The following is a 72,089-nucleotide window of genomic DNA, read 5'->3' as shown; positions in this document are numbered from 1 at the left end:
TCTTAGTCCATAGCTGACCTTGTAAGAAACAGAAATTTCCAGGTGTCAGAAATTAAGAGCGAATTCACAGAGGTGAGTGCTACTTTTGTCCTATGAGCAATCCCAGCACCTTGGAGTATAGATTTTAACAGTTGGAAAGGGTGGCAGTCAACTCTTTAGGTCTGCACATAGCATAAGCTATAGCTGGGCTCCTTAAAGAGCATGGACCAGGCTCGCATCTTGGCCATGAATATCAAGAGTCAGCTAAGAGAAATAAAGATCCTTATCCTGTGCTGCCAATGCAGGCTCAAATTCTTACAATAACCTCATTGTGTAGAAGCCCAAGAATTTAAACTAAATATTTATGTGGAATCAGTGAATCCCATTGACACCCTAGCAAACATAGCCATGGAAAAGCTTGATGGGGTCTTAACCACAATCCAGGACACAATGCAAAAGAGACTTTAATATTCTTTCAGATGTTTAAAAAAAGAGAGGAAGGACAAAACTTGTAGGTAGGAACAGGATATCATTTTTTAAAAAGAAGGGATTTGAAAAAAAATCATGCAGTACAGTAGATTGTATCTTTCAAAATCATTGCTTATAGATGGCATCAACATTTTCCATCCCACATGCTGTTCTCTTACAACATGTCTTTTATACTCCTTCCATTGAGAGGTGGGGTCTGTGCCTCTTTCCTTGAGCGATATGGTTGTGATTGATTTGTAATTAATAGAATCTGGTATAAGTAATGCCATGTGACTTCTTGAGGCTACGTCAGAAATGTGAGGCAGTTTTTGTTTTGTTGACTGGATCACTTGTGCTCAAGTCCTGAGCTGCCATGCAAGGAGTTCAACTGCCCAGGAGTTGTCAGGCCCATGCAAAATGCCTATATGCAGAGGTCCTGAGGCTACATAAATAAGGAGAGCTATCTGGGTATCCATCACTTTTCTAGTCCTCTGCTCTTCAAGCTTTAACCACTGTCCGAATGCAATTGCATAAGAGACCCTAAGCCAGAACCTCTAACCGAGTTCTATCTCAATTCCTAATCTACAAAATCATGAGCAGAATAAATGATTGGTTTACAATGCTATGTTTAGAGATAATTTACATAGCAATAAATAATTGGAACAAAACAGAAATTCTAAAAGTAAAAGTAATAAGAAAACTGGATTAAATAGATTAGCTGAAGAGAAAATTACAGAATTAGAAGGTATATGTGAAGAAATCATACAGAATGCACAGCACAGAGAGGAAAAATAGAGAAATTATGAGACATGGAGACTGAAATAAGAGTTTGAATCAAACATCTATTAGGGATTGCAGAGAAAGAAAATAGAAAAAGAAGGGGATCAAATATATGAAGAGATAATTGTTGAAAAATTTCCAGAATTGAAGAAAGACCTGAGTCCACAGGTAGAAATTGTAGGAATGCACTAAATACAATAAACAAAAGCAAATCTAAATCTAGACATGGTGTAGTAGAATAATAGAAAGTCACCTATGATTTCTGGAAGGGAGGAGACATGGAAGCATGGAGGGGAATCAGAATCCAATTATTTCACTTGTCATTTAAGCCTATAATTGCCACTAAACTGACATGGTTTCAGTAGACATAGCTTGCCTTGGCTTGAAAATAGTCCTCCCTGAGTGAAGTCCCTTGATATAAATCACTAAACTTTAAATAACAGTAGCATGAATGATATATTGTGTTTAGCAGTGTGTGTATATACCTTAAAAAAAAAAAGAAAATTATACTACTACCAGACCTGGTCTAAATTAAGAAGTTGATAAACTTCAATTTCTGTATCTGGCTTCCTTCTTGTCCTTTAAACCTCGAATGTATGTCTACCTTCTTTTCATAGGCACCCAGGGTCATCCTGTTCTCCCTGAAGGATCCTCTAAATAAAATGTTTTTTCACACTAACATCTAAAAGACTAAAAAACAGCCAAATGTGATTTCTCCCAGTGTAGTTGAGGTGATTGTGGATTCCTTTAGAGTTGTAAGAAACAAAACAGAAATCCTAATATCATTTACCTAGTTTCTCCTCAGTTCGGTTCAGTTCAGCTGCTCAGTCCTGTCCGACTCTTTGCGACCCCGTGAACCGCAGCACGCCAGGTCTCCCTGTCCATCACCAACTCCCGGAGTCCACCCAAACCTATGTCCTTTGTGTTGGTGATGCCATCCAACCATCTCATCCTCTGTCATCCCCTTCTCCTCCTGCCCTCAATCTTTCCCAGCATCAGGGTCTTTCCAATTGAGTCAGCTGTCTGTATCAGGTGGCCAAAGCACTGGAGTTTCAGCTTCAGCATCAGTCATTCCAATGAACACCCAGGACTGATCTCCTTTAGGATGGACTGGTTGGATCTTGCAGTCAAGGGACTCTCAAGAGTCTTCTCTAACACTACAGTTCAAAAGCATCAATTCTTCGGCGCTCAGCTTTCTTTATAATCCAACTCTCACATCCATACATGACTACTGGAAAAACCACAGCTTTGACTAGATGGACCTTTGTTGGCAAAGTAATGTCTGCTTTTTAATATGCTGTCTAGGTTGGTCATAACTTTCCTTCAAAGGAGCAAGTGTCTTTTAATTTCAGGGCTTCAATCACCATCTGCAGTGATTGAGGAGCCCAGAAAAATAAAGTCTGCCACTGTTTCCCCATCTATTTCCCATGAATTGATGGGACTGGATGCCGTGATCTTAGTTTTCTGAATGTTGAGCTTTAAGCCAACTTTTTCACTCTCCTCTTTCATCAAGAGGCTCTTTAATGACAATTTATTGCAAATTTAGAGTACAGTAACAAAACAAGGTCATAAAAGTGATATTCAATATACAGAAGGTTTCCATCACTACAGATAGTCCTTACATTGCCTCATGATAGCCCTATCTACTTTTCTCCCACTCCCACCACTTCCTTAACTCCAGGAAACTACAAATCTATTCTCCATTTCTAAAATTTTGTCATTTCATGAATGTTAGATAAATTAAGTCATACAGTAGGTAAACTTTCAGTTCAGTTCAGTTCAGTCGCTCAGTCGTGTCAAACTCTTTGCGACCCCATGAATCTCAGCACGCCAAGCCTCCCTGTCCATCGCCAACTCCCGGAATTTACTCAAAATCATGTCCATCGAGTCGGTGATGCCATCCAGCCATCTCATCCTCTGTCATCCCTTTCTCCTCCTGCCCCCAATCCCTCCCAGCATCAGGGTCTTTTCCAGTGAGTCAACTCTTCGCATGAGGTGGCCAAAGTATTGGAGTTTCAGCTTCATCATCAGTCCTTCCAGTGAACACCCAGGACTGATCTCCTTTAGGATGGACTGGTTGGATCTCCTTGCAGTCCAAGGGACTCTCAAGAGTCTTCTCCAACACCACAGTTCAAAAGCATCAATTTAGGGACTGGCTTTTTTCATTCAACGTGCTTCTGTGGGGATTTATCCAAGTTGTTTCATATATCAATAGTTCATTCCTTTTTATTGCTGAATAGTATTCCATGGGATGAATGTACCAGTTGCTTAACCATTTAAACATTGAAGGACAATTGTTCTCCCAGTTTTTGGCTATCATTACTATAAACATCCATGTGCAAGTTTGTGTGTGTGTGTAAATTTTCATATTTTGAGATAAATGCCGAAGAGTTCAACTGCTTGGTGGTATGGCAATTGCATAGGTTTTTTTTTTTTTTAAAGAAATTGTAAAATTATTTTCTAGAGTGGCAATCCCATTTTGCATTCTTACCAGCAATGTGTGATGAATCCAGTTTCTCCATATCCTCACCAGCATTTGGTGGTGTCATTATTTTCTGTTTTAGCCATTCTGATAGGTGTGTAATGATACCTCCCTATGGTTTTAATTTGTATCTCCCTAATGGCTAATGAAGTCAAGTGGGCCTTAGAAAGCATCACTATGAACAAAGCTAGTGGAGGTGATGGAATTCCAGTTGAGCTATTTCAAATCCTGAAAAATGATGCTGTGAAAGTGCTGCACTCAATATGCAGACAAATTTGGAAAACTCAGCAGTGGCCACAGGACTGGAAAAGGTCAGTTTTCATTCCAATCCCAAAGAAAGGCAATGCCAAAGAATGCTCAAACTACCACACAATTGCACTCATCTCACACGCTAGTAAAGTAATGCTCAAAATTCTCCAAGCCAGGCTTCAGCAATACGTGAACTGTGAACTTCCAGATGTTCAAGCTGGTTTTAGAAAAGGCAGAGGAACCAGAGATCAAATTGCCAACATTCGCTGGATTGTTGAAAAAGCAAGAGAGTTCCAGAAAAACATCTATTTCTGCTTTATTGACTATGCCAAAGCCTTTGACTGTGTGGATCACAATAAACTCTGGAAAATTCTGAAAGAGATGGGAATATCAGACCACCTGACCTGCCTCTTGAGAAACCTGTATGCAGGTCAGGAAGCAACAGCTAGAACTGGACATGAAACAACAGACTGGTTCCAAATAGGAAAAGGAGTACGTCAAGGCTGTATATTGTCACCCTGCTTTTTTAACTTATATGCAGAGTACATCATGAGAAACGCTGAGCTGGAAGAAGCACAAGCTGGAATCAAGATTGCTGGGAGAAATATCAATAACCTCAGATATGTAGATGACACCACCCTTATGGCAGAAAGTGAAGAACTAAAGAGCTTCTTGATGAAAGTGAAAGAGGAGAGTGAAAAATTGGCTTAAAGCTCAACATTCAGAAAACTAAGATCATGGCATCTGGTCCCATCACTTCATGGGAAATAGATGGGGAAACAGTGGAAACAGTGTCAGACTTTACGTTTTGGGGCTCCAAAATCACTGCAGATGGTGATTGCAGCCATGAAATTAAAAGACACTTACTCCTTGGAAGGAAAGTTATGACCAACCTAGATAGCACATTAAAAAGCAGAGACATTACTTTGCCAACAAAGGTCCGTCTAGTCAAGGCTATGGTTTTTCCAGTGGTCATGTATGGATGTGAGAGTTGGACTGTGAAGAAAGCTGAGCACCGAAGATTTGATGTTTTTGAACTGTGGTGTTGGAGAAGACTCTTGAGAGTCCCTTGGACTGCAAGGAAATCCAACCAGTCTCCATCCTAAAGGAGATCAGTCCTGGGTGTTCATGCTGAAGCTGAAACTCCAGTACTTTGGCCACCTCATGCGAAGAGCTGACTCATTGGAAAAGACCCTGATGCTGGGAGGGATTGAGGGCAGGAGGAGGAGGGGACAACAAAGGATGAGATGGCTGGATGGCATCACTGACTCGATGGGCATGAGTTTGAGTAAGCTCCGGGAGTTGGTGATGGACAGGGAGGCCTGGCGTGCTGCGATTCATGAGGTCTCAAAGAGTTGGACACAGCTGAGTGACTAAACTGACTGACTGACTGACTGAATGGCTAATGAAATGGCAACCCACTCCAGTACTCTTGCCTGGAAAATCCCATGGATGGAGGAGCATGGTATGCTACAGTCCATGGGATCACAAAGAGTCAGACATGACTGAATGACTTCACTTTCACTCTCAATGGCTAACGAAGTAGAACATTTTTTTCATGTTTTATATGCTATCTGTATATTCTTTACAGTAAAATGTCTTTTTATATCTTTTGCTTATTTTCTAACTGGATTGTTTGTTTTTTACCATTGCATTTTGAAAATTCTTTATATATTTATATACATGAAAAAAATGTTCTTTATATATTTTAGATACTAGTCCTTTTTGGATGTGTGTTTTGCAAATAATTTCTCCCACACTATAGTTTGTCTTTTTATCCTCTTAACAGGGTCTTTGAACAAAAGTTATACATTTTTATGAAGTCCTACTTACCAACTTTTCTTTTTATGGATAGTACTTTTGAGAGTCCTAGGGTAGGGCTTTTTTTTTTTCTTTTTGTATTTGGCCATAGTAGAGCAACATTGTCTAGAAGTTCTTTATTTCTTTGGTCTTTGGAGAGAGCAAGCTTTTGTTGGATTTTTTTTTAATGTCCGTACTTATTGGCGTTTCCGTGTTGCCTTCTTCTTTAGTTCCCAGTTTGGAGCATATGCGGCACAAAGAAAAAGTCAGAGAACTCACCACCTTGTCATTCCTTGAGCCCTGAAGGCCCTAACCAGTCTGCTTTCTTATTCCTACTATTCAGATTTCTTATATTTTAATTTTATTTATATCTATTTATTTTACGTATAATATATGTTATATTTTTTAATATATGATTTATATGTATTTATTTTATGCATAGTGTTCAAAGTTTTTAGTTGCACTTAGTAGGAAGAATAGGGAAAAGTATATATACCCTATCTTCCTCAAAGCAGGAGTACTAGATTTACTTTTTTAAGGGATTTAGGCATGAAGTCTGAAAAAGTAATTCAGGGCATCAGGATTTTATTTAGATTTATCTTTTTGATAGTAAGTCTAGTCCTTTCTAACTATGAGACTACAGTCCCTTTAAGGTCAAAGACAGATTCACTGACATTGATACACATATAGAGACTTCAAAGAACAATTTAGTACATTAAGTCAAGCCACTAAACAGGAAAACATGCTTGTTAATACCGATCGAGGATGATTGCCTTTTAGGACAGGTTGAACCAAGTTAAACATGCACTAGAGGAAGTAGCTGTAGGGTGTCATAAGTGGAACTCCTTCTGGGAACCAATCTGGGAAATCTGCCTAAAGGAAATGATGTTTCAGGAGTTGCTTTACAATATGGGAAAGGGTTTGCCAACTGGATGATGAAAAAACTACAAGGTGTAGTATTTTCCAGTGCATTTTGCTTTTCATCTCTAGACTTTTCATGTATGTGTTTTTATATTTTCCACTCTTCTTCTTATTTCGTTAATTTTCTTTCCTTCCTTCTTGGGTAAACGGAGCATATTTAAAACAACTGTCCTCTGTGAAAAAGGTACAGAGTGGAAAATGGATCGTGGAACAGCTCTGAGGTGAGTCAAGGGAAGTGATTGAGATGTAAAAGAAGAGAACTAAGGTAAAATCAGAGTCTTAGAGTTTTTTGAGATACAAGAAGTTCAGAGATCATCTAGACCTATAGCTTCATTGCAAATGGCAAATGGCAAAGTGCTGAGGGGTGCATGCACAGAGGGCCATTTGACTTATTGGGTGTATGCACATAGCTCTTATACTTGCAATTCATTTGTATTTACTGGGCACTTACCATATGCCAAGATGTGCTCTAGGAATTTTTACATATAATCTTGTTTATTTTTGTCATAAGTTTATAAATAGATATTACTATTATTCCCATTTTACAGAAAAGCAAACTGAGGCACAGAGGATTTCCTTTAGTATTTCTTAAATGACACGTTGACTAGTAACACATTCTCTGAATTGTTGGTCATTGGAAATGTCTCTATTTTTACTTTTGATTGATATAGAATTCTTAATTAGAAAGCTTTTCTTGCAGCATTTTGAATATATCACTCTACTGCTTTCTGGCCTCTATTATTTCTGATGTAAAACCAGCTATTATTCACATTTTTGTTCCTTTGTATGAATCATTTTTCTCTTACCAATTTCAAGAATTTCTTTTTTTCTTTGACTTTCAACTTTTTGACTATGATATGTCTAGGAATAGATTTCCTTAAGTTTATCACACGGGGTTTGTTGAATTTCTTGGATTTGAAGATTAATATTTGTCATCAAATTTGGAGAATTTTTAGCTATTATTTCTTCAAGTGTTTCTTCTCTCTCTCCTCTAACCTTTGGGAGCTCCTATTATGGGTATGTGGGTATACTTGATGCTGTCCCACAGGTCTTTGAAGCTCTGATTATTTTGATTATTCTTCATTTTTTCCTATTATTAAGATTGGAAATTTTCTAATAATCTATTATCTAATTCACTGATTTGGTCTTTTGCCAACTTAAATCTGATGCTGAGCCCATTAAAGGAATATTTTATTTTAGTTATTGTACTTTATAACTCTAGAATTTCCATCTGGGTCTTTTAAAATACTTTCTATTTCTTTGCTGAAATTTCTTATTTATTAGCTATGTTCATATTTTCTTTTAATTTTTGACCATTGTTTCTTTAGTTATTTAAATATATTTATAATAGCTGCTTTGAAGTCTTGTCTGCTCATCATTAGTTTCTACTACTGATTTTTTTCTTGAATGTGAATCATAATTCACTGTTTCTTTGCATTTTTCATAATATTTGGTTGACAGGCATTTTCCATAATATGTTAGCAAGTCTGTAGTCTGATTTTCCCCCCCTGATTTTTAAAAAAATTTGTGTGGACTTAAATGGAGGAATCTTTCTCCCCCAAGGGTTGCAGGCCACTGCTAAAGTCTCTGCCAGATTCTTATTCTTGTTTTTATTTTTTATCCTAGCTTACTAGAGGTCAGTCTCTATATCAGCATAGCCTAATCATCAGTCAATAATTTGAGGAGAGATTTGCTCAGACACCTTGGGCTTTGACCCATCCCTCTGTTGGCCTATCCAAGTGTAGATTGAGGAGTGAGTTCATTCAAAGTTTAGCTGATTCTCAAGTATGCCTAGGATTTCACTTTTTTTTTTAGTTGGCATTTATTATTTTTTATTTATTTACTTTTGGCTGTGCTGGGTCTTTGTGCTCCACAGGCTTTTCTCTAGTTGTGGAGAGCGGAGGTTACTCTATAGCGGTGGTGTGCAGGCTTCTCATTGCAGTGGCTTCTCTTGTGGAGCACAGGCTCTAGGACACGCAGGCTTCAGTAGCTGCAGCTCGTGGGCTCTAGAGCGCGGGCTCAATAATTGTGGTGCAAGGGCACAGTTGCTTCACGGCATGTGGGATCTTCCCAGATCAGGGACTGAACCCATGTCTCCTGCACTGGCAGGCAGATTCTTTACCACTGAGCCACCAGGGAAGCCCCCGAGAATTTTACTTTCCACTGAGTTCTTTTGGATTCTCCTGTGAGTGTGTGTAGTTTTCCAGTCAGCTGGGGATAGATGAAGAGCTAATCTAGCTCATCTATGGCTCTGTTATTTTCAAGACCTCCTTGTTAAATTTCTGCCTGGTCTGGCTGTTTGTCTCAGCTATGATCACAAACTCAGTCTAGCAAAGTTGTGAGTTTTATTTTCTACCATTTTTTCTTTTTCTAACTGACAAGATTGTTATGGTTTTTTGATTCCTATCCCAGGTTTAGTCTTCTCCTTGGCAGCAAACTGCTGGTTTTTACAACCAGCTTCACCTTTTTAAAACTACTGATCTCAGTAACCAACCTGGGGGCAGATGAGGGGAATGGACCCAGGCAAGAAGGCCCCAGCTTCCTGCTGATCTTGCCTGAAGATTCAATTTTTAAAAAATGAACAATTGCTTATCAATGTGGTGTGTGTTTTTGGTAATTCTTCCTGGGGCCTGAAATGGTTGTTTTTGACAACTTTATCCAGTTTACACTTGTTTTTTGAAGAGAGGATTCACATACCTCTTCACCCTGTCATAACCCTAAGTCCTATCTGTACACTTATTAATTTTTTATTGGATGCCATACATTGTGAATTTTATATTGTTTTGCTGGATTTTCTTCTATTTCCTTAACTAATGTTGGATTTTGTTCTGATGTCCAGTTAAGTGACCTGAGGTTATTTGGCTTATTTGGGGGCTTGTTTTTAAGCTTTATCAGAGTGGGTCCAGAGTAGCCTTCAACTTAGAGCTAATTCAGGGCTATTATTAAGACTTAAAAAAAGGAATCCACCCAATGCCCCAGTGTGTTATGATATGAGGTCTTTCTACTCTGGCTGGTAGGAATACAATCTATCTCCAGATCTGTGAACTGTTCTGCCTACTCCATTCAGGTGTTTCCTTCCCTGGCCTGTGGTAGATTCCTCTTATGCATGCACAGATTAGTACTCAGCCAGAGACTTCATAGAATCCCTCTAGTCTTCTGAATATCCACCCCTTCCTCCCATCTCCGTCTCTCTCTCTGTGATTTTCACTCTTTTCTAGTACTCTACTCCAGAAATTCTAGCCACCCTAACCACCCTGGGATTCCCTGATAGCTCAGTTGGTAAAGAATCCACCTGCAATACAGGGGACCCTGGTTCAATTCCTGAGTCAGGAAGATCCGCTGGAGAAGGGATAGGCTCCCCACTCCAGTATTCTTGGGCTTCCCTGATAGCTCAGCTGGTAAAGAATCCACCTGCAATGTGGGAGACCTGGAATTCGATACCAGTGTTGAAAGATCCCCTGGAGAAGGGAAAGGCTATCCATTCCAGTATTCTGGCCTGATTAATTCAGTCTATGGGGTCGCAAAGAGTCGGACAAAGCTGAGCAACTTTCACTTTCACTTTCTAACCTGCTCTAGCTAGATCTCTTTCTCTGCAACTCATATGATCTGTTTGGTTAACACTTCGCAGTGATGTGGACTAAAAACTACCTCTAGACAGTAAGTTCATATAAGTAGCAAAGCTGCTGGTTTTTACAACTAGCCTTATCTTTTAAAGGGGCTTCAGTAGTGATTCAGTTGGTAAAGAATCTGCCCACAGTGCAGGAGACCTGGGTTTGATCCCTGGGTCGAGAAGATTGCCTGGAGAAGGGAATGACTACCCACTCCAGTATTCTTGCCTGGAAAATTCTGTGGACAGAATTCTATAAGAGGCTACAATCCATAGCATCACAAACAATTGGACATGACTGAGCAGCTAACATTTTCACTTTCACTTTATCTTTTTAAAACTACCATTCTCAGTAACTAACCTGGAGGCAGTAAGGTGGGAATGGACCTAGGGAAGAAATCCACAGACTGAAAATTGTCTGAAAATAGTCCATTTTTCTAATTGCTTAGGGAAAGAGGATAGATGTAGTCTTATTCTATCTTAGCTGTAAGTGAAAGCTGAAGGATTTTAATCAGAAGACATGGTTTTATTAACGATTTAAGATTATTATGGTTGCTTTGTATTATATGAGAATAGAATTGGAAAAAGAGAGATCAGTTAAGAGGTTTAGCAGTTGTCTAGGACACAGATGATGTTTTTCTGGTGTAAAGAACTTGTGGTTGATGAAATCTGAAAGAACAGATATGAGATATATTTTGGACATAAAATGGATAAAATCTGCTGATTACTTGGATGTGGGAGACAAGAGAAAGTGAAGAAGCAAGGATGACTCCTGACTTGCAAGCCCAGCCAGTTTTCATTTCCTTTGTCCTTTTCTTTCTTTTTTAAACTTTTTTCTTTAGTTCCAAGCAGCACGTTTATATTTTAGTCTGTAGATAGTTAATTTTACATCTCCAGAAACATCTGTAGATATTTAAGTAATTAAGTAAACTGAAAACATAGTTCTCTGAAACAAATCATACTATATTTTTCATATGTTCAATATTCAGTTTATTTATTCTTTATAGAATACCAAACTTTCATTTTTTAAAAATATATTCCTTGTCTAACAATTATTGGGATGCTTCAGTTATCCTTGGTCCTTCTCTCCCCCCTGCCCCACCCCCAACCGCAGTTTTGTTTACTTTGTTTAATAGGTGGTGATGGTCTCAAAAATCTTTCTCTTCATCAGATGTTTGATGTCCTTGCAAAGCTTTGGGTTTTTGAGCTTGAACAAGGAGCTTTACTCCATCAATAACATGAATTTCCTGTTACAGTGCATTGTGAAGTTCTTTTGAAGAAAACTGAATCCAACCCATACCTCTGTGAAAGCCAGTCTGTTTGTCAAAAGGAACAGTGCACTTTTGTACATGGCCAAATTGTGCAAAGTGTTCTCTCAGCTCACTCAAGGTCACAGTCCAGGGAATCTTTCTGACAAACACAACCAGCAGACCATTATTCATCCACAGTGCCATAGTGTCCCTCACTGCCAAAGTTGCCATGTTTAGATCAAGTCCTTTGTCCTTTCTAAATCCATAATTTGGGTTCTCATTTTGCCCTTACCACTTGTCCTTTAAGACCAATCTCTTTCTACACTTCTTACTTCCTTCCCTGAAAACAGAAAATTGTAATGGTCAGTCCTGTGGCTATGGGAAAGAGAATTTCTCATACACCTGGTGGCCACTGAAGCCCCAGTAGAGACAACTTATTTAGTGGGCCATAACGAAGAGGTCCTACAAGTAGAGGAGAACTTGGCAGAACAAAATCAGGCAGGTTGTATAGGAACCACTGCTATTATCCATTTCTTAAGATTTCGGGCAAAGAAATGAAGATTCAAAACAGGCCTCCTAAGACAGAATTCTCCTATTGGTTGAGGCTCTGGTTAGCAGAAGCTCAGAGTCACATGGCAGTCACAGCAAGCAAAACTTTCCTAGATGTGAAGGCTTGTCCTACTTATCTTTGGAGCCTATGGCATTTGTGTTCAAAAGAAGCATCTCTTCTTCCTCTGCGAAGACTGACCTTTAGCTGGAGGCTTTCTTTTATAGGATCTTGAAGCATGGAACCCAGAAGACCAAGGAGAGGTAAACCTCTTTGTGTTAGCGTTGTTAGTGAAGTAACACAGTGAGAACTCCTTTTGCAGTTCTCCTCAGTGCCACGCAGTTTAACACTGCATTATTCTTAACCTCTTTGTGATATCTGAGTTTTTGAATCTTTAATTGGCCACTGTGTTCGTTTCCCAGTGCTGCTGTTACAAAGTATAACAAACTGGGTGATTTAACAATGGACATTTATTTTCCCATAATTTTGGAGGCCAAATTCAAAATCAAGGTGCTGACAGGGCTATGCCCCATGTTTCATCACACGAGGAAAGACTATTTAGGGACTGGCATGTCTACCTTAGAGAACCAAGTATGAGACATCCTCAAATATAAGGCCATGTTTTCTCATGAAATCTGTAGAGAAGAATCCTCCTTTGCCTCTTTTAGCTTCTGGGGTTTGCTGGCAATCCTGGGTGTTCCTTGCTTGTCGTTGTACCACTCCAATCTCTGCCTTTGTCATAACATGACCATCTGTATGTCCCGATCTTTGTATCTTTTCTCTTCTTATAAGAACATTAGTATGTCCTGTTCTTAACTAACTCCATTGTCAACAATCTATTTCCAAATAAAATCATCATTCTGAAGGACTGGGAGTTTGGACTTCAACATATACTTGCAGGGCCGTCAGAGGTTGGGGGCCACAATTCAATCCTTTAAGGAAATTAACCCTGAATACTCATTGGAAGGACTGATGCTGAAGCTGAAGCTCTAGTATTTCGGTCACCTGATGCGAACAGCCAACTCACTGGAAAAGTCCCTGATGCTGGGAAAGACTGGGGGCAGAAGGAGAAGAAGGTATCAGAGGATGTGAGGGTGAGGGACGGGGAAGGCTGGCGTGCTGCCTTCCCTGGGGTCACAAAGAGTCAGACATGAATGGGTGACTGAACAACAACAACAATTCAACCCATAACAACCACTCTTAAGGAAAGGGACTTTGTCTCCTTTTTTTTCACTCTAAGGACACTTAACTCAGGATATTCAGTGAGTTTTCTGCTTTCAGTAGATTTGAAAGAAAATAAAGGACTATTATTTTAAAAGAAAGGACACAGATTTTTTTTAAGGCAGGAAAATGTGTTTAGTTGTAGTGAAATAATATTTTGGCATTAATTAATATGTATTCTACCATAATTCTTATTTATTCTATGGCTTTCCCCCTATCCTGGAGGTACAAATTGTCTTCTGGAAAGTTGTACAGGAAAATTAAAGAACAAGAATGAAATAGTTCCTTTTCAGTTTAAAAATTTTAGGTCTAGGAAGAAGACAAAAGGGCTTAGAATTATATTTGGTTCAGTTTGGTTCAGTCGCTCAGTTGTATCTAACTCTTTGTGACCCCATGGACTATAGTACGCCAGGCTTCCTGTCCATCACCAACTCCCGGAACTTGCTCAAACTTATGTCCATTGAGTCAGTGATGCCATCCAACCATCTCATCCTCTGTTGTCCCCTTTTCCTCCTGCCTTAAATCTTTCACAGCATCATGGTCTTTTCCAATGAGTCAGTTCTTTGAATCAGGTGGCCAAAGTAGTGGAGTTTCAGCTTCAGCATCAGTTCTTCCAATGAAAGTTCAGGACTGATTTCCTTTAAGATGGACTGGTTGGATCTCCTTGCAGTCCAAGGGACGCTCAAGAGTCTGCTCCAACACCACAGTTCAAAAGCATCAGTTCTTCAGAGCTCAGCTTTCTTTATAGTCCAACTCTCACATCCATACGTGACTACTGGAAAAACCATAGCTTTGACTAGATGGACCTTTGTTGGCAAAGTAATGTCTCTGCTTTTTAATATGCTGTCTAGGTTGGTCATAGCTTTTCTTCCAAGGAGCAAGTGTCTTTTAATTTCATGGCTGCTTTCACCATCTGCAGTGATTTTGGAGCCCAAGAAAATAGTCTGTCACTCTTTCCATTGTTTCCCCATCTATTTGCCATGAAGTGATGGGACCAGATGCCATGATCTTAGTTTTCTGAATGTTGAGCTTTAAGCCACCTTTTCACTCTCCTCTTTCACTTTCATCAAGAGGCTTTTTAGTTCCTCTTCACTTTCTGCCATAAGGGTGGTGTCATCTGCATATCTGAGGTTATTGATATTTCTCCCGGCAATCTTGATTCCAGATTGTGCTTTCACCCAGTCCAGCATTTCTCATGATGTACTCTGCATAGAAGTTAAATAATCAGGGTGACAAAATACAGCCTTGATGTACTCCTTTCTTAATTTGGAACCAGTCTGCTGTTCAAAGTCTGATTCTAACCATTGATTCTTGACCTCAGGAGACAGGTAAGGTGGTCCGGTATTCCTAACTCTTGAAGAATTTCCAAAGCCAGTTTGTCCCCCTACCTCCTTTCCACCTGATATTAGTCTAGAGAAGTGCAGATGGAAAAAGAAGAGTGTCTAAGAGGAAGCAAGATATTATTTGTGTCTGAGAAGGAGTCCGTTGGCTCACCCCCAACCCTTGGGCCAATTTTGGGGGGCAGTGAAGGAAGTAGAATCTTCCGCAGATAGGTATAGGGATTTAGAAGATGAAGGCTGTATCTTTCTTCCAGGGAGGTCACAAGACTTGTAGGATTCTCCCATCCAGATGAGATAGAAGTACAGCTGAATGTTTTTGTACCTCTGAGAGGGGCACAGTGGTACCTTAGAGAAAGCCAGCCTAGAGGAGCCTGTGGTCAGGCACAAGGGGCTGAAAATGGCTTTAAGACTAGAGACCAACCAAATCAGAGATGTCTCAACAGGTACGGATACAGACAGATGACAGCTGAAGGCCAGAGTCCCCTTCCCCTGTCTTCTCCACTCATCCTCCCCTCAACCCACACCACACCTCAGATCAGCTCTGAGGATGGGATCCTGAATGATGCACTAGGCTTCTACTCCTATGTGGAATGAGGTTGATAAAATAAATGGTTTGATTATTAAACAACAAAACATTCTTTCAACCTTTTAATTTGTGATCTGAGACTTTTTTCAGCTACGTGAAGAAAATGATCATTCTAAGGATGCAAGCTGCTTTTTACTTGTAAGTAGGCAGTGGGAACTGAAACAGTCCTTTGGGCAGCCCAGTATCCCCTAGTGTGACCTTGGCATTTTCCTGGACTACAGAAATTATTGCTGAAATCTCACTGGTTGTGCCTCCAAAAAGGAGGAAAAGGGAAGTGGAAGGAGTAGGTGGGGATGGGGGTGTATGCTTATACCCCTCAAGTTATATTTTAAACTTTGGATTCACTGTTCTGAGAGTGACTCTGGCCCTTTTGGAGGGGGATTTCTGAGCAGCTCTGAAACTTGAAGTACTGGCAAAGACAATTCAGCTGTTGTTGCTAAGGAACAAGTATGCTGAATTTGTGGTATCAGTATCACCAGCTCCTGTTTAGAAGGCAAAAAGTACAGGAAAGATGTAAAATCATCAGAGGGAAAGAGACAGTTCAGTGTGAGAATGCCTTGGATTATCATTCAAAATGGTCACTTTTCTGGGAAAAAAAATATGACCTCACATTTGAGGTTGCCTCAGTAGGTCCAATAAGGTATTGAATAAATATGCCCGTCTCTTTAAATATGAATCGTCTTTTTTCTAGAAGTGGAGAAAAAAGTAGGAGGAAAGAGAAGAGAAGGAAAAGAGGAGAAGCCATTTGGAGTAAATGACCTCATTAAAGGACATTATCGAGAAGAGTTCAGAGTCAGAATGAGTCTTTGGAATTGCACTGATATTTGAGCGTCAGTTTTGCCACTGACTAAATAATCTTGGATACGTATTTTTAACCACTCTATGCCTTGAATTTCAAACCTGTAAGATGGGATATGTTGTGTGAAGATCTGAGGAATTTTTCTATTTGGTCTCTTCATGTTGATTTCTAAATCAATTGTTTGTCAATTTCATTTTATTTCAATAATCCAATGTGGTTGGCAGCCTCTAATATGGTGCCTGATCCCCATTTCCTGGTATTCACACACTTGAGTATGGGTTGGGCCTAGTGACTTATTTCTCATGAATAGAATATGGAAGAAATAATAGGATAACACTTCCTATATTGGGTATAAAATAACTATGGCTTCTGTCTTTGGTTCATTCTCTTTCTCTCAGATTGTTTGCACTGTGGGATGCATACTGTCCTATTGTAAGCAATTCTATGGACACGTCTGTGTGACATGGTGAGGAACTGAGGCCCCCAGTGCAACAAGAGAGAGAAACTGAGGCCTGTCAACAACCAGATAAGTGATCTTGGGAATGAGTCCCTCATGCCCAATCAAGTCTTGAGATGACTGCAGCCCCAGGCAACAGCTTGGCTGCAGTCTCCTGAGAGGCCTTGCACTAGAGGCATCCAGCTAAGCTGCTCCCAGGTTCCTGAGCCATAGAGACTGTGAGATAATAAGTATTTGTTTTCAGCCTCTAAGTTTTGAAATGATTTGTTAGGCAGCAATGTATAACTAATATATGACTCAGTCCATCTTAGTGGGCCCAGTGTGTACCCAAATGCACTGTATGGTCATTTTTAGAGTTGCAGAATGTATAATTAGAATAGACACACCCATAAACAGGCAGAGTCTCCACAGTGGTTCTCTGACACATGGAATGAGAGCTATTATGGTAGGAAAGACCAAGTAGAAGCCACTAGAACTGTCTCTACTTACAAAAACAGTAAACCACAGTAAACCAAATACAATACCGGATTCATGGAGGAATTGCAGAAATTAGTGCCACTTGAAAGAACTTGAAAGATGAAGGGGTTGTGATTCAACTAGAATGACAATGAACTATCATAAACTTAATTGGTGGTGATACCAAATATAGTTGTGTTTCCAGAGGTGGTTTTGTTCTTAGAGCAAATCAACACGTCTCTGACATGCAGCTACTGATCTGGCAAATGCTTTTACTGTTGTACCTGTTGGTAAAGACTATCATATGCAGTTGGCTTTCATCTGACAAAGTAGCAATATACCCTTATTGTCTTACCACAGGGGTATATCAACTCTCCAGCCTATATCATAATCTGGTCTGCAAGGGCCTTGATTGCCCTTCCCCTCCATAGAACATCACCTTGTTTCATTACATGGATGATAGTAAGCCTATGGGGACGTGGTGAGCAGAAAGTAGCAACTATTCTAGACATACTTATAAGATATTTGTGTGCTAGAAGGTGGGAGATAAATCCCAAGGAAATTCAAGGAGACCTGCCACTTTAGTGAAAGTTCTAGGGGTCCAATTATCTGAGATATGAAGAGATTTCTCTTCTAAGATGAAAGGGCAAGTTGCTGCATTTGGTTTCCCTTACCATTGGGAAAGAGGCACAATGCCTACTGGGCTTCTTTGGATTTTAGAGGCAACATATATCTCATCTGGGTGTGCTACTCTGACCCATTTACTGAGTGACCTGAAAAGCTGCCTGTTTTGAATGAATCCCAGAATAAGAGTAGGCTCTGCAACAGGTCAAGCTGCTATGCAAGCTGTTCTGCTAACTGGGCCATATGACTCAGAAGATATGATAGTACTTGAAGTATTGGTGGTACCCAGGATGCTGTTTGGAGCCATTGGCAGGCCCCATCCTATAGGTGAATCACAACACAAACACTTAGAATTTTTTAGCAAAGCCATACTTTCCCCTTTTGAGAGACAATTTACAGCTTGTTACTGGGCCTTAGTAGAGACTAAATGCTTGCCCATGAGCTACCAACTTACCATATGGCCTGAGATGTTCATCATGAACTGGGTATGTCTGACCCACCAAACCATAAAGTTGGGCATGCACCGCATCACTCCCTCATCAAAAGAAAGAACTATCTATGATATTGGATATAAGGAGGTCCTGAAGGCACAGGTAAATTGCAAGATGAAGTAGCCCAGATGTCAATGACCCCTCCTCCAGCTCCATTTCCGTCTTTCTTTAACTGCATCTATGGCTTCACAGGGAGTTCCCTATGATTAGCTGATTGAAGATAAAAATACTTGAAGTCTGTTTACAGGTAATTCTTCATGATGTGCGGAAACCACCAAAAAGTGGATAGGTGCAGCACTGCAACCCCACTTTGGGACATGGTAAAGGGAAATTCTTTCTGTGGACAGGACTTTGAACAGATCATGTAGTTATCCATTTTTCCTAGAATGACAAATGGCCATACAAATGACTCCACATCAATTCACAGGCTGGAGCTAATGATTTGGCTGGAGGGTCAAGGATTTAGAAGGAACAAAATTGGAAAATTAGGGAGAAGGGAGACTGAAGAAGAGCTATGTAGATAAGGCTTTCTAACTGGGCACAGAATGTAAAGATATTGTGTCACAGCTCACCAAAGGAGGACTTTAAAAACCAGGTGAACAGAATGACCTGTTCTGTGAATGTCAGTCAGCTTTCCCTTCCAGTAACGCCTGTTATTGCCCAAGAGTTCATAAACCAATGGCCATGGAGTCAAGATGGAGGTTATGTTGGGATCAGCATTATGAAATTCCATTATTAGGGCCTATTTGGGTATAGCCACTGTTGAGTGCCCAATCTGCTAATAGCAGAGATAACACTAAATCCCCAATATGATACTATTACCTGGGTGAATCAGCCAATTACCTGATGACAGGTTGATTACATTGGTCAGCTTCCATCATGGAAGGGATAGCTTTGTCTTTATTGGATATGGACTTGTCTTTTTTGCTTGTCTGTTTGCAATGCTTATGCCAAAACTACTATTTGTGAGCCAACCAATTACTTTATCCAAAAATGTGGTATTCTACACAGCATCACTTTTGACCAAGGAACTTACTTCATAACAAATGAAGTGAGGCAAAGGGCTCATCCTCATAGAATTCACTGGTCTTACTTACCATGTTACCTGCAGTTCTGAAGCAACATGACAGAATGATGTAATCAACTTGTGAAGGCTCAACATAATCCTCCAGATTATGCTAACTGCTCTAAATCAATACTCATTATGTTGCTATTTTTTTCCTGTGGCAGGATTCACAAGTCTAGAAATTGAGAGGGTTGAAATGGAAGTTGTTGGTCTTATTATTATTCCTAGTGATCCACTAGTACAAGTCATGTTTCCCATCCCCGCAATTTTAGGCTCTGTTGCCTTATAAGTCTTAGTTCCACAGGGAGGAATGGTCTTCCTTGGGACACAACAATGATTCTGTTGAATTGGATGTAGAGATAGCCACCTAACTGTCTAGCTTTGGTCTCCCAAAGAAGGGATTTAATACACTGGCTGTCGTGATTGTGCTTAACTATCAAGGGGAAATTGAGTTGTTACACAATGAGTATTTCTGGAATTCAGGAGGTCCTCTAAGGCAACTTTTAATCCACCTGTGTTTTGTGATTATTAAGTCAGTGGAAAACTACAACTACCTCCAATTCAGGTAGAACTGCTTATGGCCTCAACTCCTCGAGAATAAAATTTGGAACCAGACAAGGAACCTCAATCAGTTGCATAAAGGAGTTCTGTAATAGTTGTAAGTATCTTCCCTTATTTTGATACAGATATGCTTTATATATAGAACAAAACATTTTTGTTTTCTTCCTTCTGTCTTATCTCCTTATCTAATATAAGATGTGCTAAGTGCAGTTAACATTATATCTCAATATTTAAGCTATGGGATATCAAAAGGTTACACGTGAATTAAATAGGAGGAAAATAAAGATCATTTAAATCCAAAAAAGGATTTTTAATTCTCCCTTGGTGAAAGGATTAACACAGGGGTTAGCGAATAACTATAGCCCAAGGGCTGGCCATCTGTTTTTGTAAATAATGTTTTATTGGAACACAGCCACATTCATTTGGTTACATATTTGTGGCTGCTTTCATGCTATAAGGCAAACATTGAATAGTTACAACGAAAACCATGTGGCCTGCAAAACCTAAAATATTTACTATTTAGACCTTAAGAAAAATGTTTTCTGACCCCTGTGTTAGCATGTCTTTCATTGTCTGAGGATAATTGTATTATGTCAGGCAGAAGCATGACTTTGTTGTTATCTTTATTTGGAGATTAAGTATGGAGATATGTTTGGGTGCCAAGTTGGCAAGAGATAGATTGTGGTTGTTTTGTAAAGTATCAGCTTAGCTAGGCTGAACTACATTTCCCAGAATTCCCCTTCCTATATATTTCCTTTTAGAGGGGACAAGAGAGATTCTCATAGGCAATTTGGAGAGTATAAGTGAAGTCATAGTCATTGTATAGTTAACATACATGGTCTGCTGGCTATTCTGGTTGGTATGGGACAGCAGTCAAGACTGGAACTGCCTCATCTTCTCCTGGATCCTCCTTCATGTTCTCTGACTCCTCATTTGGAGGAGTTATTAAGATGTCCTCATTCTGTTGTGATGTTCACTATTGAACAAGCACTATGTGTGTGTGTGTAGCTCTGTGACAAAGGGCCCAGACTCCTCCACGACCAAGGTCAGAGGCAGGAACTCTCCTCATGTGTTCCAGCTTGTGCTTATGAGTTCCAGACTGTTCTTTCATTTATTTATTTGGTTGTATTGGGTCTTTGTTGCTGCATGGCTTTTCTCGAGTTGAGGTGAGTGGATGCTTCTCATTGCAGTGGCTTCTCTTGTTGCTGAGCACAGGGTCTAAGGCTCGAGGCCTTCAGTAGTTGTAGTTCCCAGGCTGTATAGCACGCCATAGTTGTGGTGCATGGGCTTAGTTGGGCATATGGGATCTTCTAGATCAGGGATTAAACCCATGTCTCCTGCATTAGCAGGCATATCTTTACCACTGAGCCACCAGGGAAGTCTTCCAGCCTGTTCTTGTTTTTCTCACTTTACATCCTGACTGCCTGCCCTTGAGAACGTCAATCTCCAATATTAGATGCCATTATACAAGCTTATAGAGACTGTTTAACAGCCCCACGACTGCATAAAGTCAAACTAAGATATTTCTTAGGGGATCAGTCCTTTGCTAAACCCTGACAGACACACCCAATAATCTATTATAAAGGAATTAACATGGCTCAGTCAGTTCAGTTGCTCAATCACGTCCGACTCCTTGCAACCCCATGGACTGCAGCATGGTGGCTTCCCTATCTGTCACTAACTCCCAGAGCATGCTCAAACTCATGTCCATTGAATCAGTGATGCCATCCAACCATCTCATCCTCTGTCATCCCCTTCTCCTCCCACCTTCAATCTTTCACAGCATCATGGTCTTTTCCAGTGAGTCAGTTCTTTGAATCAAGTGGCCAAAGTAGTGGAGCTTCAGCTTCAGCATCAGTCCTTCCAATGAATATTCAGGACTGATTTCCTTTAGGATGGACTGATTGGATCTCCTAGCAGTCCAAGGGACTCTCAAGAGTCTTCTCCAACACCACAGTTCAAAAGCATCAATTCTTCACCTTATAGTCCAACTCTCACATCCATACATGACTACTGGAAAAACCATAGCCTTGACTAGACAGACCTTTGTTGGCAAAGTAATTTCTCTGTTCTTTAATATGCTATCTAGGTTGGTCATAGCTTTCCTTCCAAGGAGCAACCATCTTTTACTTTCATGGCTGCTGTCACCATCTGCAGTGATTTTGGAGCACTAGAAAATAAAGTCTGTCACTCTTTCCATTGTTTCCCCACCTATTTGCCATAAAGTGATGGGACCGGATGCCGTGATTTTAGTTTTCTGAATGTTGAGTTTTAAGTCACCTTTTCACTCTCCTCTTTCACTTTCATCAAGAGGCTCTTCAATTCTTCTTCACTTTCTGCCATAATGATGGTATCATCTGCATATCTGAGGTTATTGATATTTCTCCCAGCAATCTTGATTCCAGCTTGTACTTCATCCAGCCTGGCATTTTGCATGATGTACTCTGCATAGAAGTTAAATAAGAAGGGTGATAATATGCAACCTTGATGTACTCCTTTCCCAATTTGGAACCAGTCCGTTTTTCCATGTCCAGTTCTAACTGTTGCTTCTTGACCTGCATACAGATTTCTCAGGAGGCAGGTAAGGTGGTCTGGTATTCCCATCTCTTGAAGAATTTTCCACAGTTTGTTGTGATCCACATAGTCAAAGGCTTTGGCATAGTCAATAAAGCAGAAGTAGATGTTTTTCTGGAACTCTCTTGCCCTTTTGATGATACAACAGTTGTTGACAATTTGATCTCTGGTTCCTCTGCCTTTTCTAAATTAAGCTTGAACATCTGGAAGTTCACGGTTCACATACTGTTGAAGTCTGGCTTGGAGGATTTTGAGCATTACTTTACTAGTGTGTGAGATGAGTGCAATTGTGTGGTAGTTTGAACATTCTTTAACATTGCCTTTCTTTGGGATTGGAATGAACGCTGATGTTTTTCAGTACTGTGGCCACTGCTGAGTTTTCCAAATTTGCTGGCATATTGAGTGCAGCACTTTCACAGCATCATCTTTTAGGATTTGAAATAGCTCAACTGGAATTCCATCACCTCCACTAGTTTTCTTCATAGTGATGCTTCCTAAGGTCCACTTGACTTCGCATTCCAGGGTGTCTGGCTCTAAATGAGTGATCACACCATTGTGGTTATCTGGGGTGAAGATTTTTTTCTTCTTCTATGTATTCTTGCCACATCTTCTTAATATCTTCTGCTTCTCTTAGGTCCATACCATTTCTGTCCTTTATTGTGCCCATCTTTGCATGAAATGTTCCCTTGGTACCTCTAATTTTCTTGAAGAGATTGCTAGTTTTTCCCATTCTATTGTTTTCCTCTATTTCCTTGCATTGATCACTGATCGCATTCTTAGGAAAATCCTAGGACCCACAACAAATTTCCCAACCTGGGGTTTTGGCAAAGGGACTGAGAACCCCCTGAGAATTTTACTTTGGAGGCCAGTGGGATTTGATTACAAAGCTTATACAAGACTGGGGAAACTGAGTCTTGAAGGGCACAGACAAAACCTTGTGCACACCAGGACCCAGAAGAAAGGAACAGTTACTCCACGAGAGACTGATCCAGATTTGCCTGTGAGTGTCCTGAGGTCTCCGGCAGAGGCGTGGGTCAGCAGTGGCCTGCTGCAGGGTCAGGGGCACTGAGTGTGGCAGTGAGTGCATTGGACCTTTTGAAGGAGGTTGCCATTATCTTCATCACCTCCACCATAGTTTGGTCTCAGGTCAAACAACAGGGAGGAAACATAGCCCTGCCCATCAACAGAAAATTGGATTAAAGATTTACTGAGCATGGCCCCGCCCATCAGAACAAGACTCAGTTTCCCCCACAGTCAATCTCTCCCATCAGGAAGCTTCCATAAACCTCTTATCCTTATCTGTCAGAGGGAAGACAGAACGAAAATCACAATCACAGGAAACTAATCAAACTGATCACATGGAACACAGCCTTGTCTAACTCAATGAAACTATGAGCCATGCCACGTAGGGCCATCCAAGAGGGACCGGTCATGGTGGAGAGTTCTGACAAAACGTGGTCCACTGGAGAAGGGAATGGCAAACCACTTCAGTATTCTTGCCTTGAGAACCCCATGAACAGTATAAAAAGGCAAAAATATATGACACTGAAAGATGATCTCTCCAGGTTTGTAGGTGCCCAATATGCTACTGAAGAAGAGTGGAGAAATAACTCCAGAAAGAATAAAGAGAGGGAGCCAAAGCGAAAACAAAGCCCAGTTGTGGATATGACTAGTGATGGAAGTAAAGTCCGATGCAGTAAAGAACAATATTGCACGGGAACCTGGAATGTTAGGTCCATGAAACAAGGTAAATTGAAAGTGGTCAAACAGGAGATGTCAAGAGTGAACATTGACATTTTAGGAATCAGTGAACTAAAACAGACTGGAATGGGTGAATTTATTTCAGATCACCATTATATCTACTACTGTGGGCAAGAATCCCTTAAAAGAAATGGAGTAGCCTTCATAGTCAACAAGAGAGTCTGAATTGCAGTACTTGGGTGCAGTCTCAAAAATGACAGAATGATCTCTGTTCGTTTCCAAGGCAATCCATTCAATATCACAGTAATCCAAGTCTATGCCCTAACCAGTAACGCTGAAGAAGCTGAAGTTGAATGATTCTGTGAAGAGCTACAAGACCTTCTAGAACTAACACCCAAAAAAGATGTTCTTTTCAACATAGAGGACTGGGATGCGAAAGTGGGAAGTCAAGAAATACCTGGAGTAATAGGCAAGTTTGGCCTTGGAGTACAGAATTAAGCAGGGCAAAGCCTAAGAGAGTTTTGCCAAGAGAATGCACTGATCATAGCAAACACCTTCTTCCATCAACACAAGAGACTATTCTACACATGGACATTACCAGATGGTCAACACTGAAATCAGATTGATTAGAGTTTCTCCATCTTTGGCTGCAAAGAATATAAACAGTCAGCAAAAACAAGACTGAGAACTGACTGTGGCTCAGATCATGAACTCCTTTTTGCCAAATTCAGACTTAAATTGAAGAAAGTAGGGAAAACCACTAGACCATTCAGGTATGACCTAAATCAAATCCCTTACAATTATACAGAGGAAGTGACAAATAGATTCAAGGGATTAGATCTGAGATCTGATAGACAGAGTTCCTGAAGAACTATGGACAGAGGTTGGTGACATTGTAAAGGAGGCAGTGATCAAGACCCTCCCCAAGAAAAAGAAATGCAAAAAGACAAAATGGTTGTCTGAGGAGGCCTTACAAATAGCTGAGAAAAGAAGAGAAGCAAAAAGCAAAGGGAAAAGAAAAAATATACCATTTCAAGTGGGTAGATTTTTACTTTTGCTATCCTTCTGCTGTTAATTTCTAAGTCTTATTTGTATTTTAATCCACAAATATGCTTGTGTGAATACTGCCTCTTGGAGTTTGTGAAGATTTTCTTCATGATCTAATACATGTTCAATTATTGTAACTGCTTCCACATATGTTTCAGAACAATGTGCAATCTCCCTTGAGTGCCAAGTTCTATATAATTTCTTACTATACTATATACTATGCCATATGATTTCTTGATATACTTAATTTTGCCTATTTAATCTCTCTGAGAGGAAAGTATATATTAACATCTTCTAATATACAAGGTTCTATCAATTTCTTCTTGTATTCTAGCAGTTTTGCTTTACACATTTTTGAAACTACACTGTTAGGTGTGTAAAAAGTTCATGGCTGGTATAGCTTCTGGAGGATGTACTTTTTGTCAGTATGAAATACCCATTTCTCTCACTTTTAATGTTTTTATACTATACTAATATTTGCAATCCTACCAAATTAGTTATTGGGATAATACATATATATAAAGTGCTTAGTCTCATACCTGAGTAACAGTAAGCAGTCAAAAATAGTAGTTCCTACTATTATTATTTCATTATAATTATTATTATTCTGTGTCCTTCTGTGTGTGGGGGGGACAAAGAAAGGACTGCAAGAAAAGAGAGCACTGCCTTTTAGGCACTGCATAGCGACGCTTAGAGCTTCTTCTGCCCTGAACAAGGTGATGGAAACTCCAGGGAAGAGAGGCCCCAGGCTTGGACAAATCACCAGAAAACCTGCCAAGAGAGATCTCCTAAGCTGCCAGGAGAATATAACAGAAACAGATTTTCTAGTTGGATTTTGGCCTTTCTGTTTTTGAGGCCCAGCTGAAACTAGGGAGGGAAAAAGGCAAAACAAGGTCAGATCTAGTAGTAGATGTGTTCCTGTGTTTGGAAGGTCAGAATGGTCCCTGCAGAGATCCCTTCGAATTTCGGTTCATCTCAGCCTATGAATGTAATGCCCACAGCAGAGGTGATTTTCCACCCTCAGTGAAATTCTCAGCTCTGCTGAACTTGGATGTGTTTAAGGATGCGGTCTCACTGTCCTACTCCTTACACCTGTATCCTTCAGGTCTGCTCTGTAGTTGAGTCCATCTCTGTTTTACTAGATCCCCTCATTCCTATTGTAACATTCACTATTGATTGCTAACAGATCCTCAGTGTGTGTGTGTGCTTGTAAATGTCTGTGTGTGCATATGTGTGTGTTTGTGTGTCTGTCTTTGGAACCCTCAAATCAAGGTAGCTTTGCTCACTGGCCACTTTTTTCTTAAAATCCCCCAACCCCAGATCTCTTCCTCCATGTGAATTTCTTCATGTTTTTTTGCCTCACTGTTTGAAATTCATAGAATCATAAAAGTTAAAGCTTGAAGGTGCCTTAGAGATTAATTACTCCAAGCATCTCATTTCACTAAAGAGGGAAGTGGAGTCCAGAGAGGTGAAGAACTTTGTACCAAATCGCAAAATTAGTGAAAGGCAAAGAGACGAGAGAGAGCCGAGTTCAGAATGACCACGCTAGGAAATGAGATTTGATGGAAATGGTTGCAAAGGGGAAGTTATATGGGAACCCAAGATGCTAGATGTCAGGATAAGCTTGTGTAGAACATTCAGGACGAGGTTACTTTGGGCAGCATGAGGGTGGGAAAGAGCGAGTTCTAGGAGGTGGGAATGAATGAATGAAATAGAGGTTGGCAGGCACCAAAGACACACAATCTCTGTTCCTCTGGCCCTGCTACTCACAGCACCGCATACCTTGGAGAGTAAATCTCAGCTACAATAGCAGCACTGCAACAATAATTACAACTTTCATTTGTATGGTATTATAAATTCTTCCATACTCATCACCTCATGTAAGCAGCTATTAGTATTATTCCTAATGTAGGAAAGATAAAATCAGGGTCCAGAAAAGTAGGAAAATGCATGGAAATAGATAACGTACCCTTGGGTGTGGGCTGATTATGTTGGTTGTCTGTCCATCACAACTCCTCTCCTTTCTCCTTCCTAAGAGGACTTCAATTTTGTTCTGGTTCCTCTGTTACCCACACATCCATGTATCTTGGGGAAGAGAACCACATCCCCTAGTTTTAGAGATGAGCTTGACTGGCTTAAGAGTAATTCCATCTTTGTATCTAGTGACTGGCTTGGGAATGCACATGAGATGCTAACTGGCCACTGAGATGTGAGGAGAGTTTATGTGTGGGGCTGGGGAGTGGGGTGTAATATTCAGGAACAGAGTAGGAAATGGCAACCCATTTCGTATTCTTGCCTGGAAAATTCCAGGGACAGAGGAGCCTGGTGGGCTACAGTCCATGGGGTCGCAAAGAGTCAGATATAACTAAGCACAGCACAGAGTGTTCAGGAAAGCCTTTCTTCACTCTTCTGGGAGAGCAATGCAACCTCTTTTCCTTTCCCACTAGATGGGAATGCAGAATCATGCAGTTCCAAATGCTACACGTCCAGGAGGCAAGCGAGCTTCAGGATGGAGTGGGCAGAAGACAGCAAGCCACAAAAGTAGAAATAATCTGAGTCTTTTAGGATCTCGTTGAGTTGCTAGAGCAACCAACCTGAGAGCTTGCCTTCCTTTTGGTCTGGCGGTTAGGTGAGCCGGTGCTCCTTTAGAGATCAACTTGGAGGGATTTTCTATTACCCGTAGCTGAAAGCTTCCTCCAGCAGGGACAAGGAGGGGATGAACCCCACGGCTGAGAATAAATTGAGTTTTCTTCTGTAGAGAGTGACTCTGCTGGTCTTTTTCATTCATCTAAACATCCCCCTCTTCAATAAATACAAAGTACAATATGAAAAGCCAAGAAAAATATGGTATGTTTTTCTTATGGATCTTTTAAAGATACTGTTAGAGCCAGCATTCCTATGTGGTCTCTAAAGGGTGTCAGTTTTGAGCCAGACTGTATTCACCTCCCAGTATGTGACCTTAGGTAAGTTAATTAGTTTCCTGTGCCTGTATGTCCTCAACTATAGTACAGGGTAGTAATAGTACCTACAATATGGAGTTGTTGAGAAGATTAAATAATATATGTAAAGAGTTTAGAAATGTGTCTATATGGTAGAGAGTCAAAACAATATTTTTATTGTGAAGAGTAGAATGAGTAATTCAAAGAGACCTAATTATTATTAATAATATATACTAATGTGGTTCTGGGATATTTATTAATATATTAACTGTCATGTGCCAAGTATATGAGTAAGTTCTTTACATATATTTTCTCCATGGACACTAGCCTGCCAGGCTCCTCTGTCCATGGGGTTCTCCAGGCAAGAATACTGGAGTTGGGATGCCATTTCTTTCTTCAGATCTTCCCAACCCCAGGGATTGAACCCAGGGATTGAACTTGGGTCTCCTGCATTGCAAGCAGATTCTTTACCACTGAGCCACCCGGGAAGCCCATATTTTCTCTAATTCTGATAATAACCCCCTGAATTAGGATCACTTCTCTTCATTTCCAGATGAGGAAACTGGTGTTCACAGAATATACATGATGTGGCTAAAGTTATACACGCTGTAACTGCAGAGCTTGGATTTAAACCCAGGTCTAACTCCAGAACATACCATTTTTCCATTCTACCATACAGCTTCCAAGAGCATCTTCTAGTGAATCATCTTGGTGGGAGGCAGTGAATACAGGGTCAGAAGCAACCTTAAATAAGAGCAAAGGGGGAAAGTGTTCAAAAGAGAAAGTGTGCCATATACACTGGGTGATTGGGATTGACATATACACATTACTATATATAAAATAGATAGTTAATAAGGATCTACTGTATAAAACAGGGAACTCTTCTCAAATACTGTGTAATGAACTATATGGGAAAAGAATTTTAAAGAGTGGATATATGTATATGTATAACTGATCCACTTTGATGTACAGCAGAAACTAACACAACATTTTAAATCAACTATACTCCAATAAAAAAGGGTGCCACAAAAGAAATGGAAGTGTTTGGAAATGTTGGAGAAGGACTCAGACCCATACTGAAGCTGTGTCCTGAACTCCATGCTCTTTTCCAAATGGACAGAATTATAATAGGAGGTTGAGTGTTCTTTCCTCTGAGTATTAGCTTTACAGGTCTGAGAAGATGGAATACACAATGGATTCTTTTAGCCCTGCCATTTGAGAATGGAGAAGCAGGGAAGAAGAGAAGAGGTGGAATTAGAAATTCAAATGGCATCTGATGAAATCACTTTTGACTCCATAGTTATTAACCCCAACTTGGCTCATTCCTTTAAATCTTGAGCTCCCTCTCAAATGTGCTATACATTAAGTGCCAGAAATTATTGATTTTTGTTTTCATACAGCCAGTACCTCTCCCCACCACTGAAATGGGAAGAAGCAGTAAATGCTGAGTAAGATGTTTCTCAGGGAAGACCAATACCGAGCACATTGTAAAGATGAGGCAGAGTGATGAATATCATTCTGAAAAATGGACTCCTGCTGTAGAAAAACTGGCTCTGGAGATCTGCTAGAGGATTTTTTTTGACTAGGGGAGTTTGTCTCAGGCACACTCACTCAAACAATAAAATGAGAATGGTGTTTGCAGACACTTAGGTCTCAAAAACTTCCTAGTCCAAATAGAGTGTTACAAAATGTTCCAGACTGCTCTTTAGAGCCTCATTTGAAGATGTTGACTTAAGTCCAAAGCAAATCTCTGCCTTAATAGTTGCATTGGAAGAATGTTAAAGATTTATGTGGTATTCTTTCTCTGTCTGACTTACTTCATTCAGTATGACAATCCCTAGGTCATCCATGTTGCTACAAATGGCATTATTTCATTCTTTTTAATGGCTGAGTAATATTCCATTGTTTATATGTACCACATATTCTTTACCCATTCCTCTGTTGATGGACATTTAGGTTGGTTCCATGCCTTGGCTGTTGTAAGCCATGCTGTCATTGGGGGGCATATATCCTTTTGGATCATGTTTTTTCTCTGGATATATGCCCATGAGTGGGATTGAAGGGTCATATGGTACCTTTATTTTTAGTTTCTGAGGAACCTTCTTACTGTTCTCCATAGAGGCTGTACCAATTTACATTCCCACCAATGGTGTAGGACGGTTCTCTTTTTTACACACCCTCTCCAGCATTTATTATTTGTCAATTTTTTGATGATAGCCATTTTAACTGGTGTGAGGTGATATCTCACTGTAGTTTTGATTTGCATATGTGGCAGCCTGGATGGGAGGGGAGTTTGAGGGAGAATGGATACATGTACATGTATTGTTGATTAACTTTGCTGTGCACCTAAAACTATCACATCTTTGTTAATTGGCTCTACTTCAGTATAACAGAAAAAGAAAAAAAGAGTTACGTGGCCTACTTTGCAGAGAGGTATTCATTTGGTGAGGAATTGGGGGAAAGCTTTTTCTTAACAGTATTATGACAGCTTTTTGCAAGGACTTGAGAAAAATTTTCCTTCTATCCTGGATCAGGTTAACCACCCCTAGTTAATTAGTAGTATAAAAGATAACAGCTGAGGCTTATCAAATGTTAATAAGGTATTTGGGAGGTTAACTATCCCAGTCATTCTATGATCATTCTATTTATGATGATGATTCAGAGCCAGAGATACTCTGACTCCCTTTGAAATGATTATCCCTGCCCTAGATTGCCTTCACTTGGCAGACAAAGCTTCCAACACTACTGCTACCATCTTAGCCCAACCTACTATCCCTCTCTTGGCTAGACAACTGCAGTATCCTACCAGTTTATCCCCTACTTCCACTCGTAACTTCCCTACAACTCATTTTTCACATTGCAACCATTCTAGTACAATGAAATTGAAAATCTAACTGTGTTATTCTCCTAAATGAAAATCCTCATCATTTCTCCATTACTGATGCCTGCCAACATCTCAGTGTTTTTTTCAATGAGCCCTTTCATTTTGTAGAGTTCTCTTCAGGTGACTGTGTTAAGAGAGTAAGTAGCATGCTACAAATATTGAATATATCTCTAGAGACTGTACTGTTCCTACTGAAAAACAACATCAACAAAATCGATCTGATATGCATTTAATGAAATATATACTTGTTTCTGTGCAGTTTGGCAATTAAATATAATCAGTGTATGGGTGTGGTACAGTGGTACTGCCTGCCAATGCAGGAGACACAAGAGATGTGGGTTCAATCCCTGGGTCAGGAAGTTCCCTTGGAATAGGAAATAGCAACCTACTCCAGTATTCTTGCCTGGAAAATTACATGGATGGAGGAACCCGGTGAGCTATAGTGCATGAGGTTGCAAAGGGTTGGACATGACTGAGCACTCACTCACTCATGAGTGTATCAGGATACCAGGACTCAATCAGGAAAGCAGACCACCTTGAATGTTATGGAATAAATAACATATGCTAGGAATATGAGCTTTTATGATTATGGGGAAACTTGGGGAACTAAAACTGAAGATGGGGAGTTGAAAGACGAAAGAAAATAACTAATCAACCCTCTTGATACATTGGCATGACTGGACAAGTTACAGCCTGCTAGGGAACTTTGGAAGCCAGGTATACCCAGCTGCTGGAGTGGGACTGGAGAGAGCTGGAGGAGGAATCTGTGGTAAGTTATGGACTTGGCATCTAATAGTGAGCCTGGCACTATTGGCGGCCAGGAGGGTCAGCAGCTAGAAAGGAGAGCTAGAGGTTGGAAGGGGGTAGGCTAACCTAGAATGCATCGGCACCTCTATATTGCTTGTTGCATCCAACCACAACAACTTTCAGAGAGCACTGCTGCTTCATTCCTGCCTTCTAAATCGTGCTTAAATAAAAATTCGGGGTGGGAGGAAACTTTAACACAGAACCATCAGGGAAAGAGACTGCGGAAACAGTTGTTCCAGTTTTGCTAGCTGTAGACAGTGCAAACTCATCCCACTTAATAAACATTTAGATAAATTACTAAATTATATTTCTTTTAAATGATTTAACCAAATTGCTAGGTTTTGTACTCTCCATCTGTTGATTCATGGACAATTTAAGCAGGAAACTTTTTATTGTTTTCTCTTATTTAAAATATTTCTTCAGTATGGCAAAATCCACTACAATATTGTAAAGTAATTAGCCTCCAACTAATAAAAATACATGAAAAAATAAATAAATAAAATATTTCTTCATCATCACCACAGTCACACTCACACATACTTGGCTCAAGCTACTAAAACAAAATATCCTAATCTAGGTGGCTTAAGGGCTTCCCTGGCGGCTCCAGGTGGTAAAATAATCTGCCTGCACTGCAAGAGACCTGGATTTGATCCCCGGGTCTGGAAAATCCCCCAAAGAAGGGAATGACTACCCACTCCAGTATTCTTGCCTGGAGAATTCCATGAACAGAGGAGCCTGGCGGGCTACAGTCTATGGGATTGCAAAGAGATGGACACGACTGAGCCACTAACACTTTCTTTTGCTTTCAGGTGGCTTAAACAACGTTTACTTCACACAGTCTGGAGGTGGGGAAGTGTTGGCAGATTGGTGTCTGATGAGGGCTCTCTTCCTGGTTTGTTGATGTCCACCTTTTTGCTCTATCCTACACAGTGGAAAGTGGGGGGACTCTGATCTCTTTCTATAAAGAGGGGCTCTACCCTCATTGAGCCTAATTACCTCTTGAAGGATCCAGTTCCAGATATCATCATACTGTGGATCAGGGTTTCAGTATGAATTTTAGGTGTACACAAATATTCAGTCCATAGTGCAGTGGCCACAGGACTGGAAAAGGTCAGTTTTCATTCCAATCCCAAAGAAAGGCAATGCCAAAGAATGCTCAAACTATCGCACAGTTGCACTCATCTCACACGCTAGTAAAGCAATGCTCAAAATTCTCCAAGTCAGGCTTCAGCAATACATGAACCATGAACTTCCAGATGTTCCAGCTGGTTTTGGAAAGGCAGAGGAACCAGAGATCACATTGCCAACAACCACTGGATCATCGAAAAAGCAAGAGAGTTCCAAAAAAAAAAAATCTATTTCTGCTTTATTGACTATGCCAAAGCCTTCGACTGTGTGGATCACAATAAACTGTGGAAAATTCTTCAAGAGATGGGAATACCAGACCACCTGACCTGCCTCTTGAGAAACCTGTATGCAGGTCAGGAAGCAACAGTTAGCGCTGGACATGGAACAACAGACTGGTTGCAAATAGGAAAAGGAGTACGTCAAGGTTGTATATTGTCACCCTGCTTATTTGACTTCTACGCAGAGTACATCATGCCAAATGCTGGGCTGGATGAAGCACAAGCTGGAATCAAGATTGCCGGGAGAAATATCAATAACCTCAGATATGCAGATGACAGCACCCTTATGGCAGAAAGTGAAGAAGAACTAAAGAGCTTCTTGATGAAAGTGAAAGAGGAGAGTGAAAAAGTTGGCTTAAAGCTCAACATTCAGAAAACTAAGATCATGGCATCCGGTCCCATCACTTCATGGCAAATAGGTGGGGAAACAGTGGAAACAGTGGCTGACTTTATTTTTCTGGGCTCCAAAATCACTGCAGATGACAATTGCAGCCATGAAACTAAAAGACGCTTACTCCTTGAAAGGAAAGTTATAACCAAGCTAGACAGCATATTAAAAAGCAGAGACATTACTTTGCCAACAAAGGTCCGTCCTGCCAAGGCTATGGTTTTTCCAGTAGTCATGTATGGATGTGAGAGCTGGACTATAAAGAAAGCTGAGCACTGAAGAATTGATGCTTTTGAACTGTGGTGTTAGAGAAGACTCTTGAGAATCCCTTGGACTGTAAGGAGATCCAACCAGTCCATCCTAAAGGAGATCAGTCCTGGGAGTTCACTGAAGGGACTGATGTTGAAGCTGAAACTCCAATGCTTTGGCCACCTGATGTGAAGAGCTGACTCACTGGAAAAGACCCTGATGCTGGGAAAGATTGAGGGCAGGAGGAGAAGGGGACGACAGAGGATGAGATGGTTGGATGGCATCACTGACACAATGGACATGGGTTTGGGTGGACTCCAGGAGTTGGTGATGGACAGGGAGGCCTGGCGTGCTGTGGTTCATGGGGTCGCAAAGAGTTGGACACAACTGAGCGACTGAACTGAACTGAACTGAACTGGAGTGCATGGGCATGCACACCACAAACACACACATACACACCTTATGAAATACTAGATCCTTTAAGATGTGTTATAGATTGGGTTCCCTAGAAGCAGATCCTACTTCTTATTCAAGTGATTTATGTAGGAGTAATCTCAGGAAAGGAGAGTGAGGGAAGCAGAAGAGGTAGGAAAATAATGCGGTCTCAACGGGATGTTACCTTATGTCTGATCTCATGGAGAAGCGCTGGAGCATAAATTGCACCAGAGAGTTACTCTCTTTTCAGAACAAGGGCTCTGACATTTTGAACCCCATGACAGTTAGGCATTGGTTGAGGGTTGGGATGGAAGGGGATGGGTGAGAACAAAGCATTTGGCTGAAGGCAATTTTCCAGAGAGCAGGCAGCTGTGAGTATTATCAGCCAACACTTAGTCAGCAAAGCAAATGGGGTGGGGCCCAACAGCATTCACTCCAAGGTACTTTAGAAGCAGAAACTTCTATATATGGAGTATGTGGGGACTCAGAAGTAGGAGCAGAGGTTACATGGCAGACTTCTCTGTTTCCCCCACCTGTCTTTGTTGTGACCTCAGAGATGTCACTAATTCTGAGCAGTTTGGTGTCCTGGCTCCCATGTCTAGTCACCCCTCTGTGGCTCAGTGCTTGGTTATAGATGCTACTGTTGCCCCAGTTTGCCTCATAGTTCCTAGCTCCTTTCTTGTGTCACTGGATCTAGGTTGTCTGGGGCTCTGTTTAGATACCCACTTCTATTTTGCTGCCCAGCAGGGTTCTCAGAGTCCCTTCTTCTCTAGTACCTCACCTCCCACCTCAGCATTGTTGTGTGCAACAAAACATAATTATATCCATTCGAGACAAAGGGTTTCTACACAGTCCCTGTTCTTTTCTCATTCCCAAGAACTGCCTCTATGGTTGGCTTATTTGCTTGGATTCCAATCTCTCTCTCTTTTTAACTTTGTGTTAGTTATTTTTTGCTGCATAACAAGTGATGCCCAAGTGAAATATCTGAAAATCACAAACATTACCTCACAGTTTCTATGGGTTGGGAATTTGGGAGCAGCCTAGATTGGTGTTTGTGGTTCACAGGGTCTCAAAAGGTAATCAAGATATTAACCATGACTGAAGTCAGCTGAAGGCTTGACTCAGCTAGAAGAGCTAATCCCAAGAAGACTCAGGCAGACAGTTCAGTTGGCAGAAGGATTTGGCTCCTTGCTGGCTCTTGGTGGGAGGCCTTAATTTCTCACCATATGGACTTTTCCATAGTGCTACTCAAGTGTCCTCACAACATGGCCACTGACTTTCCTAAGCAAGTGATCCAAAAGAATACAAAATGGAAGCTGCAGTGTCTTTTATGATCTAGTCTCAGAGGTTGTAGATGATCACTTTTGCCAAAATTATTTGTTTGAACTGAATTGCTAAGTACAGTCCACAATCAAAGGGGAGGGAATTGAGCTCTATTTCTTAAAAGAAAGAGTATTAAATAATTTGTAGACATATTTAAAACCAACACATATCTCATCACACTAGTAGGTTCCCTGAGCAGCTGCTTTGTGGTCCTCACCTACCTGGGATACTTGCAGGACTGGGATAGAAGATTCTGAACCAAGAAGATTCTGAGATTTACCTCCCTTAAGGGATGGTCATATGATCACCATTCCCAGGCCTCTAAGAATGTGGTGGGAGGAGAGGGATACACAGTGAAAGAAGATAAGAGAAAACGGGCGCTGGGATCAGAGAGATTAGGGTTCGTGCCTTCACTTTGACATTTCTAATCTGGCTTAGGAAAGTCACTTAATTCAAGCCAATAAATGTGGTTTGTTTGTTTTTTGTTTTTGTTTTTTTGAGTATTAATTGCATGTTAAACACTGTGCTAGGTATTGGGGACAGAGTGCTTAAAAAATTCACTCTTGTGGTACTTACAGTCTAGCCAAGAAGACAGACATTAACTAAGACATTTAAATTGTGATGAGAGTCTTGTGCTATCAGAGCACATCCCAAGGGGACTTAGCCTCTTCTAAAGCGGAAGACTTCCTTGGGGAAGTAACATTTTTAAGTTGAGATTTGGAAGATGGTTAAGAGTTAACCAAATGAAGACTTCTCTGGTGGTACAGTGGTTAAGAATCCGCCTGCCAATGCAAGAGACACAGGTTCAATCCCTGGTCTGGGAAGATCCCCTATGCCTCACAGCCATTAAGCCTGTGTGCCACAACTACTAAGCTTGAACTCCAGAGGCCATGAGCCACAATACTGAGCCTGCATGCTATAGCTACTGAAGTCCATGTGCCTAGAACCCATGCTCTGCAACAAGAGAAGCAACCGCAGTGAGAAGCCTGCACACTGCAACAAAGAGTAACCCCCACTTGTCTCAAATAGAGAAAGCCTGCATGCAGCAACCAAGACCTAGTGAAGTCAAATAATAATAATAAAAAAAAGTTAACCAAGTGAGAGAACAGATGTTCAAAGGTTCTGAAGTATCAAGACCCCTGAGCTTTCAAGGAGACAAAAGAAAACTAGAATGGCTGGAATGTTGATGGTAAGAGGACAGTGAGATGAGACAAGGTTGGAAAGCTGAGTAGAGACTACATTGCCCTGGGTTTCAAAGGCCACGTTAAGAATGAGGACCCATATCTATAAGTTCTCAAAAAAGTCAAGCCAACTGCAACTGTTTTCAGCAGAGATATGTCTTGGTGAAATTTGTATTTTACAGGAACTTCTCAGGGTACCCTATGGAGAACGGTGAAAGAGGGACAAAGTGGGTGGGGGGGCTTACTTGTGGGAGCACTGTAGGAGTCTAAGTGGAGAGGTGATGATGGAAATGGAGGTGAGAGGCCATTAGGAGAGTAATAGGACTTGGCCAATGACCTGAGGCTGCAGATGGAGGAGTCAACACACACTGTCCAAGGGGCAGATTTTCCAGTGGTGATGGTGGGAGCTGGGTGGGTGTTGAGTAGATTAGGCATTCTGTTTTAAACACGTGGAGTTTTAGGGGCTTGTGAGATATTCAAGCAGAAGTGTTGAAAAGTCCTGGAGTTCAGAGAGTGGACTGTTCTCTGACGGGAGCCATGAAAGTCTAGACATATGTGCTGTAACTGAAATTCCTGAATGAATATGATGGCCAGTGTTAGTGAGGAGCAAAAGTCCAGGGAACCCCAACATTTAAGGGCCAGGAAGAAATGAAGGCAGCAAAGGCCCCTGAGGAGAAGCAATGGGAGATGGGGAAGAACAAACCCCAGAGAGTATAGCATCGGTGAGCCAAAGAGATCATGTTTCTAGAAGAAGCATTAAATGGAATTAAGGTTTTAATTAAGATAATTATAATCCTTATCTCATAAGACTCTTGTAAGGATTGAATGAGATAACATACACAAAAAATATTTTAGTAATTCATAGACACTTGCCAATGTTGGGTATTCTCTTTAGCAGAGGAATGGGAGTGTACAGGGGAAGGGCTGGGAGAAAAGGGCCAGGGTGTTCCTTCTGAAGTAATTTCCCATCACCTAATGTATCTAAAGCAAAGTTACAATTATTGACATTTGGAGACAGCCAGTCTTTGACATTGTGCAGTGTAAGTTTGGAAACCAGAGAAAACTCCCTTGCTATAAAAAATTTCTCCACCTGCTTAATATTGCTTAAAAATCCCTTCCAGAAAAAAAAAAAAAAAAAAAATCCCTTCCAGGGAAGACCTGGAAACCATTTAATCTATAATAAGAAGTTTTAAAATGCAAATACTGGGGGGAGTTACCACAGTAATGTGAAGGAGACAGTTAAGTATAATTATGTTATCAAATTCTTTTCCTTTTGGAAACTTCGGGAAGGCACCTAGAACCAGGTGCAGTGTAGGAGAGAGGGCTTGGTCCCTGAAGGGAAAAAGTGAGAGACACTCAAGGCAAATTTCACCGATTTCTCAGTGTCATGATTTTGCTTCAGACTCTTGTTTATCTTCACATCTGTCCAGAAAGAATACAACTTTCATGCAAATATCTGTCCTTCAACTTAGTGTCAGCCCTTAACTTAGCAGAAACTATGCATTTTCCCTGTTTTCTTCTCTGGCAGCTGTAGGTGATCTAATAATGTCTAGACTTCAAATAGAACAGATTCCCAGCCTTGCCTAATTTAGGGTGCCGGTGGTGTGGAGTGGACCCAGGGGTTACTGCATTGAACCACTGTGGGGATCATTAGTGCTGGTCTTCTAAGAGTTGTGAAACCGGGAGCTGATTCTGAAAAACTGACCTCTTCTTCACCTTCCCAGTAGACACTCAAGAATGTCCTGGATTCTTAGGTTACTTGTATCTGGTAGGCAGGCAGGTCCTGAGCTACAGACTCCAGAACAGAAGAGAGAAGTAAGAAAGAAATGAGCCCTGTTCCTCTCCTATGAGAATGGAAAGGGAGCTTCTGAAGACCATCTGCACAATTACAATTTTACCATATGTAACTGCTCCTATTCTGGAGACCATCTATACCCTTTGCAGTGCATTAAATCCATGAAGCTATTTGTTACAATGGGGTGCCGAGTAATTAACTGAAACTGGCCCTTTAATTCAAATCAACAGTATTTGCAGCTATTAAGCACCCAGAATGTGCACTCTGATTGGAGGCCCTAGAAGCAAAATAGTCCTTGCCCTCAAGGGGGCTTGTCTCAGTCTAGGTGTGAGATGTCAGACTCAAATGATGACTCCTCTCTGATGACACAGTTCTCCCATCTCCCTCACTCCTCTCTTTCCAACTGCTCGCTCTCCTCTAGCCCCTGGACTTGAGATAGATCTGCTGAAGAAGCTCCAGGGGGCCTCAGGCTCACTCTGACTGCTGGTCGGCTTCCTGCCTAAGCCCAGCTCTGGTAACCAGATGCTGCCACCATCTCCTCCATGCCTCAGTACTGCCTTGAACTCTGCATAGTATCTGCAAGGCATGCCTCTGATTTCTCCTTGTCAAGAGCAATGTCATCATCTCCCCCATACTATTCTGGTATGAACTGCCCCAACACACATTACATCCTATTGTGCCAATGTTGACCTGGCCCACCCTATTTGTCACACTCCTGCTTTGCCTGCAGACTGAACTTCCCACATCCGTAGCTGCGTCTAGACCTCCAATATATGTAGCTTCCCTCCTGTCCCCAGTTCTAGTGAACAGACATAATTCTAGTATTTTCTCCCTTAATAATTAGCCCTACCCCATTTCAGTTAATCATAGATGTACAACTGTATCTTGAGCTATGTCAAGAGGAAAGGAGTAAGAAAAAAGAAAACAAAATAGTGCCTATTCCGCTGGATCAGACATGCCAATAGGAGGAACTCTGCCAGTAGAAGAGTTCATCATTCGGTCGCAAAGGGATATTATTTCTCAAGATGCAACAGTAAGGTAAGAAAAAGAGGGAGGAAGAACAGCAAAAAGCTGAGGAATTCAGATAAAGATCCCAAAACACAGCGTTTCACGAACTGTGCACCACATTCCAACAAGCAAAAAAGATAATTTCACCCACTGATTGGAAGAATTTTGGTCTCATGAATGCTTGAAACACAAAGTCAAAATCGGAATTCATAAGCCTTTCTCCAAGTTTCCTCATGTGATTGGCTGTACAAACCAGCCATCCAGACTAGAAATCTGGTGTTAAAACAAAAATGAACAAGACTTCAAAAATTGAGTATAGAATGAAAGGCATTATTGCCATTTCCTTCACGTTGTTCATATATCTGAATAAATAGAGTGTGTGTCTTAAACGGAGACGTCCCGCAAAGCAGTGGCCTCATGCGTTTGATTCAGCACATCAACAATCCTGGATGGTGATGGTGGAACGATTTTGTTATAGAGAGAATAAAGATTATTTTTTCCTCTTTAGCCCTGTTTCAGCTTGTCCTCTTTATCAAGTACTTGGGCATTCGATTCTTGAAACTCACGAATTCATCTTCTGGGAAAATTCACAGAATATATTTACAAATGGAAAATAATTTGCTGGTATTTTTTCCCCTTTTTGGCACATGAATAAACTGAATGTTCTGACAAACTCAGTATCTCTTGTTTTGTTGACTGCCTTGCCCAATATTTGTCTTCAGTAATTTCAATGCAGTTATTTTTTTTTTCTCACAAAGAAACACATTTCTTCACATTTAAGAGGCACAAATTGTTGCTTCCACTTTTCAAAGGAGTTATGGTGTTTCCAGATTTAGAAAGACAGTTCCAGTTGCCAAGCTCTGTCAGGCCCTGCCTTGGCTTAACGAAGAATGCTTCTGTTTTCCTTAGGCAAAGAAAAAAAAGCAAAGACCCTAAACTATTTAAGTATCTTTTAGTTTCATTTAGAGGCCGAGAAAGGCTGTTATGTGAAAATCCAGAGGAATGAGTTTGGGTTGAGGATTTGGACTTAACTATCAAAAGTTGTAGCTGGCTTTCCACAGTTTGATTAAGCCTCTGAGACTCTGTTTCCTTGTTGATACAATGAAGAGGTTGAACTATAGCCTTTTTTGGAGTCTGTTCTAGTCCTATAGTCTATAATTTGATGTATTATTCTCCTTTATTTTTCCCATGTATACCCTTTTCTTTTTCTATGTGTATACCCTCTCCAAAGGAGGGAGACAATATTTTATTGTTATGAAGAGGCCAGGGACAACAGGAATGTGTTATTAGACAATGCTTGTCTCTTTGTTGAGGCCATGGGGAATGACAAGTGTTTATTGCTGGGACTGGAAAAGAACTGGACTTAGACTGGGGAGGGAAGGACTTCCTCTCCTCTTTGGAAATCTGATCTGATGGGTCTTGGAAGAGGTCTGATTCTGGATATATCTTGTGGTTTCTTTGGAACCTCTACTGACATGGTAACAGTTTTCACAGCATTCCTCAGCAGGGAAGGATTCTGGGTATGTAGATGTTTCTCTGCAGATCTGTAACACTGGTCCTTAATGCACCCAATGTGGACAAGGCATTGGGAGAGAGAAATGTTCTCATTCATGCTGCACTCTGAGAATCTGCTGCCAAGGTGGTAGTGAACCTCAGATTCATTGGTGATTCTTCAAGGCACAGGGTTGGAATTGAACCACTGACTTTGATGCAAGGTGGCCACACTAACTTCAACTTTTTCGGCCATGGACCTCACGGTCTGTAGCACTTCTTTTGGCAGAAGAATTTGATGGATTCCCTGTTTTCAGCAGTTCTACAGTGAAGCTATGGATGGAGTAACAGTGGTGAACAGTTTCTTCTGGCAGTCAAATGGATTTTCTCTGATGTGATCTGTGTAAGCACCTCTGGGTTTCTTCAATGTATTACAGACAGAAAGTGCTAGGAGAGGAGAATGGATTTCCTGCCATTCTGGGAATGCATAATTTTATTGATTTGAAAAGAGATACCATCTTATTTTGAGCTTCAAATGGGTGAAGTAGGAGATTTCAATTATACCATATTTTTTCACTTTCTTCTACAGATAACAATTATTCAATAAATGTGGACCGACTGAATGAATGAAGAAACTGATGTTAAATAGAAACAGAGGATAAAGAAGTTCTGCCTGGCCATGAGTTGTCGGTCTTGATTTGTCATCTAAAGTGTGGCCGGTTTTGAACAATAAATGGGTGGAGTGAAAAGTGGCCCAATTTTTCCTTCAGAGGTTTTGATTTTATTCCTTAGCAGATGTCATTCGATCTGAGAATTCCTCTTCTTTTTCTTTCCATTTTCTCCATTTCTCTACTCCATTCTTTCTCACTCTCTTCTCTTCTGTCTTCATCTTCTGCTTTTAAAAACAATGATCTAGAGAAGAGAAGGTTAGTGTTGGAGGAAATGGAATCAATTTCTAGACTGAGCTGGGAGCATTCCTTTGCATACCCGCCCTATATACACCTATGGCCCTGAGATGGTGAGCAGTCAACAAATTCAAAGACACTTGAAATCTCTATCTGGTGTGTTCAGGGCCCTGAGTCATTTCAACCCCTTAGGGTGGCATGGTCGCCATACCAAGGGAGTTCCAATGGAGACTTTTCTCAGGACATCTATTTTCTGTATAACAAACTAAAATATTTGGTGGTTTGAAACAACAACCATTTTATTATATTTCAGTATTTTGTTGGTCAGAAATTTGGCAGTTCTCAGTCAGGTGATTCTTCTGCTCCACCTAGTCTGTGAAGGTGTTTCTGGATGAGCATTTGTATCAGTTGACTGAATCAAGCAGACAACCCTTCCCAGTGGCCTGAATAGATCAAAAAGGCAGAAGAACAGACATCCCTGGTGGTCCAGTGGCTAAGACTTCAAGCTGCCAGTCTAGGGGGCCCAGGTTCGATTCCTTGTCAGGGATCTAGATACCACTAGATCTCACATGCCACAATGAAGAGTTCGTATGCTGCAACTAAAAGATCCACAAGGTGCAACTCAAGATCCCACACACCTCAACTAAGACCCAGCACAGCCAAGTAACTCTGCCTAAGTCCTTCAGCTGGGACATTGGTCTTCCCCTGCTCTTGGAATGGTGACTTACGTCATTAGTGCTTCTGGTCCTCTGGTCTTTGGATTCAGATTGGAACTTACATCACTGGCTTTCCTGGGTCTCCAGCTTACAGATGACAGATACTGAGATTTCTCAATTTCCATAATCATGTGAGCCAATTCTTTATAATCTCTCTCCTGCCTCATCAGTTCAGTTCAGTTGTTCGGTCATGTCCAACTCTTTACAACCTCATGGACTATAGACAGTCCATGGAATTCTCCAGGCCAGAATACTGGAGTGGGCAGACTTTCTCTTCTCCAGGGGATCTTCTGAACCCAGGGATCGAGGCCCAGTCTCCCACATTGCAGGCAGATTCTTTACCAGCTGAGCCACAAGGGAAGCCCAAGAATACTGGAGTGGCTAAGCCTATCCCTTCTCCAGGGGATCTTCCTGACCCAGGAATCGAATCGGGGTCTCCTGCATTGTAGGTGGATTCTACCAACTGAGCTACCAAGGAAGCTCCCAAATTCATATCAGTCTGTTCAGTGGCTCGGTTGTGTCTGACTCTTTGCGACCCCATGGACTTCAGCATGTCAGGGTTCACTGTCCAGCACCAACTCCTGGAGTTTACTCAAACTCATGTCCATTGAGTCAGTGATGCCATCAAAGCATCTCATCCTCTGTCATCCCCTTCTTCTCCTGCCTTCAATCTTTCCCAGCATCAGAGTCTTTTCCAATGAGTCAGTTCTTCGCATCAGGTGACCAAAGTAGTGGAGTTTCAGCTTCAGCATCAGTCCTTCTGATGAATATTCAGGACTGATTTCCTTTAGGATTGACTAGTTGGATCTCCTTGCAGTCCAAGAGACTCTCAAGAGTCTTCTCCAACACCACAGTTCAAAAGGATCAATTCTTTGGTGCTCAGCTTTCTTTATAGTCCAACTCTCACATCCATCATGACTCCTGGAAAAATCATAGCTTTGACTAGATGGACCTTTGTTGGAAAGGTATTGTCTCTGCTTTTTAATATGCTGTCTAGGTTGGTCATAGCTTTTCTTCCTGATATATATATATACACACACACATACACACACACAAATATATGTGTGTGTGTGTTTGTGTATGTGTATCCTATTGGTTCTATTTCTCTGAGAACCCTGATTAATACATCTGTGCCAACTCAGTATCAAGGGGAGAAGAATGGAGCCTGCCTCTCTTTGGAAGAAGTGCCAAAGAATTTGCAGCTATCTTTGACCCACCACACACAATTGGAATTGCCCTCTTCTGGGAATCAGAAGAATGAATCTACAATTCTATATGCCAAGAGACACCTGGCATGAAAATATCTAAGTCCACTGAATCAACACTGTGGCTACCCTGATGGGATGAAGCACTAGTGTCTGAAAATGTTCTGGCTCTAATAGCCAAAATTAAGAATTTTAAAAGGACAATCTCTAGTATTAGGGTGTTGGATGATTTCCATTTTGACCTCTGAGCTGTGTTTCCTCTTGTTGGCAGTAATAGAGAGAAATGTGGATCCTTAGCCTGAAACAATATCCAGTGTTACCTCAACTCCTTCGTTTCGTTCTACACAGCTAAACTCAAACCCACTTTTTGATTAAAATAGTAGACATAAGAACCCCCAATTATAGAGTACCTAGCACGCTAGATTTTATCTCCAGTCCTCCAAGTAACTGTGCGTGTTCCACATGACAGCCCCATTTTGCAGATGAGGGAGAAGCAGCTTAGAAAGTTCATGGAACCAGTTTGAGGTTATATAGAGAGCGGTATATTTGCTGTTTAAACCAAGGCCTGCTTGGCTCCAAAGCCTCTTTCCCTTACCCTGTGTGATTTTTGGAAAATCAGAGCACCTTATAAAACATCCATCATGTACTGCCCGAGAAAGCACAGAGTCAGTGAGACCAGACTGAACAGCCAGCAAATTCCGCAGCTCAGTAGCCACTCCAATGAGCCTACTGCTGGGCTACCAAGGTGTTTTCATTCCAGCTGCTCCCTTCTTGAAGAAATCTCAATATACACAAAAGCATCAAGGTACAGAGTGATTTATCCTTTTTCAGAAATGTTTTTATAAAATATCTCTGCACTAAATAACTTTGTACAGAGAGGCCTCCTAGGGTTATTTAAGGAATAATTCAGTATGCAAAAAACTATGGAAAAGAATTCACCTTGATATTATCCCCCCTTACAGTACCTATCTGGCTTAGTCTGATCTTGGAAAAGCTGGTGTGAAAGGAAATAGGAAGGTTGCTTGTAAAGCTGGGAGAGTTGCTAGGCTCCAATGCTATCTGACCTTAAGTGAAGGTGGGGTGGGTGGTGGATGTGTCCTAGATGTTTATATTGTCTTAGAAAGGTTTGGCATGGCTGCTGGGGAGTTCTCAAGCCCAAATTGGCCATCAGACGAGCCTGTACCTTCTAGAAATGGGCTTCTCTCAGAATCCCTGAGATCCAGTCCCTGGCTATGAGGAGCAGCCTGGGGAACGTGTGGCCTCCATGTCAAGGTATTGATGGATTTCAGCATGTGGCAGTTGGGCCCTTGGTCAATTGAGTTCCCCATAACTGGATGCATATACTGTTCATTTCTCATGGCTGCCACACTCACACTGTACTGAGCATACATAAGATGATGCATAATAAATAAGACCCTAATGCTGGGAAAGATTGAGGGCAGGACGAGAAGGGGATGACAGAGGACGAGATGGTTGGATGGCATCACTGACTCAACGGACATGGGTTTGGGTGGACTCCGGAAGTTGGTGATGGACAGGGAGGCGTGGTGTGCTGAAGTTCACAGTGTTGCAAAGAGTTGGATAGGACTGAGCAACCGAACTGACTGAATAAATAAGCACTGTGGGAACGTGGTCTCCAAAGCAGTCTTTTAATACTTTGTACTTCCTACTTCTGTGCTTACACTCAAGTTTTCTTCTACTTTGCTTGCTTTGCTTTCCATATTCACATTCAGGAGCCAGCTCAGATCTCACCTCCAAAAAGCCTTCTCCAATCCCCCCTAAGACTTCAGAATCAGTCTTAGGAATTCTTCTTCTAGGTACCCATGTCTGCTATTTCAGCACACAGCACTTATGCTTCAGGCCCTAGCCAGGAAACCTCAGCACCCTCTGGGCTGCACGCTGGGTTATGTCCACTATTACAGGGCTGCTTTGGAAAGGTCTGTCTGATTTCCTCTCTGTCCTTGAAGCCTCCATCCTCTCTCACCTGCTTTCCTGGCTTCCTACTTGCCTGTTCTGTTATCTGTCCTCCCTTCTGGGAGCCTCTGCATTGTCCCTTGAGTCAGGGCTGGGATTAGGGTGTGGTGAGTGAGGTGGAGACATGACTCCTCCTTCAAGTGCTGAGATCAGAGTGAAGGCCTCTTTCCGTTTTGCTCTGTAGGTGCCTCACTCCTCTCCCCTAGTCTCAGGCCTGCCCAGAGTCCAGCTGTGGTAATGACTTGATTTCAGTGAAAGTCCTAGTAACCTTCATCGCGGTGTATTCCAGACATGGCTATGCACTACCTGCAGACCTTTGACCCCAGATTGAACCAGACTGCTAGTAGACAGGGCTCAGGAGTCCACACAGCCATGATTGGGTGTCACTGGCTCATAACACCAAGTCCAGGTTCTTGGAATAACATTCATAGTCCCTCCCAACCTGGTATCTGCCGTTTCTGGCTTCACTTTCAGTTGACTTCCTCTATGCAGGCACCCCAGAGGCAGATCACACCAAACCACTCGTTGGACCCAAGTGTGCCCTGCCTTGCATCCTGTGTCTCTGTGCTTTTCCTGGAATTCAGCATGCTCCTCTTACCCTTGCCTATTCCCTTTGGCAAAAGTCTACTCATTCTTCAGGGTCCACTTCAAATACCATCTTCTCTCTGAAAACTTTTTGGATCTTCACCTCTCTAATATTAGTAGCATTTGACACTGTAATAGAATTATTTCCCCATCTCAGCTGCTGTGTTTTTGTATATAAAGTCAGGAGCCCGTCTCATGCTGTGTCACCCTGATTCCATAAGGACCCCTGAGCCCACTTTCCAGGTTCAGGAACTGCTTACTTTTATTTATCTGCAACACCTTGCCTGAAGCACAGTGAGCATCTATTAGTTGTTGAATTGAATGAAAATAGGCACTAACTAGTTAAGTTTAAGTGAAAATGTTAGTTGCTCAGTCATGTCTGACTCTTTGTGACCCCATGGACTGTAGCCGGCCGGGCTCCTCTGTCCATGGAATTCTCCAGGAAAGAATACTGGGGTCGGTAACCATTCCCTTCTCCAGGGGGTTTTCCCGACCCAGGGAACAAACTCAGGTCTCCTGCCCTGCAGGCAGATTCTTTCCTGTGTGACTCACCAGTGAAGCCCAGTTATTAACTTTCCATAGCACCTAACATAATGCCTTGAATATAAGTATTTTAAAATATTTTTTGAATGAATAAATGGACAAAGGGATGAATATGGGCCATATTTATTGTCACTATTTAGCCACTTCCAGGGAACTTGTGTGTGTTTCAGTCACACATGGTGGAGCTCAAATGTCAGTGTGTATAAATAAGAGTCATCTGGGACATAATTTAAAATGTAGACTGCTGGCCACACTCCCAGAGATGCTGATTCAAAAGATCTGGGTGGGACCTAGGAATATACATTTGTAATAGCATCTTGGGTAATAATGAGACAGGTGGACAGGTGTTTGGTCCACAGGTCACATTTTGAGAAACATTGCAGGAGGCATTTAGTGTTCAGCAGGTGCTATTCACTCTCTGGAGGGATTCTCAGATAATCTATCTTAAAGTTCAAGCCTTAACACTAAAGAGATTGTGGAGTCTTGTTAGGAGGACATGATAAAAGCAGCAAGTCTAGTCTGGCAACTGATGGGCCTTCAGACTCTGGTAAGACCATTCTTGGGACAGTCTTTGGATCCTGCAATAGAAGGAAGAATAGAGGGCCTTGTGAGCTTGGTTGCAGAGACCCTGGTTTTGGTCTTGTGGCTCCCCTCCTCTGAGAAAAGAAGAGAAGCTAAAGGCAAAGGAGAAAAGGAAAGATATACCCATTTGAATGCAGAGTTCCAAAGAATAGCAAGGAGAGATAAGAAAGCCTTCCTCAGTGATCAATGCAAAGAAATAGAGGAAAACAATGGAATGGGAAAGACTAGAGATCTCTTCAAGAAAATTAGAAATACCCAGGGAACATTTCATGCAAAGATGGGCTCAATAAAGGACAGAAATGGTATGGATGTAACAGAAGCAGAAGATATTAAGAAGAGATGGCAAGAATACACAGAAGAACCTTACAAGAAAAGATCTTCATGACCCAGATAACCATGATGGTGTGATCACTCACCTAGAGCCAGACATCCTGGAATGCGAGGTCAAGTGGGCCTTAAGAAGCATCACTATGAACAAAACTAGTGGACGTGATGGAATTACAAATCCTTTTAGAATTATTTCAAATCTTAAAAGATGATGTTATGAAAGTGCTGCACCCAACATGCCAGCAAATTTGGAACACTCAGCAGTAGCCAAAGGACTGGAAAACATCAGTTTTCATTCCAATCCCAAAGAAAGGCAATGCTAAAGAATGTTCAAACTACCACACAATTGTACTCATCTCACATGCTAGCAAAGTAATGGTCAAAATTCTCCAAGCCAAGCTTCAGCAATACGTGAACTATGAACTTCCAGATGTTCAAGCTGGATTTAGAAAAGGCAGAGGAACAAAGGCAGAGATCAAATTGCCAACATCTGCTGGGTTATCGGAAAAGCAAGAGAGTTCCAGAAAAACATCTACTTCTGCTTTATTGATTACGCCAAAGCCTTTGACTATGTGGATCACAACAAACCGTGGAAAATCTGAAAGAGATGGGACTACCAGACCACCTGACCTGCCTCCTGAGAAATCTGTATGCAGGTCAAGAAGCAACAGTTAGAACTGGACATGGAATACAGACTGGTTCCAAATTGGGAAAGGAGTACATCAAGGATGCATATCATCACCCTGCTTATTTAACTTCTATGCAGAGTATATCATGCGAAATGCTGGACTGGATGAAGCACAAGCTGGAATCAAGATTGCCAGAAGAAATATCAATAACCTTAGATATGCTGATGACACCACCCTTATGGCAGAAAACAAGGAAGAACTAAAGAGCCTCTTGTTGAAAGTGAAAGAGGAGAGTAAAAAAGTTGGCTTAAAACTCAACATTCAAGCAACTAAGGTCATGGCATCTGGACCCATCATTTCATGGAAAACAATGGAAACAGCGAGAGACCATTATTTTGGGGGACTCCAAAATCACTGCAGATGGTGACTGCAGCCATGAAATTAAAAGACGCTTGCTCCTTGGAAGGAAAGCTATGATCAACTTAGACAGCATATTAAAGAGCAGAGACGTTACTTTTTTTTTTTTTTTTTTTTATTAACAGCCTGTATCACTGAATTATAATTTTTTTTTTGGTCATACATTGATATGAATCAGCCATAGATTTACACGTATTCCCCATCCCGATCCCCCCTCCCACCTCCTTCTCCACCCGATTCCTCTGGGTCTTCCCAGTGCACCAGGCCGGAGCACTTGTCTCATGCATCCCACCTGGGCTGGTGATCTGTTTCACCATAAATAGTATACATGCTGTTCTTTTGAAATATCCCACCCTCACATTCTCCCACAGAGTTCAAAAGTTTGTTCTGTATTTCTGTGTCTCTTTTTCCGTTTTGCATATAGGGTTATCGTTACCATCTTTCTAAATTCCATATATATGTGTTAGTATGCTGTAATGTTCTTTATCTTTCTGGCTTACTTCACTCTGTATAAGGGGCTCCAGTTTCATCCATTTCATTAGGACTGATTCAAATGAATTCTTTTTAATGGCTGAGTAATATTCCATGGTGTATATGTACCACAGCTTCCTTATCCATTCATCTGCTGATGGGCATCTAGGTTGCTTCCATGTCCTGGCTATTATAAACAGTGCTGCGATGAACATTGGGGTGCACGTGTCTCTTTCAGATCTGGTTTCCTCGGTGTGTATGCCCAGAAGTGGGATTGCTGGGTCATATGGCAGTTCTATTTCCAGTTTTTTAAGAAATCTCCACACTGTTTTCCATAGCGGCTGTACTAGTTTGCATTCCCACCAACAGTGTAAGAGGGTTCCCTTTTCTCCACACCCTCTCCAGCATTTATTGCTTGTAGACTTTTGGATAGCAGCCATCCTGACTGGCGTGTAATGGTACCTCATTGTGGTTTTGATTTGCATTTCTCTGATAGTGAGTGATGTTGAGCATCTTTTCATGTGTTTGTTAGCCATCTGCATGTCTTCTTTGGAGAAATGTCTGTTTAGTTCTTTGGCCCATTTTTTGATTGGGTCATTTATTTTTCTGGAATTGAGCTTCAGGAGTTGCTTGTATATTTTTGAGATTAATCCTTTGTCTGTTTCTTCATTTGCTATTATTTTCTCCCAATCTGAGGGCTGTCTTTTCACCTTGCTTATAGTTTCCTTTGTAGTGCAAAAGCTTTTAAGTTTCATTAGGTCCCATTTGTTTAGTTTTGCTTTTATTTCCAATATTCTGGGAGGTGGGTCATAGAGGATCTTGCTGTGATTTATGTCAGAGAGTGTTTTGCCTATGTTCTCCTCTAGGAGTTTTATAGTTTCTGGTCTTACATTTAGATCTTTAATCCATTTTGAGTTTATTTTTGTGTATGGTGTTAGAAAGTGTTCTAGTTTCATTCTTTTACAAGTGGTTGACCAGTTATCCCAGCACCACTTGTTAAAGAGGTTGTCTTTTTTCCATTGTATATCCTTGCCTCCTTTGTCAAAGATAAGGTGTCCATAGGTCCGTGGATTTATCTCTGGGCTTTCTATTCTGTTCCATTGATCTATATTTCTGTTTTTGTGCCAGTACCATACTGTCTTGATGACTGTGGCTTTGTAGTAGAGCCTGAAGTCAGGCAGGTTGATTCCTCCAGTTCCATTCTTCTTTCTCAAGATTACTTTGGCTATTCGAGGTTTTTTGTATTTCCATACAAATTGTGAAATTCTTTGTTCTAGTTCTGTGAAAAATACCGTTGGTAACTTGATAGGGATTGCATTGAATCTATAGATTGCTTTAGGTAGAATAGCCATTTTGACAATATTGACATGATCCTCTACATAGAAAACCCTAAAGACTCTACCAGAAAATTACTAGAGCTAATCAATGAATATAGTAAAGTTGCAGGATATAAAATTAACACACAGAAATCCCTTGCATTCCTATATACTAACAATGGAAAAACAGAAAGAGAAATTAAAGAAACAATACCATTCACCATTGCAACAAAAAGAATAAAATACTTAGGAGTATATCTACTTAAAGAAACAAAAGACCTATACATAGAAAACTATAAAACACTGATGAAAGAAATCAAAGAGGACACAAACAGATGGAGAAACATACCATGCTCATGGATTGGGAGCAGAGACGTTACTTTGCCAACAGGTCCGTCTATGTTTTTTCCAGTAGTCATGTATGGATGTGAGAGTTGGACTATAAAGAAAGCTGAGTTTTCTCATTGTTAGCATATAGGAATGCAAGGGATTTCTCTGTGTTAATTTTATATCCTGCAACTTTACTATATTCGTTGATTAGCTCTAGTAATTTTCTGGTAGAGTCTTTAGGGTTTTCTATGTAGAAATCATGTCATCTGCAAACAGCAAGAGTTTCATTTCTTCTTTTCCTATCTAGATTCCTTTTACTTCTTTTTCTGCTTTGATTGCTGTGGCCAAAACTTCCAAAACTATGTTGAATAGTAGTGGTGAGAGTGGGCACCCTTGTCTTGTTCTTGATTTCAGGGGAAATGCTTTCAATTTTTCACCATTGAGGGTAATGCTTGCTGTGGGTTTGTCATATATAGCTTTTATTATGTTGAGGTATGTTCCTCCTATTCCTGCCTTCTGGAGAGTTTTAATCATAAATGGATGTTGAATTTGTCAAAGGCTTTTTCTGCATCTATTGAGATAATCATATGGTTTTTATCTTTCAATTTGTTAATGTGGTGTATTACATTGATTGATTTGCAGATATTAAAGAATCCTTGCATTCCTGGGATAAAGCCTACTTGGTCATGGTGTATGATTTTTTTTAATATGCTGTTGAATTCTGTTTGCTAGAATTTTGTTAAGGATTTTTGCATCTATGTTCATCAGTGATATTGGCCTGTAGTTTTCTTTTTTTGTGGCATCTTTGTCTGGTTTTGGAATTAGGGTGATGGTGGCCTCGTAGAATGAGTTTGGAAGTTTACCTTCTTCTGCAATTTTCTGGAAGAGTTTGAGTGAGATAGGTGTTAGCTCTTCTCTAAATTTTTGGTAGAATTCAGCTGTGAAGCCATCTGGTCCTGGGCTTTTGTTTGCTGGAAGATTTCTGATTACAGTTTCGATTTCCTTGCTTGTGATGGGTCTGTTAAGATCTTCTATTTCTTCCTGGTTCAGTTTTGGAAAGTTATACTTTTCTAAGAATTTGTCCATTTCTTCCAAGTTGTCCATTTTATTGGCATAGAGCCGCCCTCTTACACTGTTGGTGGGAATGCAAACTAGTACAGCCACTATGGAGAACAGTGTGGAGATTTCTTAAAAAAACTGGAAATAGAACTGCCATATGACCCAGCAATCCCACTCCTGGGCATACACACCGAGGAAACCAGATCTGAAAGAGACACGTGCACCCCAATGTTCATCTCAGCGCTGTTTATAATAGCCAGGACATGGAAGCAACCTAGATGCCCAACAGCAGACGAATAGATAAGGAAGCTATGGTACATATACACCATGGAATATTACTCAGCCATTAAAAAGAATTCATTTGAATCAGTCCTAATGAAATGGATGAAACTGGAGCCCATTATACAGAGTGAAGTAAGCCAGAAAGATAAAGACCATTACAGTATACTAACACATATATATGGAATTTAGAAAGATGGTAACAATAACCCTATATGCAAAAAAGAGACACAGATGTACAGAACAGACTTTTGGACTCTGTGGGAGAAGGCGAGGGTGGGATGTTTTGAGAGAATAGCATTGAAACATGTATATTATCTAGGGTGAAACAGATCACCAGCCCAGGTTGGATGCATGAGATAAGTGCTCGGGCCTGGTGCACTGGGAAGACCCAGAGGGATCGGGTAGAGAGGGAGGTGGGAGGGGGGATTGGGATGGGGAATACATGTAAATCCATGGCTGATTCATGTCAATGTATGACAAAAATCACTACAATATTGTAAAGTAATTAGCCTCCAACTAATAAAAATAAATGAAAAAAAAAAAAGAAAGAAAGCAAGCTAAGCACCAAAGAATTGATGCTTTTGAACTGTGGTGTTGGAGAAGACTCTTGAGAGTCCCTTCAACTGCAAGGAGATCCAACCAGTCCATCCTAAAGGAAATCAGTTCTGAATATTCATTGGAAGGACTGATGTTGAAGCTGAAACTCCAATAATCAGGCCACCTGATGTGAAGAACTGACACATTGGAAAAGATCCTGATGCTGGGAAAGATTGAAGGTGGGAGGAGAAGGGGACAACAGAGGATGAGATGCTTGGATGGCATCACCAACTCAATGGACATGAGTTTGAGTAAACTCCAGGAGCTGGTGATGGGCAGGGAGGCCTGGCATGCTGCAGTCCATGGGGTGGCAAAGAGTCGGACATGACTGAGTGACTGAACTGAACTGAACTGTGCATACTAAATTAGCACCCTCTCTTTAAGTGCAAGGGAGAAGAAGGAAAGCTGGTCAAAACATGAATACAAGCCTTCAAGTGAAGACGAGAGGTCAGCTCTTCTGAAAGACATGTGAGTCATGCCAGCTCTCCTTAGCCTGATCCTCAGCACCCACCCTCCAACTACCACACGTCTCACGAGTCCCGGTACTTGTACTTCCCACATCAGCAGGCATAACCCTGACTCCGGTGTTCTGATCCCATGACTACAGTTCCTACTGAAATGCTCTTGGCCTTTCTGAACTTTTTCTCCTTTCTCAACTTGGTATTAGACCTTCTCCTCCAGGAAGTCCTCCCTGCTCTACCAGCTGGCAGCCGGCAAAATACTAGGCTGAACTCCAGTCTGACCCCAGCTTCCTAGCATTCTCATCCCTAAGGAATCCTTCTGATATATTTCTCATAGGCCACTGTATTTGGAATGAATGAGTCTACTAATCACGTTTATTTTGTAGGTATTTGTTTACTACTTCCCCATTTTTATTACTAAAAGATATTTCAGTCTCAAAGAGAGTCCATCTTCCCTGCTTGACAATCCTTGTAGTGCTCTTGGTACCAAAATCACCTCTCAGCTATCCTTATTCTTGGCCTTCATGCTAGGCATTTTAATTATATACTGGATTATTATTTGACATCATATTGAAAACAGTTGTTCCTATTTATTATTCTATCTTAAAAGAGAATGAATCAATGATTTTCAAAGAAATTCTTGTCAAAATTGACTCAAAAAGATTTTTCAAAACCCAAACCATGGAAGAAATGGGTAATGCTATCAAAAACTACCCAGGCCCAGATCATTTAACAAGTTAGTTATTTTAAAACTTTGAGGGAGAGATGATTCTGATGCTATTAAAAGGAAAGAAACCTACTCCTTATTTTCTGAAGCTAATACACTGTTGATACCAAAACTTCATAGAGATCACACATATACATAGGATGTTATGGGTCAAACGGTCATTCTCCACACTCCCTCCAAAGGAGATATGTTAAAGTCCCAAACCCAGCACCTCAGAAGGTGATCTTTCTTGGAAATAAGGTGGTTGCTGATGTAATCAGCTAAGATTAGGTCACACTGGGGTGGGGTCAGTCCCTATCTGATATGACTAGAGTCTTGTAAGAAGATAGCCATGTGAAGACAGACACACAGGGAGAACACCATGTGATGCTGAAGGCAGAGATTGGAGTTATGCAGCTGCAAGGCCAAGAATGCCAAAGATTGCCAGCAGACTACCAGAGGCTAGGAGGAGGGAGGCGAGGAAGCTTTCAGAGGGAGCGTGGCCCTGACATCTTGATTTTGGATTTCTATCCTTAGAGTTGTGAGACAATACATTTCTGTTGTTTGAAGTCAGCCACTTTGTGGTGCTTTGTTACATCAACCTTAGGAAACTAATACACAGTCTACATCTAAGAATTTATTCTACCCTGATACTCAGTTATACCCAATCAAAGATGTCCATTTCATTGTTAATTGTAATGTTGAAAAACTAGATAATATCTAAATAGCCATCAGTAGAGGGCTGTTTAAATAAATTATGATGCTTCTTTAATGGAATTCTAAGCTGTGGTTAAAAGCAATAAAGTAACCAAAAATGAATGAATTCATGAGACATTTAAGATTAATTGGTAAGTTGCAAGATCAAGTCGTAAGGCACAAGTAGTGTATGATACTAAATTTATCTTTTAAAAAGACTTAACAGGATAGTACATGGATAGAAAAAACATTGATGTACTTTTCAAGTAGTTATTTCATGGTGGAGGTGGAAATCATAGGAGGTACTCTCATTTTCCATGTTGCATATATCTCTGTAAGATTTAAGGGGACTCCCTGGTGGTTCAGTGGCAAAGAATCTGCCTGCAGTGCAGGCGACATGGGTTTGATCCCTGGGTCTGGAAGATCCTCTGGAAAAGGAAATGGCAACCCATTCCAGTATTCTTGCCTGAGAAATCTCATGGACAGAGGAGCCTGGTAGGTTACAGTCCACGGGGTCACAAGAGTCAGACACAACTTAGTGACCAAACCACCACCATAAGATTTAAATATTTTAAAATTGGCATGTATTGTTTTCATCTTTAAAAATCATGTTATTATCAGTTCTGTGTGGGAAAATTTGTTTCACCTTAGCATCCTTCTGAGTTTTCAAATCAACCTCCTTGGAGCAGTTACAGTGATCCCTCACCTTTCCAGAATTCAGCTGACAACCTCCCAATATAGCAAGTGCTATACAGAAAGTTGGCCTGAATGAAGAAATTGGTAAGACTCAATAAAGTCCCATTTGCTGTCCCTTATGTCCTCCATGAGAGCCTTTTAACCTTTACTTTACATCCTAGTTATTCTAATTTCTAGAATGTAGCAGTTTAAAAGAGAGAGAGGGACTGCTAGTGTTAAGTACACTGAGAGGGAGGTTTTCAAAAAAACTATAAAAAGCCATTACAAGGACTTACATTATATAAATCTGGGTCATTTAATATAGGAATCAACCAGAGGTTGTCTCAGAAACCTCTGAGGTCATCTTTCTATTGAATTTCTATCACAAGTCAATGTAACAGATTATAATTTTGTGACTCAGTTAAGAAAATGTTAAATTATGTCCATTGTTTAAGAACTCAAGGAATAGTACTATATATTTTGTGTAGATTCCCATTTAATTGGTTAAAATAAAAAGTCTGGGGCTTAAGGAAGCAAATGTTTAGTTATCTGGGAAGTTTCTACCACCCAGAAAGACTTATTATCCAAGGGTTCTGGATAATCAAAATTTTCCTCTCTTTTCTTCCTAGAGCATTTAATCAAGGCCACCCACAGCTTAGAGGTTTTAGAAGTCTCCAGTTGAGCCATTTTCTCACCAGCAGTGTAAACAAGGGAGGAGACTGGAAGGATGGGGTGCCAGGTGCGGCTTCACTTAGAGCCCCTTCCCTGAGATAATGGGCAGTGAGGGGGCCGCAGGAGTTGGGGTGCACACTGGGAATTCTCCACCCTACTCTCAGAAATCTCCTCCCCTAGTTAAACCCAGAAATGACTTGTTAGGTTATAAAATAAATAATGCTTATTAAGCCTAACTCTCATGTAGCACAGAAACAATTATTTCAAATTGTTGAGAGATCAACTTTGCTACAAGTGTTTCTTAACTTCAGAAGTGGCTCTCTAGTCTGCTCAGCTTTCAGAATTCCTTGTTTTCTAGCTATCTAGGCTGCTTTAACCACCTCTCCCCATGGAGGAGAGAGAGAAAGAGAGAGAGAGAGAACATTGTCCATAAGAAGGGGGTGATTTGAGAGAATAGCACTGAGACATGTACATTACCATATGTGAAATAGATCACCAGTCCAAGTTTGATGCATGATACAGGGTGCTCAGGGTGCACTGGGATGACCCTGAGGGATGGGATGGGGAGGGAGGTGGGAGGGGGTTCAGGATGGGGGACACATGTACACCCATGGCTGACACATGTCAGCGTATGGCAAAAAACCACCACAATATTGTAAAGTAATTAGCCTCCAATTAAAAAAAATAAGAAGAACATTCCTTTATCAGAACAGATCTCTATAAAGATAGGGCTGGGTAGCATGGTTGCAGTTGATGTAATTAGGCCAAAATATATGTGCTACATTCCCCATAACCTCCTTGTTCTAGAATTAGAGCTAAGATTTAAGTCAGGCTGAAGTCCAGTGTATAATTCACTTTTTGTTTCTTCTCTCTCTCGCATCTCTTTTTTAAAAGCTGGTAACCAGCATTAAAGACGATGTGGTCGGTATCCTTACAGCTAAAATATAGCTTCATTTCTGCTCATGGAAATATGTAGTCAATTAGCCATAATGTGGTCCAGACTCCCTTTGATATTCTAAAATAAAAACATTCCAAGTTATTTACTCAAGAAGAGCTGTTTCTAAGCACGCCCAGTAGCTGCTGTTTTTAATAATGCTGCTCTTAATGGGTGTGGGGCACTCTGGGTGGAGGGAGAATGTGTGGCTCAAAGTTCTGAACTATTATCACTGGACTTTTGGAGTAATAAACATGAGTACTTACATTTAGATAGAACTAATACTGAATAGTATTCACTCACACATATTTAACAGCTTTTTTTGTTCCTTTCTCTTTTCAGGACAGAGCAGAAAAGCAGGTGGAGGGGACCTCTTACAAAGGTGATTTGACCTGGAAATTCTCTGCACAGGAGCAGAACAGAGAGCTGCCTTTTAACAGCACTGTCAAGTAGTAACTCCCAAATGCTAGTTCTTGGACATGACAGGGCCAGATGCCCAATAATCTCCTGGAGAACATTAATTGTAAAAATCAAGCATAATAAAATCACTTGTTCTACTCTAATTTGGAGGGAGTAAGGCTGGGGTGTAACAGAAGTGCAGGTGGCAACTACTGATTTATAAAGTAAGGTCTCTCATTTGTAGTTAGATGTTTCGGCTCTAAAGCATTTTACTGACATGTGACTTCAAGAAAATCAACCAACTTCTCTGAGCCTCACATTGATCATTTATAAGGTGATGATGATATCAGTAAGTCCTGGGTCAAAGGATTGTCTTAAGAATCAAATAAGTCTAGGTAACTTTGCAATTTTGGCAAAACTTAGATATTTAAATCCTAGTAGAATTTGTGCTAAGTGATTTGGGAGATTAAAAAAAAAGAATCACCATATATTTTGGGAGAAATTTTCAATCTAACTGGAGGGATGAGGTACAAATGAAATCACACAAAAACTACATCTAATAACATATTAAAAACATTTTAGTATATATTGCGGGATCTGTGTTAGGGTAGGTCATATGGGTGACCAAAAGGTACAAAGATAACAACACAGACATGTTTCTGAAAGTGCTTCCGGTTTTGATTGAGAGAAGAATTTCCGCTAAAACAGCACATAATACCAAGACAATATAATCAATGTAACTTCTAAATTTTAGAAGCTCTGAAGAAAGAGCAGTAGAAACTGCCGCAGTCCAGGAAGAGATAGAACTGTAGCTGGACTGGGAGTTAGAAACAAAAGGAAAAAGAGAGTTACTGAGGATAAATGGCACAGTTTGAGCACAGAGGCAGGAATGAAGGCGGAGTAATGAATACTGATAAGAGGAGACGGATTGCAACGGTGGGGCACATTACCGAGGGGGCCTTAAAAGTTCAGCTGAGAAGTGTGTACTTGATACATCTGTGCATGTTTTGTACACATGAGAGGGGCCTGTTTACAAACCTACATTTGAAACTCTAGGACTGTGGGGTCCAATATGACAGCAGCTAGCCACATAAAGCTATAGAGCGCTTGAAATGTGGCTATTCTGATTTGAGATATGCTGTAAGTGTAAAATGTACACTAGTTTTCAAAGATTTAGTATCAAAACTAATTTCATTTAAATGTTTTATATTGACTACCTGTTGAAATAATACTATTTTAAATACAGAGTTAAGTATTATTAGGATTAATTTCATTTGTTTCCTTTCTTTTTTAAAAAAAAAAATGTGGCTGCTAGATTTAAAGTTACACAGAGGGTGACAGAGGATGAGGTGGTTGGATGGCATCACCAACCCAGTGAACATGGGTTTGAGCAAGCTCCAGGAGATGGTGAAGGGCAGGGGAACTTGGTGCGCTGCGCTCCGTGGGGTTGCAAAGAGTCGCGCCTGACGGAGCAACTGAACAACAGCAAAACAATGGCAGCTGCACTGATGACTTGATGTGACCTTACAAATTTAAGGTTATGTAGGGGAGCTGAATTCTGGGTCGGGAAGATCCCCTGGAGAAGGGAATGGCAAGCCACTCCAGTATTCTTGCCTGGAGAATCCCATGGACAGAGGAACCTAGTAGGCTACGGTCTATGGGGTGGCAACGAGTCGGACATGACTGAGTGACTAACACTTTCACTTTCACTCTTCATAGAAGCTGCATTACATTTCTACTGGACAGCACTGTTAGAATATCAGGATTTTATAAAGAATCTTATTTGCATGTAGAGCCAACAGACACAGAAATCTTGGGAGAAATAGGGAAGTTTTGAGGTAGATGATAGGGGAGATGCCCAGAAAGCCAGAATTAACAATATTGCATCTTCCCATCACCCTGTACACATCAGGAAGAGCCAAGGGTGCACATTGAAGTAGGAGAGAGGCAAGGAAGTGGGACTTGTCCCTGAAATAGTTCATAAAGTTTGGTTTTAAGGGATATTTTTATGTGCAATACTGAGGGGTATCCTTCAAGGAGAAGACCCATTGAGAAACTGAGAGAGCAAGTAACACAGAAGAGTTGTAACAGGTGGACTGACATTTAAAGACCAGAGCGGAGAACTCCCCTAACTTAGGAAAACATCACAGACGGCCACATGGGACCATTCTCTACTATTGGGCAAGGTATGGATAGTAGGACAGATGAGAAGAAAGAGGGGCAGAAGTGGCTCCAGGTACCAGGTGCAGAGTGATGAGCAACAGCTATGGCCAAAAACATCAGTTTTACCCATGGAGAATGAGCAAGATCCCGTGACTCAGCCAGGAAAGAGAGAGGTTTCCAACAGTTTTCTTGTTTAGGCTCAGAGTCAGAAGCGATTTCTATTGTTAGATAGATAGATACCTACACGGTTATATCTATCATTCTATCTATCTATCTACCTATAAACATGTCAAGCTGGATTTAGAAAAGGCAGAGGAACCAGAGATCAAATTGCCAACATCCTTTGGATCATTGAAAAAGCAAGAGAGTTCCAGAAAAACATCTATTTCTGCTTTATTGACTATGCCAAAGCCTTTGACTGTGTGGATCACCATAAACTGTGGAAAATTCTTCAAGAGATGGGAATACCAGACCACCCGACCCTGCCTCCTGAGAAATCTGTATGCAGGTCAAGAAGGAACAGTTAGAACTGGACATGGAACAATAGACTGGTTCCAAATAGGAAAAGGAGTACGTCAAGGCTGCATATTGTCAATCTGCTTATTTAACTTTTATGCAGAGTACATCATGCAAAATGCTGGACTGGATGAAGCACAAGCTGGAATCAAGATTGCCAGAAGAAATATCAATAACCTCAGATATGCTGATGACACCACCCTATGGCAGAAAGCGAAGAAGAACAAAAGAGCCTGTTGATGAAAGTGGAAGAGGAGAGTAAAAAAAGTTGGCTTAAAACTCAACATTCAAAAAACTAAGATCATGGTATCCAATCCCATCAGTTCAGTTCAGTTCAGTTCAGTCACTCAGTCGTGTCCACCTCTTTGTGACCCCATGAATCGCAGCACGCCAGGCCTCCCCGTCCATCACCACCTCCTGGAGTTTACTCAAACTCATGTCCATCGAGTTGGTGATGCCATCCAGCCATCTCATCCTCTGCCATCCCCTTCTCCTCCTGCCTCCAATCCCTCCCAGCACCAGGGTCTTTTCCAATGAGTCAACTCTTCGCATGAGGTGGCCAAAGTCTTGGAGTTTCAGCTTCAGCATCAGTCCCTCCAATGAACACCCAGGACTGATCTCCTTTAGGATGGACTGGTTGGATCTCCTTGCAGTCCAAGGGACTCTCAAGAGTCTTCTCCAACACCACATTTCAAAAGCATCAATTTTTCGGCACTCAGCTTTCTTCATAGTCCAACCCTCACATCCATACATGACCACTGGAATAACCATAGCCTTGACTAGACGGACCTTTGTTGGCAAAGTAATGTCTTTGCTTTTTAATATGCTATCTAGGTTGGTCATAACTTTCCTTCCAAGCAGTAAGTGTCTTTTAATTTCATGGCTGCAATCACCATCTGCAGTGATTTTGGAGCCCCAAAACATAAAGTCTGACACTGTTTCCACTGTTTCCCCATCTATTTCCCATGAAGTGATGGGACCAGACGCCATGATCTTAGTTTTCTGAATGTTGAGCTTTAAGCCAACTTTTTCACTCTCCTCTTTCACTTTCAACAAGAGGTTTTTTAGTTCCTCTTCATTTTCTGCCACAAGGGTGCTGTCATCTGCATACCTGAGATTATTGATATTTCTCCCAGCAATCTTGATTCCAGCTTGTGCTTCTTCCAGCCCAGCGTTTCTCATGATGTACTCTGCACATAAGTTAAAAAAGCAGGGTAACAATATACAGCCTTGACGTACTCCTTTTCCTATTTGGAACCAGTCTGTTGTTCCATGTCCAGCTCTAGCTGTTGCTTCCTGACCTGCATATAAGTTTCTCAAGTGGCAGGTCAGGTGGTCTGGTATTCCCATCTCTTTCAGAATTTTCCATGGTTTGTTGTGATCCACACAGTCAACGGCTTTGGCATAGTCAATAAAGCAGAAATAGATGTTTTTCTGGAACTCTCTTGCTTTTTTGATGATCCAGTGGATGTTGGCAATTTTTGATCTCTGATTCCTCTGCCTTTTCTAAAACCAGCTTGAACATCTGGAAGTTCACGGTTCATGTATTGCTGAAGCCTGGCTTAGACTTGATGGCAAATAGACAGGGAAACAATGGAAACAGTGAGAGACTATTTTTGAGGGCTTCAAAATCACTGCAGATGGTGACTGCAGCCATGAAATTAAAAGACGCTTGCTCCTTGGAAGAAAAGCTATGACCAACCTAGACAGAATATTAAAGAGCAGAGACATTACTTTGCCAACAAAGGTCCGTCTATGTTTTTTCCAGTAGTCATGTATGGATGTGAGAGTTGCACTATGAAAAAAGCTGAGCACTGAGGAATTGATGCTTTTGAACTGTGGTTTTAGAGAATACTCTTGAGAATCCCTTGGACAGCAAGGAGATCCAACCAGTCCATCCTAAAGGAAATCAGTTCTGAATATTCATTGGAAGGACTGATGTTGAAGCTGAAACTCCAATACTTTGGCCACCTGATGTGAAGAATGACTCATTTGGAAAGATCCTGATGCTGGAAAAGATTGAAGGCAGGAGGAAAAGGGGACATTAGAAGATGAGATGGTTGGATGGCATCACCAACTTGATGGACATGAGTTTGAGCAAGCTCCAGGAGTTGGTGATGGACAGGGGAGCTTGGCATGCTGCAGTCCATGGGGTCACAAAGAGTTGGACATGACTGAACAACTGAACTGAACTGAAATGAACAGTAGAAATCTATATCACATCTATACATCTCCAGATATCAGAGAAAAGGCATTGGTGCCTGTAATGTGATTGTCTTCTAAAGAAAGTGAATTAGGTTAATGAAGAAGCTTTTGTTTCCCTCAGCATTCTGATCAATATGCTAATACAAACTTAGGAGAGAAGCCCTACTCCCTTCCTGCCTTCTCCCCAACCACTCTTTCCCATTCGAGTCTTGATATAAACACTACAGTTTCAGAGAGAGAGGGAAATGACTATGCCCAATCAACTGAGAAAAATTTAGAGGTTGTGGGGGTTGGGTAGAGTGGAAGGAGAGCAGAGGGGAGAAGGGCTGGGGAGGCAGGAAAAGGTTCTTCATTTTGTGATGAGATCCTCTTCTTGTAATTCCTCCAAAGCTTAAGTAAATTTGACTAAGGTCACCAAAATTTGACATGAGTGGATTTCTTAGAAAAACTATCAAAGAGACTGAGTTTTGCCTCAAGGGAAATCTGGGGAGAAACATACAGTGCATTCAAAGGCCCAGCCAGAGGCTCAAAATATAAGTCCTTCTGCTCCATTTCACATTAGGGAACAAGGCAGAGAAAATATTTTTTTTAAAAAGAACAAATAAAAAATTTGGAGTTTAGAAAAATTGTGAGCCTATTGGCCTACCCTCTTTTACTGACCACCTGAGCCAAACCAGAAGGGCTCAAAGGGAGGCCCTGGCTTTGTAGCTTGTGCCGTTTTAAGGCACCCCTGTCTTCCTGAGAAGGAGTACTGCACTTTTCCAGAGTCCTTTTATCTCATCCTTAAAAAAAACTCTTTCAGTTTTAGTACAGCCTTAGTTGACTCAAGGACTGTAACACTGAATATAACTAGGAGTGAATGACGTTGGGTCTCCAGACTTAAGTGTTAGAGCTGCTTCAGACGCAGGAATGGTGGGGAGAGTAGGAGGCTGGAGTGATCAGAAGAGGGAGTCAGGGAAAATGGGGGGCAGGGGGATCATGACACTTGCTTTCCTGTTCTACTCATCTGTTAGTATTGGAATGAGTAGGCTCCTGGAGCTTTGAGATTTTTTTTTCCTGTTTCTCTTTGGTCTCCCTGTGTTAACTGAGGATTCCCACATAGAGTTCCATGAGCCAGCTCTGAAGCTGGCAAGTGCACATGTCTGCCTGGTGTTGGTGAGGGAGTGGGCAGGAATAAAGACCTCAGGAAAGGGGAGGGCTCCTCAACAGAGGACTTGAAATGTCCTAAATGAAGCTCTCTCTGTCTGAGTCAACCAGCAAAACTGTGTTTACTCCAGTAAGAGTCACCTTGGAAACCAGCAGAGCCAAAGGAGTCTTAAGTTTTTAGGAGTGTGTTATGATGGGGCAGCTTGGAGTATGAACACAAATACGACTTCTGTAAGTGTATGTGTGTACACAGAGATAATGCTGTGTGTACATTTTGTTCATGTGCTTGGCTCTACTTATTTTTATACTAAAAAAGAAGCTATCAGTCTGACATAAAGGGATTTTTTCAGGTTATTTCCTGACTGACTGTATTGTAACCATGCAGCCTACCCTTTGAGGATATATTGGATAAAACTGAAAATATGGTGAATACTGTTTCAGAATTTGGTACTGTAGTCAGTGTAGTAGAGGAAGAAGGAGAGTGTTGTTTGCTGGATAGATGAATTTCCCCGAAGTATCAGAACGTCCCAGGGCCATCATGAACCTAGGACCTGGGCTTTAGCTTATCAGGTCAATTAGATATAACACTCTCAAGAGTAATTAGGCTCTGAGGTTCCCAATTTCCAGACTTATTGGTTATTTTTCAATGGCAGTTGCAACAATACAACCAAGGCTCTTCCTGGAAAGAAGGAAAGTGAGAACTAACATTAATTCCAGGAAATTCTTTGATAAGCACAGGATAAAAGGATATGAGTTATCCCAAGAAATACTGGTGTTTTGGTATAACAACCATCTCCCTATTAAAGGGCACCAGCCAAATGGCCAGGAGCATTCATACTGGGACATCTTTGCTCTTGGTTAGTACTGAGACACAGAGGCAAATGCTCACTTTGAGATTCCCCTCTCCCTTAGATAGGCTTCCCTGTTGGCTCAGACAGTAAAGAATTGCCTGGAATACAGGAGACCTGGGTTCAGTCCCTCGGTTGGGAAGTTCCCCTGGAGAAGGGAATGGCTACCTACTCCATATTCTTGCCTGGAGAATCCCATGGACAGAGGACCCTGATTGGCTACAGTCCATGGGTTCGCAAAGAGTTGGACACGACTGAACAACTAACACTTTCTTCACTACCCCTGAGATTATAATCTCTGTTTTTAGTGATCCCAGGAAGGCCAGATATAAAGTAATATTTATGAGTATGTATCCAGGAGATATTTAGAATATCAATTAGACTAGATGAACAACTGGATGAGAATTTAGAGTAACATATTGATTTATGGCAGATGAAAAGATGGAAATAATTGAAATGGAAATTATATAAGGACTCAAAGACAGAGGAAAGGAGACATTAACACACTACAGATTCCAACAACTTTTTTCAGGTTAGAAAGCTAGTAAGGGAGAGACAACTGACCAGAGTAGTGAAAGTTATGAACCACAGAATGCATCAGTGAGAAGTGGATAAAAACTTGGAAATCTACACGGGCCATGAAGAGCAAGGATGAGGTTTGGCAATGAAAACAAAAAGACAGGTTGAAAGAGTATCTGAATCCTCAGTTCCGCTCCTTCCCACTTTCAAAACTCTGATAGCTGGTGCCACCGCTGGGGAATTCTTTTCTGGAGAAGCTGGCTGTAGAGACAATACTTCGTACACAGATCTTCCTTGACTTACAATTGGGTTATGTCTTGATGAGCCATTGTTGGTCAAAAATGCATTTAATTACTTAACATACTCAGCATCATAGCTTAGCCTAATCTAACTTAAAAATGCTTAGAACACTTACATTACATTATCCTACAGTTGTGCAAAGTCATCCAACAAAGCCTATTTTGTAGTAAAGGGTTGAACATCTCATGCCTTGTGTGGATGTAAAGAACAGACTTTTGGACTCTGTGGGAGAAGGTGAGGGTGGGATGATTTGAGAGAATAGCACTGAAACCTGTATATTACCATACTGTGAAACAGATCGCCAGTCCAGGTTCGATGCATGAGACAGGGTGCTCAGGGCTGGTGCACTGGGATGACCCTGAGGGATGGGATGGGGAGGGAGGTGGGAGGGGGGTTCAGGATGGGGAACACATGTACCCCCATGTATGACTCACGTATGTATGGCAAAAACCACTACAGTATTGTAAAGTAATTAGCCTCCAATTAAAAGAATAAATTAATTTTTTTTTAAAAAAGAGCAGAGATTGTTTCCTACAACAATATAGCTCTTGATTTTTGCAATACAAGCCCCCAGTGGCCTTCAAAGCCAGCCCTTCTGAGGGCTCATCTTTTCAGTGCATGACTCCCAAGCTGGGGAGCCCATTCTGGGGTTTGGATCCTTTGCTCCTTGGCAAGAACCTCTGTATTTTGATTATTCTCTCTCTGTGAGTTGCCTACCCAGAGGTGTGGGTCTTGACTATACCCTATCTCTACCCCTTCTACCCATCTCAGTGTGTTTCCTTCATTATATTTTCACTTGTGCTAGTTTTTAGGTTGTTCTCATAGATAGTTGTTCTGTAGATAGTTGTAATTTTGATGTCTTATGAAAGGAGGTGAGTTCAGGGTCTTCCTACTCCATCATGACCACCAATAAAATCTATCAATTCTTTCTCTCATGGAGTACATTTTTTGGAGTTGTATTGAAGAAGTTATTGCCAAACCCTAGGTCATTGAGGTTTGTTCCTGTGCTATTTCCCAGAAGTTTTATAGTTTTATGTTTTACATTTAGGGTGGTGATTCATATTGAGTCAATTTTTATGAATTGTGTAAAGTGTGCATCTATGTTCATTTTTCTCCATGTGGATTTCTTTTTCCCTTACCCTGTTTATGAGGAGACTATCTTTGCTCCATTGTATTGTCTTTGCTCCTTGTCAAATATCAATTGACTATGTTTGTGTGGATCTATTTCTGGACTGTTTATTCTGTTTCGTTGAGAAACTTGTCAATTTTTTCACCAGTACCATAGTGTCTTGATTATTATAGCTTTGTATTTAGTCTTGAAGTTGGGCTGTGGCAGTCTTCTAGCTTTGTTTTTCTACTTCAATATCGTGTTGACTATTCTGAGTCTTTTGTCTTTCCATATAGACTTTAGAATGTGTTAGTTAATACCCACAAAATAACTTGCTGTTTTTTTTAAAACTTTTTATTGGGGTATAGGTGATTAGCAAATAATGTTGTAATAGTTTCAGGTAAACAGCAAAGGGACTCAGTCATACATATACATGTATCCATTCTCCCCCAAACTTCCATTCTATCCAGGCTGCCACATAACACTGAGCAGAGTTCTATGTACTATACAGTAGGTCCTTGACGGTTATCCACTTTAAACATACTTTCCGGGGTTTTTATTGGGATTGCATTGAACCTATAGATCAAATTGGGAAGAAATGATGACAATATTGAGTTTTCTTACCCATGAGTATTTCTCCATTTATTTAGTTCTTCTTTGATTTCTTTAAGTTTCTATAGTTTTCCTCATATAGATCTTACATATATTTTGTTAGTTTTATACATAAATATTTCATTTTCATGTGTTAATATAAATGGCAATACACTTTTAATTTCAAATTCCACTTGTTCATTGCTGGTACATAGGAAAGCTATTGACTGTTATAAATTAAACTTATATCCTAAAATCTTGCTATAACTGCTTATTAGTTCTAGATGTTTTTGTTGATTCTTTCAGATTTTCTACCTAGATGATCATGTCATCTTCAGACAATGTTTTACTTCTTCCTTCTCAATCTATATACCTTTTCTTTTCTTGCCATACTGCATTGCCCAGAACTTCTAGAGTGATGTTGAAAAATGAGTAAGTGAGAAAGAATGTCATTGATTTGTTCCTGATCTTTGTGGGAAAGTTTCTTGTCAGTTTTTTTTTTTTTTGCCAGTAAGTGTGATGCTAGCTAAAGATTTTTTGTAGATATTTTTCAACAAGTTGAGGGAGTAGCTTGAATCGTTCTTCTGTTATAATTTTTTGGTCTAGAATTTCTTTTAGTTTCTTTCTTAGGATTCCCATCTCTCTGATTACACTGCCCATTTGTTCTGGCGTACTATCTATTTTATCCATTAGACCCTTAGTATGTTAATCAGCTATTTTAAATGCCAAGGTCAATAATACTAACATCCCTGCCATATCTGAGTCTGCTTCTGAAGCTTGCTCTGTCTCTTCAACAATTTTTTGCTTTTTAGTATGTTTTGTAATTTTTTGATAGTTGGAAATAATCTACCATGCTAAAGAAACTGTTGCAAATAAGGCTTTAATAATGAGTTGGTAAAGTGGGGGTGGGGAAGGGCAGTGAAAGTGTTCTTAGGTCTTAATTAGATCTCAGTAGTTGGCTGAGTCTCTATCTGGATTGTGGTACTTTGCCTATGCTATTCAATGCTTCCCACCCCTTAGGTAGAATGAAGTTGCATATTTCCCTTCCCCCAGGTCAGTTAGGCTCTAATAAAACCCAATATGTTGGCCTCTGGTTAACTAGTTTCTCCTTAGAGAAGAATTAAAGAAAAATAGAATGCTCAAGCATATTTAAAAATGGTTCATTTCCCCACTCCCTGCTGGAAGCATGAGGGAATTTTTCCTCCAATGTTCACTTTGAGGATCTGGAGGTAAAAGAAGAATGGGGGTTCTGCAGTGACTGGCTCCCCCTGGATTTTTTTTTTTTTTTTTTAATCTCTCAGACTTGTCCACATGGAGCCTCCAACAATTTGTCAATTACAGCTCAGCTTTCTCCACTCAGCACTGATTCCTGTGGAGACTGCTGCTTATGGGTTTCTGCTCCGCTAAGTTGTGATCCTCAATGTTTGTCTGTTGGTGTCTCCAATTTGGAGGGCAGCAGTTTGCCCTGTCGGAGAAGGCAATGGCACCCCACTCCAGTACTCTTGCCTGGAAAATCCCATGGACGGAGGAGCCTGGTGGGCTGCAGTCCATGGGGTCGCGAAGAGTCGGACACAACTGAGCGACTTCACTTTCACTTTTCACTTTCATGCATTGGAGAAGGAAATGGCAACCCACTCCAGTGCTCTTGCCTGGAGAATCCCAGGGACGGCGGGGAGCCTGGTGGGCTGCCGTCTATGGGGTCTCACAGAGTCGGACATGACAGAAGTGACTTAGCAGCAGCAGCAGCAGTTTGCCCTGTGATCTCACTTCGTCTACGGATCTAAGAAGAATTGGTAATTTTTCAGTTTTTTCAACTTTTTACTTAGTAGGATGAAGTGGTGTCTTCCAAGCCTCATACATATGCTGGACTGAAAGCCCTCAGTCATTAAGTTTTCTACATACAATTGCTTTCATAATTTCATGACTTTTAAACTATAAATATGAATAAATAATCAAGGATAAGCTGACATTTGAAGAAAGCCTCTAAAATGAAAGAGGGAAAACAAGAAGAAAGGTCTTTTTATTACTTTTTAAAAAAACATTGAAATATAGTTGATTTAAGATATCATGCTTATTTTAGGTGTATAGCACAGTGATTCCTTTCCCTTACAGGTTATTACAAAATGTATAGTTCCCTGTGCTATACAGTAGGTCTTTGTTGGTTATCTAGTTTTTGTATTGTATTATATATATATGATGGCTTCCCTGGTAGCTCAGCTGGTAAAGAATCTGTCTGCAATGCAGGAGACCCCAGTTCGATTCCTGGGTTGGGAAGATCCGCTGGAGAAGGGATAGGCTACCCACTCCAGTATTCTGGCCAGGAGAATCAAATGGTTACCCACTCCAGTATTGTGGCCTGAAGAATTCCATGGACTGTATAGCCCATGGGGTCACAAAGAGTCGGACACAACTGCTAATCCCAACCTCCTAAATTTATTTCTCCCCTTACTCCTCTTCCCTTTGGTAACCATAAGTTTGTTTTCTATGTCTGTGACTCTCTTTCTGTTTTGTAAATAAGTTCATATGTATCATTTTTTAGATTCCAAATCTAAGCACTATCATATAATATTTGTCTTTCTCTGGCTTACTACATTCAGTCTGATAGTCTCTAGGTCCATCCATATTGCTGCACAAAAGTTCTTAAAATTACCTGAAAAAAACTCAGGTAACAGAAGAAATTTTTAAAAGATAAACTTCAATTAATATACTTAGAGAGATAAGAAAATCTCATACTTTTTTAAAAAGTTATGATGACATGTTATGAAATAGAAACAGCAGAGAACAGCTGAAGTTTTAGGAAGCTGAGATTTGTTATATAAGATCATTGGTATCTCCACCCAAGTAAAGTAAGCTATTAAAAAGTAAAGACCATGAAAGAAACTTGGAGGGTCAATCTGGAATGTCTAATTTATGAATGAGAGTTCACAAAAAGAAAGAACAGAGGAAACAGAAGGGGAGAATTTATCCCACAACCAAAGGACATAGTTTTCCATATTTAACAGCCCTTCAAGTGGAAGAAGATGCATCATCTTGAAATTTCAGTACCATAGATAAAGAAAAGATATTAGAAAAGCTTCAAGAGAAAATTAGATGACAAAAAAGAAGCAAGATATAGAATAACAGTAGATTTCTTAATAGGATCACCGGATAGCATCACAAAAACCAATGGTGACTCAAACTCAATTAATTGTAGAAATTTTCATTAAAACAAGATATCTCTTGCTTTGGCAAAAACTAGAAAGGTAGGTAATATCAAATGTTAAAGAGAATGTGGGAAGAAAAGAGCTCTGTACACTGCTGATATGATTGAAATGAGTAGAGTTAGTCTGATAAGCAATCTGTCAGCACTTATTGAAATTAAGAAACCATATATTCAACCCCTAACACAGAGCACACACAAAAACTAACTTTAGTTGAATCATAGAACTACCACAAGGAGAAATTTAAAAATTCACAATTTAAGGGAGCTTTTAAACACTCTTCTCTCACTTATTGGTAGAGCTTGTGGCTCAGTTGGTTAAAGAACCTGCCTGCAATGCTGGAGACCTAGGTTCAATCCCTGGGCTGGGAAGATCCCCTGGAGAAGGGAAAGGCTACCCACTCCAGTATTTTGGCCTGGAGAATTCCATGGACTGTACAATCCATGGAGTCGCAAAGAGTTGGACATGACTGACTTTCACTTTCCCAGACCTACACAAGGAGAAATAAGAAAGTTCAAAATTTAAGGGAGCTTTTAAAATCTCTTCTCCCAGTTATTGATAGGACAAATATATGTAAAGGATAAAAAAGATTTGAACAAGAAATTTATTTAATGGCTACATACAGAATATTACACCAAGAACTGTATAATACATGTTTTTCAAGTGCATAAGAACTATTTCAAAGATCAGTATTATACTTTTCCATAAAGAAAATATCCACACATATGGAAAGACTGTCATCATACAGAATACTATTCTGACTACAATGATATTACACTAGAAATTAATAATAATCTCTTTAAAAATCCTTATCCTTTCTTGAAAACTCATAAGCCAATTCTCAGTTCAGTTCAGTTCAGTCGCTCAGTTGTGTCCAACTCTTTGTGACTTTGTGGACTGCAGCACACCAGGCCTCCCTATCCATCACCAACTCCTGAAGTTTACTCAAAATTCATGTCCACTGAGTCAGTGATGCCATCCAACCATCTCATCCTCTGTCATCCCCTTCTCCTCCTGCCTTCAATCTTTCCCAGCATCAGGGTCTTTTCCAATGAGTCAGTTCTTCACATCAGGTGGCCAAAGTATTGGAGTTTCAGCTTCAGTATCAGTCCTTCCAATGAATACTCAGGACTAATATCCTTTAGGATGGACTGTTTGGATCTCCTTGCTGTCCAAGGGAATTCTACATTTATATAAAAATACAAAAGATAAATCATCAATATATTCTTGAAAAAGAAGAACCAGGTGGGAAAAACTGCTCTTTCTGATATAATAATTTAAGTTATAATAAATATGGCAGCGTGGTATTTGTGTGGAGATAGACAGACCATCAGAAGAAACAGACAGGCTGGACACCAATCCACACACGTATTATTTTGTCATTTATTTAAAAAGAGTTCTATGCAGAATATTGGTAATAGGACAGTCTTTTTAACACTGGCTAGTTGGGTATTCATGTGGAAGCATTTTAAATTGGATCCCTACCTCACACCATACACAAAAGCTAGTTTCATGTGGATTATACACCAATATGTGAAAGGAAAACCAAAAAAATTGTAGGAGATAATATACAATAATATTATAAAATATCAAATATATTTACAAAAATATTATTAGAAAAGGCCCTGAGGCTGTGAAAGATTGAAGGCAGGAGGAGAATGGGATGACAGAGGATGAGATGGTTGGATAGCATCACGGACCTGAGTTTGAGCAAGTTCTGGGAGATCGTGAAGGACAGGGAAGCCTGGAGTGCTGCAGTCCACAGGGTTACAAAGAGTCAGACACAACTTAGTGACTGAACAACAATATCAAAAAATATCTTCATGACCTTGAAAATATCTTAAACAAGGTATCTTGAATATGAAACAGAAGCACCAATCATACAAGAAAGGATTGAAACTTGTGACCACATTGTTTTGGCCAAACCACACAGCCTTCAGGGATCTTAGCTGCCATGATTAGGGATTGAACCTATGCCCCCTGCAGTGGAAGTGCAGAGTCTTATCCACTGGACCACCAAAGAAGTCCCTTGACTACATTTAAATTAGGAACTTTCTGCTTACTGCAGGATACTATAAAGAAAGAGAAACCATAGTTCAT

The 72,089-nt window shown here is 40.7% G+C and overlaps 1 long non-coding RNA gene across 1 annotated transcript; it reads left to right on the top strand.

Annotated features, from left to right (window-relative positions):
- The first annotated feature begins 30,212 nt into the window (after positions 1 to 30,212).
- Positions 30,213 to 55,822, top strand: LOC122702914. Its single transcript, XR_006343367.1, has 4 exons — positions 30,213 to 30,329; positions 38,695 to 38,704; positions 41,834 to 41,838; positions 55,810 to 55,822. It is a non-coding gene; the product is annotated as an uncharacterized LOC122702914 (long non-coding RNA).
- Positions 55,823 to 72,089: the final 16,267 nt, after the last annotated feature.

This window comes from Cervus elaphus, chromosome 11 (genome assembly GCF_910594005.1).
Source record: "Cervus elaphus chromosome 11, mCerEla1.1, whole genome shotgun sequence".
Classification (NCBI taxonomy): domain Eukaryota; kingdom Metazoa; phylum Chordata; class Mammalia; order Artiodactyla; family Cervidae; genus Cervus; species Cervus elaphus.
This window is presented reverse-complemented; position numbering and strand designations above follow the sequence as displayed.